Raw genomic sequence first — 72089 nt, 5'->3', positions numbered from 1 at the left:
TGCTATACCAGGGTTTGTTGCCTTCTACAGTCAAATGTTCGATGAAGTCATACAAATCGTCTGGTCAAACGAACAAGTCAGTCTTCATTTTTGCCGAATTCACTGCAAATAGGTAAAAATACGTTGAAAATCTCTAATTTATATTTTCAATCGCTTGAATAATAAAGTTATCCAAGAAAAAAGCCAGAGAGCTTCTATATTGGATTGACGAGCTCAGAGAGCGGTATAAAGACCAGCGAGTTTTTTACTTGGGAAGCGATAGAGGAAATACTCATTTCAAAAATGTAGAGAGTGAATTAAGAACCGATGGAAGAGTTCAATTGAGTACATCACGAAAAATCCCCAGCAAATCGTAGAGTCTGAGGAAAAAATGATAATCAATCATTAGTTAATGAGAGGATCTTTGGCAGATTGGATTTCCAAGAAAAAAAAACTCCAATAGCCAGCCGCAGGGAAAAATCCGACACAAATTTCTCATGGCCATTGAGCAGGAAGATTCGCCCTAAAAAATCAGATAATGCCAACAAAACCATCGATTGAACTCCCTCGGCGCCCAAATAAGCAAAAATTCCCTCTCAAACAAACGCGCAAACGAAACAAAAAAACAGATGATACCCGCAAATGTCACAAAGAAGTGCCCCGCCCCATTCAAAAAAAAACAAGCCTACAGAGGTTAAAGAGGGATCTTACTTGGGCGGATAAACTACCAGATGCGCTGCAGAAACGGAGAACAAGCCAAAGCGCAATTCATCGACCAAAAAGAAGCACGATCCACCGACAACCAAATCGATCAGCAATCGAGATTAGCACACCTTCTGGAGTATCGGAACAGGGCGGAAACCCTAGATCGGGACGACGGGGGAGGCCGAGATGGAGGAGAAAGCCGAGCTCGCGCTGTGCGAGGGTTGACGAAGGGGATTCGTTCAAAAAGGAACGCGGCGATGACGAGAATCGCCACTCGCCGAAATCGCAGAGATGAAGCTCGCAACTTTGCAAAGGAAAATCTATCTCGCGGCGGCCTGAAAAACGACGACTATCGCGTTGACTTAGGCTCAACACGGATGACGGATGACGGATGGGTCATGATGGATGACAGATGATGGATAAGAGATGATTGATGATGGATGATGGGCGCAGATAGATGATCGATGATGGATGACAGAAGATAGATGCTCTATGATGGATGATTGATGATGGGTGGAGGATGATGGATGGGACTTGGTGGATGATGGATGTGGATTATGAATGATTGATGATGGGCGACGGTTGGTGTGTAATAGAAGATGGATGATGATGTGGATTATTGTTCGCCCGTCCCGATACCGGTACCGGATGACGGTATCGGGACGGATGCTGTATCGGATACTGAAAAGGCAATTTCCGGGTATGCGCTCATTCCGATATCCAGATATCGGATATCGGTTGCTACAGTGCCGATATCCGATACTGATATCCATCTCGATGTCGAGATCCGTTTCCGTCTCGGGGGGAAGGATGGCGACATCAGATATCGGGTGTGGATATTGGTTTTCGATATCCAACACCAATATTTTTATAAAAATATATTTCATTCATTATAAATGAGTGAGATAGATAGCTTATCGATATCGGTACGGATATCGTGATATCGGTTTTCGATATCCGGCATCCGGTATCCGTCTCCGACATCTGGATATCGAAAACCGATATCCGGCATCTGGTATCTGCCTCGTCCCTCCACCTTCGGTATCCGATACTGATATTTGTCTAACCCCTTATAGACGGATATCGACTAATATCTGATATCCGACACCGTCCCATTTTTTCCCGGATATCGGTTGTCCAATACTGGATGACGGACGGATATCGGTTGGGTGAACACTTATTGTGGATTATGAACGATTGATGATTGGTGATGGTTGATGTGTAATAGATGATGGATGATGGATGATGGATGATGGATGGTGGATGACGAATGGTGGGTGGAGGATGATGGATGGGACTTGGTGGATGGTGGATGTGGATTATGAATGATTGATGATGGTCGATGGTTGATGTATAATAGACGATGGATGATGGATGCTGGATGGTGTATGCTGGATGGTGGATGGCGGATGGTGGATTATAGCTGATGGATGGTGGATGATAGATGGTGGATGATTGATTGATGTTGGATGATGGATGGTGGATGATAGATGATGGACGGTGGATGATGGATGATGGACGGTGGATGATAGATGATAGATGATAGATGATAGATGATTGATGATGGATGATAAATGATTGATGATGGATGACGCCATGATGGATGATGAATGATAGATAATAGATGAAGGATGACATGGATTATTGTGTATATTTCTCTACTAGTACATGGGTTTAACTATGGCAAACTACATTTCATGATTGCTTGAATTTAAATTTTATGATCTAAACCATCTAACTATTCCTCACAGTACATGTAATGAATCATAGTTTAAACATCCATCGAAGTCCTCTAACTAGTTATTCAATCAATGGCCTAGCATTGATTCTTTAAAAACCACACAGGTTTTAAGAGAACGGTTGGTGGCGATGATGTCAACGCATCGACACCAGACGCATCACCACCGTCACCTGAAGTCAACACGAACGCTAAAGACATGTGGCCATCGTCACCGGATCAAGTCAACACGCCAGCATCAGGCACGTCTTCACCCATGCATGCCCCTTCACGCTTCCTGGCACATCGCCAAAGGCAGATCTAGAACTGCCCCCTGACGTGACACGAAACCACGTCGCTCATCTTTATTTTTATTTCTTTTAACTGTATTTTCTCTTTCCTCCAAGGCCTATATGTATAGGCCAATGTTTCAAGAAACAGTTAGGCAAGTCATAATTCAGGAATTGAGTTTCTTTAACTCTTCTTGGAGGACTTGCCCTAGCCTCCCCTTCTCCCTCAAGTTGCTGCCGCCATCATCGCCGCCGCCGACTACCACCTCTCTCTCTCTCGCCCATCCTCTCCCTCTTCCCTTCTTCCTCTCCGCACGCACCCATCTCTCCAGCGCAGGCCGCCCCTGCCCGGGGCCGCCCACGCTAGACACCCCGCGCCGCCCCCCCGCCTAGGGCCACTCGCGCCAGACGTCAGCGTCGGCCACCCGCCTAGGGCTGCCCCTGCCAAGGCCACCAGCGCCAGACGCTGGCACTGGCTGCCCGCCCAAGGCCGCTTGCGCCAACGCCCAGCGCAAGCCGCTTGCCCAAGGCCGCCCGCACCATACCCCGGCGCCAGCCGCCTGCCCAAGGCCGCCGGACGCCTGCCCAGGGCCACCTGCACCAACGCCCAGCATAGGCCGCCCCGGCCAAGGCCGCCGGCGCCAACGCCCTCGCCGGCTGCCCACCCAAGGCCGCCCACGCCAACGCTAGCGCAGGCTGCCACGCCGACCGCCCACGCCCCAGACGCCCTCGCCGCCACAAGTCGTCGTGAATATCGTTTAGGTTTCGGGGCGCTGCCCCAAACCCCGCAAGGGGGCGACTCCCCCCTTGACCCCCGCCAACTGACCGCGCAGTTGGATCCGCGACACCCTATCGAAGCGCACATCAATCGTCCCGCCAACGACGCCCCACGCCCAAGCGCTCCGACCACTGAGCAACCAGGCTTAGTCCGGCCGTCTCATTGCCAGGGCCGGACAACACTCGGAACGCCCAGATCTTTCGTCCAGTGGGCCTTGCAACGCCCGGATCGCCCAGTTACATCTCGACCTGAATTTCCCCAAACCTCATCATGCACTCCGGTGCCGAGGTACGCCTGAACTCTTTGGTGTTGAGTGTTCTTCGGCCAGTGTTCCGCAAGGATTCTTCCACCGTTGTCAGATTTGATTTGAATATCTCTTTCTTTCCTTAAAATCCTTCCTTTCGTGAGATTTCCCGCGAACGTGAATTCGAGTATTGGATTTGGTGCTTTGGCATCATCGCGGTGGTTGAAGACAGTACTCCCGCCCTCGACGAGGAACGGGGCTGCACCACCATTATTTCATCGGTTCTAGGTTTTCGAATTCGATCGTGTGAATTTCGCGGTCTGTTTTATCCCTCTACCCACACCGGTCCTGCATTCTCCACCATCATTGACATACCCGTCTCCCTAGTCGTCTCTCCCCTAGTCGTCCAGCATCTTCCACCCATCGTCGTCATTCCCATCTCCCTTAGTTGTCCTAAATCAACGGTATAAAGGAAATTCATAGCAATTATACATCTATGTGAGTGTTGAGAGAAATAATGTATAGTTTGTTGCTATTTTTTATGTTCATCTGTCTCGTGTTATAAATCATATTTTTTATGGGCCTCAATATCGCCACATTCCATGTCACAATTGTAAACCGTCAAGGCCTCAACCATTGAACAAGGCATTTTATCGGGAAATATGAATTCTAAAATGTTACTTATAAGAGTTTTCCCCAAAGCTTTTACCAACAATGGTTGCCAATTCCTGCTCTATTGATACTCATTCCATGGATTTTTCATTAATATATTTTTAAAAGTTTTGTGTTAATATCCAAATGGCTAGAGGACATGAAACTAGGGAATACTTTAGACTGAAATATGTATTAACTTATAGTTTGTTTGTCTCAAAATATAACTTGACAACCTATAAAATTGTTCCTATCAGATAAAAAAATAAACTAAACCTATAGTTTGTTTGTCGCTCACTACTTCTGAGCATGAAATCATCTACCACAAAGACATCGTATAAATAATTATCAATATCCCTAATTTTTTCAGTACTTAAACGTCAATACTTTGTATTCTTAATGAACACAGGTGAAAATTTTGGAGTATGATAATCACAAATAACACATTCTTTTCAATAGTAGTTTCATGCATTTAGAGTGCTTATTTTCATCGACAAAATCATAAACTAATGTTATTAACTTAAAAAGTTTTATGCATTTTAAGAACGAACTTATGATTTTTCTTCATTTTTTGTAGATTTTTTAAGAAATTTGGTGACATTAAACTTGTACAGAAAATCATTTTTCAAGTCATTATATTTTTTTGGATTTCATCGAATCGTTCTGGGGTAGTTATACTTTTAGAATGGCATTCTGATTTTCCCCATTTCTTATGGAATGTTTTGACGTTAAATTCATAACAACAATAAATTTATAGTTTAGACTATACAAATTTTAATTTATTTTATATTTTTAAGGATTTTTTAATTTTTTTTCAAACTTCATATAAATCAATGACGCGATATCTAATGATCTAGGAGTTTCATGCTGAAATTTTGATCATATCTTTCTCTCTCACTTCAATATTTTAATAGCATTTGATCCCAATATACACCATCTTCTTTCTACAAATGGCACCTGTAGATTTTTTCCTATTTGTGATTAGCATAGAGATTTATCCTTCAAAATCTCATTTAAGTTTGTCCTCACATTTGGAAAGCAAATTATCAAAACAAGTGACATTCTAATCAAGATTTGTGAAGAGAAAACATCACTTGGGCTATTGGGCACACAACGACATGGTTGGCTTGATCTTTGCCTTTTTAAAACTCGCATCTTCATCTTGTTTCATTGGTTATCATCGTTGATAGCATAGGTTTCACCACTCAACCAGCCACTACTTATTCCACCAATTTCTGTCGCGTATCCACATCCATCTGTATAGTCACTAGAATAATGAATGTTAAATCCAAAACAATCACCCACTTGGCCACTATCCGTGCATATCAGTCACAATCTCCAACAAAATTAGCAATGGCATTTCATTTATCAATTTTAATCATGCCACTGGCATCAACCATCACTTGGCGCTACCGATTCACCAGCTAAATATTTTATGATAGTTAATTAGTATTTCTTACAATAAAATATATTATTATCTCCCAATTTATCTTGCAATTTATGAATAATCCAGTTCAAACATACATTTATTTTCTCATCATCTGGGAAGTATTTTGAGCTATTTTTTCTAGTTTATTATATCAACTTTTATTCAAAACTATAATATCAGGTTAGGCACTTATTCAAAACTATAATATCCAAAAAATATAAATTGAAGCTAAATTCATTTATTCATTACTTGGTCGTTGTGGTTTTGACCCTTACTCATTATTTGCCGGTAAGGAAAATTATGGACATTACTATATAAATTATAAGGTTTAAATGGAATAATTTTCCCTAGTTTCTGGTTTATCAATGGACATAATTTAGGGGAATTTATTTTGAGCTTGAAGGTTAATGAGTTCGAGGGCGAAACTGATTTGGTATAAGAGGGACAAGTATGCTTATAGGCTTCACAAGGGAGCAGTTTGGAGGGGCCTTACTATGACCCTTCTCAGCCCACTAACATGAAACTTCCATTCTAAAGGGGGAGAAAAAATTCAAACTCCGAAAACTATTAATCCAACATAGATAAATTAGATAAGTCATAAATGACTTGGGAAAAGACGTGCAAATGATTGATATTTATCCTCGCCTTTTGAAGTTTCCAAGTAGTGTATTTCTGCAATGCAGAGATTACCTGAGGTCCAGATTGAAAAATCTGATTGGATTTGGTTTCTCTAGAAGCTTTTTTTGTCATTGAAGTGATTTATTTCTTGAAAAAAGAAGGTATATCATCTATTTATGGAGATGGTGTCTAGGATTAATTTACAGACCCAAGGGGGGCCATATATCTCAAAATTCCTTACTAATAATATCCGTCATAAAATAAAAAAACACAGTCATTTCTTTGCTTCTTAATCCCCAAAATAAAAACCCCAATCCAGGACCTTAATTTGATACAACTTCTTAACTTTGGTAAAAGAATAGTATTTACTGATCTGACAACCTTTTATCGTTTTTTATTTTATTGCATCGTTCCTATAAATTTTAATTACCTAATATCAAATTTTCCAACTTCTTAAAGTAGTAGGTTCTTTGAAATTTTGATTTCCAAAGGAAGAAACATTATCTTATTGTTAATATTACATTTCTCGCGCTTTTCTTATCCAATTCAGGTCATATAAATCCTACAAGTGCATCTTATTGAACTCTTCTGTATTATCTCTACCTTAGTTCTATCCATTCTACCCCGAGATAAGTTCAACTATTCACTTTTCACTCCTTGAATATCGATCATTGCAATTAGAATAAAAAATCATTTCATAAACTCAAATTAAAAGAATAGTAATAAAATTTTTTAAGTTGAGTTTGTGACTGTCATAATCAAGTCAGATCTCCCTACAGCGGTGTCTTGGTTATTCAACTCATTAAAATTTAGGTTCGTCTATTTTCTATCCTTTTACTGAATTATAAAAGGAGAGAAAATAAACAAACCTGACCTTACCAAATTTTCACTTTCTAACAACGTAAAAGTCTAGGTGTGATATGATTCCAAAACATCCATCTTATGTTGGTTCTTTTCCTCCATGTACATATCAGAATATTAATTCTAAAGACATAACCTGTGACTTAATATTTTTGCTCAACTATCTCATCAATGAATCTCCAATATAACAAAAAAATCTTTATGTTCATATCAATAACAATAAATGAATTTATGTTAACATAAAGGATAATTATTCTTCTTTTTTCTATGTTGAAAGTGCCCTGTTTTCTGCAACTTCATACACTTCAGATCTAGTCTGTTAGAATATTTACCATTTGATTCACTTTCCTACTGATTCATATTGATATAATGTGACTTGTACATGCATAATTCAAAGAGAAGGTTTAATAAAGTTTAAATGATAGAATATGTATATACTACTCTATCCAACAAGATCACTGTGTTCTTATTGCTCTGTGTATTATTAGCTCTGCCATTTTATCCTTTTTAAAATTGATATTACAGAGGGGTATGCTGACATTTTGTGCATAAGTGTCCATGTATAAAAATACAGGGTTCATGAATTATGGTTATGAATGAGGTTCATTATGTTCAGGATTGATGTTTTATAGTTTGGGAAATGGGTTGAGGGTTTAGTGTTTAGGTTCAAGGGTTTTGGTTCGTAATATTTACTGTAAACTTTGTTTATATTTATTAACAGCTATTGATGCCATTCATAAATCTCCTGATACGGTGCACATGACCACACTATCCTCATTGAATATTTATCCTAAAGTTCCCCAAATGACAATTGTGAATTAGACATGGTTTCATTCGTTTCAAATGACAGTCTTTTCATTCAACACCTCATTCTCCATAAAATTTTAAAGAAGTGAATCATTATGGATCCTCATACACGTGACCTTGACCTTGTCATTCAAGCAATCAAATCGAGCGGGATTAGATCAAAAAATAGTCTCGGCTTACATACCCAGTCAAGGCCCCACAGTTAATACAACAATTAAACAAATCACGATCTGCATCTTAAATATCAATGTTTATTATAAGAGAAGGACAACTTGCAGAACACTTCAAATGTTTATTGGTTTCAATGTTTAAACTATGGTGTATAAAACTATTTATTTTACCTAGAAGTCAGGCTGAGGATTTGTTTTTCAGGTAGAGACTAAAAACAGTTGTAAAAGGCTCCGTTCCCTCTGTCCATAACCACTCGCCGTGCGACACGTGTCACTCTTATCGTCGCCCACTCTCCGTCTCAATGTCACTGATTATCTATTCTAATCACCGATTGCCACGTTTCACCCGAGAAAACGACATTTAATGAAATTAATCCTAGGATTCTTTGATACCACACTACTCGTTTATTCAAGAAATTTCACTAATATCCTTACTAAGTCAAACAACATTTATTCATCCTCGAACTGTTATATTTGTGAAGTTATCGTGTTTAGACGAAAGGAATCTAAACGAAAAGGGTTTAAAAGATTTGGAGAAATAATTTATGTGTCAAGGTTTAAACGGAAAAAAGAATCTTGAAAGGGATAAAAGCGAGACTTGTCCCTGAGGAATTCGTTATAAATGACTCGGTCAACCGACTTTCGGCTTCCTCCGACCGCCATTTTCTGTTACAGAGAAAGAAAGAGCGAGAGAGAGGACGCGCAGAAGAGAGAGAAAGAGAGGAGGAGGAGGAGGATGGAGGAGGAAGAAGGAAGATCAGAGGTAACGCCGCTGATCTTGAGCTTCGGAAGAGGGAAAGCCTACGCGCGATGCGCCTCCTACGTCGACGACGAGCTCCATAGCTTCCGATCATGGCTGAGATGGATGTGTGTTGATCAATCGGATCCATGGCGAGCTGCTCTATCGTGGAGTATGTTCTTCGTTCTCGCAATCGCGGTGCCGTTCGTGTCGCATTTCGTGATCGTCGTGGATTCCGATCGAGAAGGAAGGAGGAGACACGCTAGCTACGATGCGGTGATTCAGATCTCCTTGACTTCGGTCTCTGCGCTCTCCTTCCTCTGTTTGTCGTCGTTCGTCCGCCGCTACGGTCTCCGGAGGTTTCTTTTCCTTGATAAGCTCTGCCGCGAGAGCGAGACGGTCCGCCTCGGCTACACCTCCCAGCTCAACGTAAGAAACCTCGGACTCTGCTTCTATTTGCTCGTTCTCGCTTTGTTTGATTCGAATCGTGTATTTTCGGCCAGAAATTTTGATAATCGGTCGCCTGGCGATGCGGCTTCGATTCGATGCTCTTTCCTCTCGATTCCAATTGAGAATTTTCTGCCGTAATCTTTTTTTAATCGGCCGCATTAGCTATACACACCTTCGATTCGACGCTCTTTCCGCTCGATTCCAATTGAAAATTTTCTGGCCTAAAATTTTTTAATCGGCCTCATTAGCTATACACACCTTCGATTCGATGCTCTTTCCGCTCTATTCCAATTGAGAATTGTTTGCCGCAAAGTTTTTGAATTGGCCGCATTAGCCATACACACCTTCGATTCGATGCTCTTTCCGCTCGATTCCAATTTAGAACTTTCTGCCGTAAACTTTTTTTAATCGGCCTCATTAGCTATACACACCTTCGATTCGATGCTCTTTCCGCTCAGTTCCAATTATAATTTTTCTGCCACAAATTTTTTAAATCGGCCGCATTAGCTATACACATCTTCGATTCGATGCTCTTTCCGCTCGATTCCGATTAAGAAGTTTTCTGCCGTAAAATTTGCGAACAGGTCGCATTAGCTATACGCATTCGATTCGACGATCTTCCTCCTCAATTCCAATTAATAATTATCGGCCACAAAATTTATAAATCGGCCGCATTGGATATACACCTTCGATTCGATGCTCTCACCGCTGGAGTAGATTCGAATTAGGATTTCTCTGCCACAAAATTCCCAGAACAATCGCATTTTCGATGCACCTAAAGCACGATTATCCGTACACATTCGCTCGATCGGATTCAAACCAAGAATTTTCCTCTTCTGCCGCAAAACTCCAAGAGAGAGGTAGAGAGATACGGATTGAAGACACATCAGTTAAAAAAAAAAGATTTGAAAACAGATGTCGAGAGACGTAACTCGAAGATCGCTAGATTGACCGATACTCGCGATTTCTTCATCTCTTTTCCTGATTGATGCAGAGATCGTTTACGCTTCTGTCCATGTTCGTGTTGCCGTGCTTCGCGGCGGAGTGCGCGTACAAGATATGGTGGTACTGCGTGGGAGAGGGACGCGTGCCGTTCCTCGGCAACCCCTACTTGAGCGACGCCATATCCTGCATCTTCGAGCTCTGGTCATGGCTCTATCGAACCTCCGTCTTCTTCCTCGTCTGCGTGCTCTTCCGCCTCATCTGCTACCTCCAGATTCTCCGCCTTCAAGATTTCTGCCTTGTTTTCCAAGAAGAGTCCGACGTGACTGCCATTCTCTCCGAACACCTTCGTATCCGGCGCCATCTTCGCGTCATCAGTCATCGGTTCAGAGCCTTCATTCTCGTCTGTCTCATCGTCATCACTCTCTCTCAGCTCGCCTCTCTGCTTCTCACCACTCGTCCCAATGCCGAGGTCAATCTCTACAACGGTGGCGAGCTCGCGGTATGTGAATTCCATTTACTCCTTTTTTATTTTTGTTTTTTCCTCTCTTTTTTTTTCTATTTCTGATTATTCGTTTCAGTCTTTACTTACCATTGTTCTGCAAATTCATCTACCTTCGCTCTCTCTCTCTCTCTCTCTCTCTCTCTCTCTATCTCTCTCTCTCTCTATCTATCTATCTATCTTCCATATTCCAGTCAATTATCTATCTTCTGTCTGTCTGCCTGTATGTTAATCTGTCTATCAATTTATCTTACTTCCTTTCTCGCTCTGTCTGTCTATCCATCATTCTGAAAATTTATCTGTCTTCAATATCTCTCTCTCTTTCTATTTGTTTATCCATCTTCCTGTCAATTTATCTATCTTCTATCCGTCTGTCTGCCTGTCTGTTAATCTGTCTGTCAATTTATCATAGTTCCTTTCTCGCTCTCTCTGTCTATCCATCATTCTGTAAATTATTTGTCTTCAATCTCTCTCTTTCTCTCTCTCTCTCTCTCTCTCTCTCTATCTCTATTTGTAAATTATCCATCTTCCTGTCAATTTATCTATCTTCGATCTGTCTGTCTGCCTGTCTGTTTATCTGTCTGTCAATTTATCTTAGTTCCTTTCTCGCTCTCTCTGTCTATCCATCATTCTGTAAATTTATCTGTCTTCAATATATATATATATATATATATATATCTCTATTTGTTTATCCATCTTCCTGTCTATTTATCTGTCGTCTATCTGTCTGTCTGCCTGTCTGTTAATCTGTCTGTCAATTTATCTTACTTCCTTTCTTGCTCTCTCTGTCTATCCATCATTCTGTAAATTTATTTGTCTTCAATATCTCTCTCTCTCTCTCTCTATTTGTTTATCCATCTTCCTGTCAATTTATCTATCTTCTGTCTGTCTGTCTGTCTATCTCAATTTATCTATCTTCAATCTCTCTGTCTATCTGTCTATATTATTTATTGAACTTCCCATCTCGCTCTCTCTGTCTATCCATCAGTCTGTAAATTTATCTATCTTCAAACTCTCTCTCTCTCTATCCATCTTTCGGTCAATTTGTTGATCTTCGATCTCTCTCTCTCTCTGTCTATCCATTATTATTTACTTTTATCTACAATCTCTGTCTATCTTTCTTTCACTTTATCTATCTTCAATATACCTCTCTCTATCCGACCACCCACCATTCTATAAATTTATCTACCTTTGCTGTCTCTGTCTATCTTTCTATATATCTATCAGTCTGTCTGTCAATTTCTTTTTATTCAGTCTCTCTCACTCTATCTAACCATCCACCATTCTATAAGTTTATCTACATCTTCGATCTCTATGTCGATCTATCTATCTGTCTATCCATCGTTTTGTCCATTCATTTATTTTAAATCTCTCTCTCTCCCCCTATCTGCCCATCTATAATTCTACAGACAATCCATCTTCAATTTCCTTCGCTCTACATATCCTTCTATCCATCACTCTCCAAACCGTCAAGAATATCTACATCATTAATCTGGACATCTCTCTCTCTCTCTATAGTATAGTTCCGGATCGTCCCGGACGTGGACGATGGATGGGACGGGATGAATTCAGTGTAGGGATGAAGGACGGGATGAATTTTCGTCTGACGGAACGAAAACCGTCCCGTCCAACCCTCCTGGAACAAATTTTCATCCCGTCCGGAGAAAAAACCGTCCAATCCCTCTTCCCGGACGAAAAAAACCATTTTATATTTTTAATATATTAATAAAGATTTTTTAAAGTTTTTTGGGAAATAAGGAGGAGAGAGAATCCTAATGACATATGTACAATTATTTCTGAGCAGCATCAGTTTGCAAGCACGAAAAAATTCAGGGACTTTGATGCAAATTGTCATACCGTCAGGTGTGATTCCGGCGGTTTTCCGTTCACACGGTTTCTTCTTCCTACGGGACGAGAACCGTCCCGGTGGTCCCCAGGACGAATTTTCGTCCCGAATTTCGTCCATACCATTGGGACGGGACGCTTTTGATCCCGGGACGAAAAGTTGTCCCGTCCGCGCCCCTGAACTAAGTAGTTCTGTGTTTATTTGGTTTGTCTTCTAAAATTGTGAGGGGGGGTGGCAGCTTTGCTCGATGGGGCTGGTGACGGGGATTCTGATATGCCTGAGGAGCGCGACGAAGATAACGCACAAGGCGCAGGCGATAACGAGCCAGGCGGCCAAGTGGCACGCCTTCGCGACGATGGAGTCGTTCGAGGCGGAGGCCGAGGCGGAGGTGACTCCGCGCGTCGCCCCGGCGCGCGTGTACCCTCTCGACGGCGGCTACGACTCCGAATGCGAAGAGCTCGCCGAGGGCGACGACCTCGACGATGCCAAGCCCCTCCACCTCAACTCTACTCTCTCCTTCCAAAAGCGCCAGGCCCTCGGTAAGCTCCCTCCCTCCCTCTCTCTCTCTCTCTCTCTCTCTCTCTCGTCAACGGACGCGCACGAAACGATGATGACGAGTCGTCATCCTTAAGATGACGAGGACGAGTTATTCATCGCTTCGTCTTTTGAAATTTGAATGCTAGACGGATGACGAGGAGAACTCATCATAGTTATCTTCTGTTCTTCCATACACAGCAATAGCAGGACGATGCTGAAGTCGTCATCTTCCTCTTCATCCGTCTGGGCCTTGGATGACGACGACGATGAAGACTCGTCACCGTCCCTCTTAGATGATGACAAAGTAGTCATCTTCCTTTCTAGCTGTTTGTGCTCTGGATGACTACGACGATTAAGACTCGTCACCGGCCCAGCGGCCCTCTTAGACGATGACGAAGTAGTCATCTTCCTTTATAGCTGTTTGTGCTCTGGATGACTACGACGATGACGACTCGTCACCGGCCCAGCGGCCCTCTTAGACGATGACGAAGTAGTCATCTTCCTCTCTATCCGTTTGTGCCCTGGACGATGACGACGATGAAGACTCGTCATCGTCCCTCTTATACGACAAGCTCGTCGTCGCTGAAGAACACTTCATCTTTTTGTCTGGAGAATAACAAGGGGGTAATGTTAGAAAAAGCAATTTATTTTGAAAGAAAGAAAAAAACATCTAGGGGCAATGTTGCAAAATAGCAATTTAATCAAAGCAAAATTTGGTTTTGCAGTGACATATCTGGAGAACAACAACGCGGGGATCACAGTCTTTGGCTTCATGCTGGACCGCTCGTCCCTCCACATGATTTTCGGCGTCGAGCTCTCCCTTGTCCTTTGGCTCCTCGGCAAAACGGTCGGCTTTTCTTAGAGTGAGAAATTTTTCTCTCTCTCTCTCTCTCTTGTTTTCTTTCTTTCTTTCTCGCTTTTTTTATTTTCTCTCTCCTCTTTCTCTCTTCATCCCTTTTTTTCTCTCATCTTTCTATTAGAGAGAAATCTACTCTCTCTCTCTCTTTTATTTTGTTTCTTTCTTCCTCTTTTTTCCTTCTCTATCTATGTCTCTCTCTATCTTATATTTATCATAATTTCTCTCTCCTCCCTATTTTTTCCTCTTGATTCTCTCATCTCTCCACAATCCCTTCTTACTCTATATTCTCTCTCTTCTCCCTGTTTTCCATACCATAATTATTACTTTTATTGTAGTTATTCATGCCCGCACATCCCTCAACCTATATCCTTTTTGAGAGCCCTTAAGTTTGCATACCTTGAATGTACAGTGAGAGTGATGCGTGTATAGAAATGAGAGAACTGTTCTAGTGTGCCGTGGTGAATTTGATGTTCTTTATTTGAAGTTTGTACAAATTTACGCTCTTGTCCCTGTCAAAGATTTTCCATCAAATGCGATTTTTAAATAATGATATATAATTATAACTTCTACTAGTACTATCATTCGTCATTTCTACCTCGTGCTAGGGAGTCTCTCTTCTTGAATCAATCTCTTTGATTCACACATGGCGTTCTACTTCCACTGCCCCATTATGGATGCTTCTACCATCAACCATGTGTGGTTCACTCTCTCACTCTATCTTTCTCATTTTTCTTGCACCATCACCTCCATGACGGGAATGTCTCGGCCAGACCTGCTGTTGTTGGTTTTGAATTTAATCAATAAAATTTATAAAATCATACGCGCATAATAACTCTATGTAGTGGATTTAACACTCTATGCTTAGTTATTCAAAAAAGATGAGAATTAGTACATATAGGATAGGAGATAGTGATGTGATGAAAAATGGTAGGATGAGATGGTGATTATGACTAGGTAACAAGGATGAGACAAAGAAAAATATGAGGGAGTATGTAAATAGATGAAAGTAATGATGGATATTATGTGGCCGTCAAATCAAATCACACCACCATGTTTTATTCAAGTTCATTAAATAAAATATTATGTTCATTATTATTACAGTGTGATGTAGTCCATAAGTACATACAATGACCTAGTGAATTATGATAAGATCGTAATACAGTGATCGCTAGTCTTTATACATGTATTCGAAATATTCCTATTTGATGTATACTTGATTGCCATTGAATTATCCATATTGAATGGGACTATATGATCCTACTTATACGATAAGTATCGTCGATCCTGTGGTTGTGACAATAATAAGGACATATAGTGGGTGCTCTTCGGATAAATAGTTCACTGAATTGATCTGAAGAATCCTTGAATGCTATTATACCTAAACATCAATCAGGTTGATTCATGTCGTGGTTTTATAATTGATCCATTGATATGAGATACCAAGAACTTCTCATGGATGGATAACTACATTTTGACTACGAGTTACAAGTCTTGAATCACAATATTATAGTGAGTCATAGCTCACATGTAGTGAGAAGCTCATGAAGATGATTGAGTGATCAAACGGGATCATCCATCCTCGGTATAAGAAGAGATTCACTCAAGGAAGACAATGCACAAAATCCCTTGCCAAGGTCATGAGGATATTGGAGAAAGCATTCTCCAATGATTCTCGTTACGCATAAGTACTAACCAAATGACAAGTTAAGGTTTGACGATCAACAAAACCCTAAGTCATTTGAGAGTCTCGCGCGGATGAAGGATTATACATATATGGTAACCAATAGGTAAAGGTTCCATGAGAGAGTTTGAACACTATTCGGTATCTTCTAGAGCACAAGGTATAGCTTTGCACCTTGTAGGCTAGAAACTTAACCTATTGTTTGGGTTAAATCGATCCTTAGTTAATTAATCTATATGTTGATATAGTTAATTAATAAGATTGGCCACTAATTATTATTGGGCCACTAAATTTTTTAACTAGAATGATACATGGGTCTAGAGGGTCACACATATAAGATCATAAGGGCATTGGTGAATATATTTTACTTAATGAGTTTTTTAAAAAAACTTAAGTGAAATATAAATAGGTAAGGGGTACTCATTTCAAGTATCCAGGTCAGCCAGAATTGGGAGCCCCCACAGACCTTTTCTCCACTCTGATCCCTTCTCCGCTCAACCAAGGAGAGAGTCTTCATGGTAAGTAGATCTTCAAGACTTCCAAGAAGAGTTGGAGAAGAAGAAATGGAGATCAAAGAACAACATGATAGCATGGATACTTCAAGAGGCTGGTTACATGAACGGATTCAGAACAATCTCAAAGTGAGCAAGTCAAGGGTGGAATAAGTTCCCTAAAAGGTACATGTGATATATTGTTTTAAAGATCAATTGTGAATTGATTACTCACTTCCGCTTTATAAAAAACCATATTTTTTATGATTGAACCAAGGCATAGAACCCAACACAAGGAACACTCGATGGATTTTCAAAATCTCACCCCTTTTCAATCAACCTCCCTAAGGAGGAAGCAAGTTCAAATATGTTTTTTAAAACATGGAGGGTATTTTTTAAAATTTAACCACATAGATGGATTTAAGAAAATACAAATCTGCCCTTAAAACTTCAGCTATTAATCCCAAAAGTTGGACGATTCTCCATTGTATATTTAACCCAAATGTTTCTCTCTCCTCGTTGTTGTCAACCCCATGTCATGCATTTATTAATTTAATCCAAATACTGATACCATCATCTTCTGATGCAATGATTGGTTCAAATCTTCACACATTATTCCCTATCAACCGTTACAAAGCGTCACATGTCCTAGCAAAAAAAATTTGTGTTGCTCGTCTCCTTGAACACAAAGAGATGATATATAATGAATAATGATTGTGTGACATGGAGTTGTGTCAGCATGCTATACATCCACACGATCGTTCGCAAAATGATTAGCACCACACATACATGTGTGTGTCATATGTATTTGTCCATCCCTTGTGTGTTGATAGATGATCATCACCATTATTATTGATCATTCAACTCAATAAAAATATCAAAAGTCATGGTTATTTAAATAAAATTTATTAGTCTCCTTGAACACATTTATAGTATTTTAAATCTTGTCTTTTTTGATTGGACCACATCACCTCCTTCGATTAATAAAATAAAATGTGTCAATAACGATTGAGTGTTGATACATCGGTAATCATTATTGAAAGTAGTGATTGGCCACCATTTGATGAATTGAATGGTGACATGAGGCATGGTGAAATATTAAATGATTTTGTGGGTTTTTAGGGATTATTTTTATGGCATATAACAAAAATAAAATTATTTTTTGGATCATAATATAGCTTTTCCTTATTTTATGGCATTACATTCAAGAAGATATTATTTTCACTGGTGGAAAGTATATTTTTTATATTTTTAAACTAATATTTGATTTACAATGAATTTAAAACATCATTATAAAATTTTTAAAAATCATTCTAGCCTTGTTAATATGCATAACTGATCAATTTAATACAAAAAATATCAGTATGGGAATATAACACACTAAATATTTGTGACACCTGATCCTGCCACGACAAGCTGATTTAGCCACTAGTGGCTGGTCGCCACCACCTCTTGCTCCTTTGGCCCCAGAAGCTGGTGTGGAGGCCAAACAAGCTAACTACCTTGTGAATAGATGTTACAATTTTTATCAAGTTACTGTCTCCATCATCGTTGCCATCGCCACAACTACTCTTGTTAATTTTAGCTCCCACAATCCCAGCTGCGTGTGGCTGTGGCCCTCTATCATCAACTGTCCAAGATGCCAATGGCTTGTCACTACGACCGACCTCCCTTTGAAAAATCTTTGGGTCAAATCCTAGTCCTAGAAACCACTTCCACATCTTGCCTCCCCCCTATTGTTGGCACGTTTCCATGGATGCAGAAGTGTGTCGATCGATTCATAATTGATCTTTAAAATAAAACATCAAGTTTACCTTTTAGGGGACTCGTTCTACCCTTGACTTTGCTGCTCCGAGATCGTTCTGAAGCCGTTCACGCGTCAGGCATCTAGACATATCCATGCGATCACTCGGCGCTCAGATCTCCACGTCTTCTTCTTCAACTCTTCTTGAAAGTCTAGAATATCTTCTCACCATGACATACAACTTGGGTGAGTGGAGAAGAGAGTAGAGAAAGGGAGGGGCTCTCAAATCTGGCTTGCATGGGTGCTTAAAATGAGACCCCTTTCCCTCTTTATATTTCACTTTTGGTTTTTCCCAAAAACCATACAAAGTAAAGTATATCTACCAATGCCCTTATAACCTTATGTGTGTGACCCTCTAGGCCCATGTATCATTCTAGTTAATATCTTTAGTAGCCCAAAAAAAATTATTGATCAACCTTATTAATTAACTATATCAACATATATATTAATTAAATAAGGATCAATTTAACTTAATCGATAGGTTAAGTTTCCAGCCCGTGGGGGGCCAAGCTACACCTCGTGCTCTAAAATATACCGAGTAGTGTTGAAATCTCTCATGGAACCTTTACCGTCATCACTTACCGTATATTTGTAATCCATTATCCGCACGAGACTCTCGAACGACTTTAAGTATGGTTTATTGTCAAACCCAAATCCGTCATTTGATTAGTACTAATGCATAACGGGGATCATTGGAGAACACCTTCTCTAATATCCTCACTACCCTGGCCAGGGATTTTTATGCATCATCTTCCTTGAGTCGATCGCCTCTTATAACGAGGGCGGATGATCCCGTCTTGACCACTCAATCATCTCCATGAGCTTCTTACTACATCTGAGAATCCCATGATTAGAGGCTCGTAAATCGTACTCAAGATATAGTCATCCATTCGCGGGATGTCCTTGGTGTCTTAGGCTAGTGGATCACTTATAAAACTGTGACATGAATCAACCTGATTGACGTTTAGGTATAATACCATTTAGGGATTCATACGGATCAATTCAGTGAACTCTTTCTCCAAAGAGTACCCACTATTTGTTGTTAGTGTCACCACACTAATAGCCACATGATCAACTATACTTATTGTATAAGTAGGGTCGGCTAGTGCTATTCTATCCAGATAATTCAATATTCGTCTCGATTATCCATCGAATAGGAATTTTTGGAATACACGTTTAAAGACTAGTGATCATTGTATTATGATCTCATCATAATTCACTAAGTCATTGCACATATTTATGGACTTCATCATAAAAATCACATAGAATAATAATGAACATAAATATTTAATTCAATGAATTTGAATAAACATGGTATTATGATTGGCTCGACTGCCACATAATATCCAAAACCTATGTCATCCATATGACCAACCATCACCGACACTATTGGTAAATTTTGGTTAGTTATTACCGTCCTACTCTAGTGGAGTCCCGATGCATATATATTGCTTATCCACATAGTCCTCCTAAGATCTTGGATAGCTCCCACCATGTCGGCTTTCCTACAGCCTTCATAAGCTTCCTTCAAGCACACAAGTATATCCATCTCACTACGAACCCCCTGTAGTGGCTGACGTGAAACACGCTGCAAGGAAATACAATTGTGACATGAATCAAAGAGAATGAAATTCACGTAGAGTATAAATAATTGGATCTAAAGAATATCAATATACTCATGCTTCGTGGATATATCATTGAAGATAAGAGCTCTTGTGATGATTGAGAAGGTCTGGTTGATCGCTGACCTTTGTTAGGCAATTTTAATAAAACCAAGGAGAAGGGAGATATACATCTTAAGGTGAAATACCTAACTGTGCAAACAGGTTGCCTCATCCTCCTCTTTAGGATATTTTCATCTATATATATGCATTAAAAGTTATATAATAATATAAAATAATTCAAATATTATATCTAGAATTCAGAATAATCATGTAATGGGATGCAATTCCTAATTCACCAATGCTCAGGTAATTTAATTCCAAACTTGAGACTCCAAAAATATGTATGATCTTTGACAAAACTCCATATGACCTTATTATTATAAATGTTCTCATTCATATGTTTTTATGTTTATCAGACAAACTATACATATATAATATGAATTTAATCCTAATGGGAAATATTGATTCATATAACCAATGACTTTTATCTTTCAAGTTTATTTCTCCCACGTGTTTCTAAAATATGATTTCATTTCGTTATTTTTTGGGATAAAAAATATCTTGGATTATTATCATTATTGAAAACTCATACATTCTCGTTAGAGCTTAAAACATATTATTTGGGAAAAGGAAAATATTTCTGAATATCTATATAAAATGGACTGTGCAGCATAAAATTCAGGCAAAAGCCATCTGATTATTTATCAGTAGCTGAATTATAATTCATTCATTTTAGGAATAAAATATTCTACCATTTTTAGACGCTCTCATTTTGTGAATTTTATTATGGTTTCAACTTAAATCTATAAAATCTAGTTACCTCATTACAGTTGCTAAAAATATTTTATTATGGTTTCTACTTGGGCATTGAATTCACGAATAATTGATTCATATGTGTTTGGGGAATAATTCCCTCAAAATATTTGCATTGGCATCAATTTTTTTGTGTTTTGAACTATATAAATCCTTTACCACCTGCTTACTTGTGCTCCTTAACTAGAACTTATCAATATGAGGGAATCATGAAAATGTATGAGATATACAAACATAAAGTATGTTTTTTTATAAATAAGTAATAAATGTCTACAAATATAGTTAGGTACTTTTTCATCATTTTAATATCTGTTTTTTTTCTAATTTTATGTACATTCATTTTTTTAAGGAAATGGACTGGTGATAAAACATTAATGTTGGTTAAAAGTTAGTAAAAGATAATGTCAAGACAATATATGCAACACAAATTGACAAAGATAAATTCATTATTGAGTGCTCGCAAGTCCATTTGAGCGAATAAAGCAGAATCTAAATAGATTCAGGGTCACTTGTGCTGAGTTTGAGTATCTTCTTTAGGAAAAATCTCAACATAAAATTTAGAATATTTTGGAATTTAAAATTTATGACTGAATTTGATAATCCACGTTTAGAAAAAATGAGGGATCAACCTTGGTAGTTTTTAGACCTAATGTTATGGAACAAGAAGTTTATTCTAGGACATATTTGTACAACTTAAATGAAAATTATTTGAGAATCATTTTAAATAAAATATGAAAACTAACTAATATAAATTGTTTTTAATTGATGAAGGCAGCTTGAAGTGTAGTAGTAGTATCTTATTGAGTAACAAGACAATACCTCATGAATTTTCATTGGGAGTAAAATTAATTTTGTTTAAATGTTGGATTAAAATTTTGGACATGTATACCTTGGCTTAAGCTAACATTATTTCTATAGACAGCGTACCATCTCCGACACTACTGTTTTAAATTCAAGATGAATTAATTGAGATTAAAACATACAGTTGAAGTGCTACTATATTGATATCTTCACAGGACTCTAAATAAGCCTAAGCCTCGATGGTATTTTAGAGCACTGTTAACTTATGGGACAGTTTTACAAGTTTCTGAAAGGAAATTGAGCTCACATAAAATTATATCATTAATCCCCTAGCCATTCTTTGCCTTGAGTCTGGTATTGTGGGGGTTTTTTTGCATTTCACTCAACTATTTCACAAGTTAAGAAACCCCTTTTTTAAAATTTTTTGCATGCATCTGGCAAGTTCTTATTTGCCAGATGGCTATAAGTCAAGGTCTGTCAAAATGTCTGAATTCCCTAGCCCCCAAAAGGGTACAAAAGCTATCCCACTTTCCTCATGAGAAGTGTCTGTTCTCAAAGTTGTGTTACTTAATAGTCTATGTTTTAATATATCCTAACTATACCAAAAATCCTTATCCTTCATACAATCTAGGAGAATGAGCAGACCCATTTGGTAACATCCTAAAATTAATGCTACTTAGATAACCTTGAAAATGATTCCCTAAATGCCCCAATTTGTACTACGTACGCCCTAAAACCTCTCACTTTACATTAGGTACATCTTTCATGTTAGACATTGTTAGTATTTCTATGGACTTATTCCCAAAAAAACTCTAGGGTGGGCAACTATCTACCCTCGCTATTGAACTGTATTAAAAATATTAATTAAAAATGTGACTCACATGAATTGGAAAACCAACTGGTCAACAAAAAAATATGACTCACATGAGTTAAGAATATTAATGAAAGCCGCATGGGAAGATCAAAAGTATGATCATGGTTTTATTTGTGGAATGATAGTCCAACAATTGGCTAGAGTTTATTAAGATATCTACAATTCTAACTCCATTGATTCAAATCTTCACAGATATATTTCAATCCTTTAGGCGGACTATGGTGTTACCCTAATTCCTTCGAATTTTGACACCACAACTTGTCAAATACTTCTTATCCTAATTTATCCTTTCCAGTTAACCTTATGAGTTAAACTCATCACAATCTAAAACTTCTAGATTAGACACCAGAAAATATTCAAGCAGAGACCCCTTTACAAATAACGAATTATAGTTGTTAAAGGGTGGCACACGGCTATTATGTTCTACATACTCTTCAAGACAACATCAGACTGTTACCCTCTCGTCAGACCGATCCTATGTATGGCTGTTTATAGCACCTTAATGCACATGAGTAATACATGTTTTTTCCCTATTTGTCTCTCTTTACTGTTCATGCCCAGCAGGAATCATAACAATCAATAAAAAATGGAAAATTCTAGGCCAATAAAGTCAGGTTTCAAGTTGTGTAGCTGAGTAGCTCACTAAAAAGCTCATTTTATTTTTATTCAATAATTAAAGGCCGGAAAATATATTTTATTTAACCATAAAAATTTGGGAGAAAAAAATTAGTTTAGATGATTACTTTGTATTCTCGCCAAGCACTCCTTTCGTATCGGCGATTCTGTAAAGATACCTCTGATCAAGCTCTGGACCTGCCAGATTTAAGAGGAAAAATCAAATCAATTTAAGTTTCAGTAACTCAAGAAATATTCCAAGACCGTCAGAAAACAAGAGATGAGACTGTAATAAAAGGAATGCTTCTTTTTAATGAAGAAAATATGATAAGGAATGACAGGCATTTTTGCAAAGAGGAGGAATCCGGAAGAATGGATCCAAAACAAGGGGTTTTGGTCATGGAATGACACGCATTAAATTACTGAAAATTTCTCACTCAGCATTTCATGAAAATCACTGAATTTTTTCATGAAAACAACAGCCAATTTGAGCAAGGAAAATGGAATAAAAGAATATCAGTGTAAGTCGAACGAGGTTCATTACCGCACGTTATCTCTAGGCAACTATAGTTTTTAAGAACAAAAGAAAAAAAAAACCCATTGCTAATACTAAGCCTATTAACAGAAATAGATAACTCATAATTTATAAGGGCTTTGGTCCCTTACTCTTTAAAATCTTGTTTAGGAAATCGAGAGAAACGAAGTCTACAAGAGAAGGATGGAGGACGGAAAGAGTGAATTTAAAATTTCGTCATAAAAAATAAAACCAAAATGGAAACTTAATATAAGATGATCACCCCAATGGAAAAAAAATAGTTTACCTCAGCTAAAGTGAAACCACAACGAACAAGCTCTCCGCTTTCCCACTCTTCAGTAATGCCCTTGAGGGACATATCCAGCATATCTACTCCGTGCAAAGAACGTGACTCATTAGAAGGGTAGAAAGGTTGGTAAGAAATAACATTTGAATAGAACTTTCATTGTTATTTATTTATAATTTTTTTACTAAAAAAGGCGTACAGACCTGCCAATTTGCGCAACTTTCCTAGAGAAGCAACCTTCTCGTTCAAGTCAGTCCACGTGTCGATTCCACTTGAATCATCAACAAGCGACTCAAACAGAGAGGAGAGATTTTCTAAGAACATGAAGATCAACTTCTGGAGCTGCAAGTGTAGAAGTGAAGAGGAAAAAAGAGATGTGAAGGCTACTAAAAAGTGAAGGAAAGAAATCAAGTCCATAAAACCTATGAAAAAAAGGGACCTGAAGAGTTTCATCTGCTCCTATATCGTCCAAGAGGAGCAAATCCCCAAGGATGGATTTGAAGGCGAAGTCCAGAAGAAGACGCATTGTTCCTTTGTAAACGGATGTAGGCAGTATCTGCTCCCATAGGACGTGCATTTTCTCCAAGATAAAAAAAACCTATGTAAACAAAGTCACATATCAAAGTATATTACAAAAATAACTTGTAATATAGAATGTGAATAAATAAAAGAAAGAAGAAAGGAGGACAACAGAGAGAAGAGAATGTGAATGAATCTGCAGATGGAACCACACTTGGGTCCACACGTGTGGATTCAATGTAGTCCAAGATCGTAACTGCCCTGGGTAGTAACTAACTGCCCGTGCTAGGAGCAAGGAAGCCCCTCTGGAGTGGAGGGGCATCGGTCATTTGGGGAAGAACTGATAGATCTGGAGACATTGCTGAGCTTAAGCTGCATCCGGCTGGAGAATTCGAGAAGGAGCTACGGGTCTGACAATTTTCCTCTTGAAGAATTGTCATCTCTGCAACTATCATTGCGGGTAAATTCTTTCTTTTTCAAGAATTCGTATCTTGATTTAGTTAGAATCCTATCACTCTCAAGATACCAAGTTAAGATTTCTAAATATAACTTTTGTTGAAAAATAAGGTAAACTAGAGGAAACGACAAAAACAATGTTCACTCAAGACAAAAACAGAACATCATGATAACAATAACGTCAATGATAAGTGTTAGTGAGAGGCCTCTCCTAGTGGGTCCTGTTCTATAAACCCACTAGGCTCCCTCACTTATCACTAACTCATATTCTCCTCTCTCTCTCTCCTAGGGTATATATACCCCTCCTCATGTATATTCTAGTTAAGGAATTCATTCCTCTCCTTCCTCCAAGCCCTAGCATGGAGTTCAACATGGTATCAGAGCCAAGCTCTTGATCCCCATCTCTAGCACTAAGCCTTTGTGCGGGCTTCTTCTTCTTCTTCTTCCCTTCTTCTTCACCATCACCCTCTCAATCTGTTCTTTGCTCGCGGATCTCCTCTCCCTGCTTCCTTGATTTGGGAAAAGGGGGGGGGCATTTTTCGCTGCTGCCCGCGAGCAGCCGCCCGCGAACCGCCGCCCGCAAGCAGCCGCCGCGAGCAGCGCCCGCAAGGCGCCACAACCGCCGCCCGCAGCAGCCGCCCGCGAGCAGCGCCGCGCGCGCTCGCGCACTGCCGCTCGCGAGCAGCGCCCGCGAGCAGCACCGCGCAGTGAGTGCGTGACGCGCCCGCCAGCGCCACCGCTTGCGCACTGCCGCCGCGAGCAGCGCCGCGAGCAGCGCCCGCACGGAGCGCCCGCGCGACGAGCCCGCCAGCAGCCCGCAAGCAGCTGCCTGCGCGCAGCGCCCGCGCGCAAGCCGCCGCCTGCAAGCAGCCGCCTGCGTGCCGCGCCCGCCAGCAACTACTGTCCGCCAGCAGTGTCGGACCGTGTTCGGTTCTTCGTTCGCTGCCACTGCTGCTGTTTGCCGTCATGTCGACTACCTCCAGCATGGGCAGTGATCCGTCTGCATCCACCGCCCCGACGTCAACCCAAGCAGATTTCACCGCGGCTGACTTTGCCCGGGAACTCCCGTCGCCGAAAATCGGTGTTCCTCTCCCTCCGGCTCCGGATAACTGCCGTCTCAGTGCTCCGAAGTTGATGTCGTGGCTGAAGTTTCGTCGAGTACACTCTGCGCGGCCGTCTGCTCCAGAAACATCTCACCTGCCAGCCCCTCCCCGTCACGGACCCGCATTTCCCGGCCTGGAGTGCCGAGCAGTACTTCGTCCACTCCTGGCTCTTGACTCACACTCTCTCGGGAGGTCTATGACAAGTTCCTCCACCTGACGACTCCGCGGAGATCTGGGAGCACGCCCGTCGCTCCCGCGCGCATGATGCTGATGACTGGAAGATCTTTACTTTGGCCGAGCGGGCGAGTGCACTCCGACATGGCACCATGTCCATTATGGACTATAGCCTTGCCCACCAAGCCCTGTGGCGCGAGGTGGACTATTACATGCCGGTGGGGGATCCGAACTGCGTCGACCGCCGCCATGCTCTCAAGCTCCGCTACATGTCATTTCTCAACAAGCTGAATCCGGAATATGCGGATGTCCGGCGCCGGGCTCTTCACTCCCAGACTCCTCTTCCGGACTTCGATGGTCTGGTTAAGGAGTTGACGGAGGTTGAAAGCAGCCTTCGTCGTCAACGTCCGCTGCTGGACCTGCCTGCCGAGTCCCCCGGCGAGAGTGCTGCCCTCCTGTCCCGCCCTACGGAGCAACCTCCCTTGCTGCCCAAGCCTTCTTCGGGCTCTCGGGCACCGGTGGTTTGCTCCTACTGCGGCAAGCCGAATCATCTTGAGGCCCGGTGCATCAAGAAATTTTTGGACAGTACCCGGGATCCGGAGGCCGCCCCCTCGTCGTCATCAGCTCCTGCCTCGTCGTCTCGCCGGTCCCGCAAAGCCAGAGCCCATCTTGCCCAGGCACCGGCCCCGTCGCCCTCTAGCTCCAGCCATCCAGCCATGACTAATGACCAGCTGACTGCCGAACTTGCCCGTATCAGCTCCCAGCTGGCTGCCCTGCAGACCGCGTCTTCTTCGCAGCCTACCGTGGCTCACTTCAGTGACTTCGGTGCGTTCTTCCTTCCCAAGTCAGATCAGTGGTATTGTGGACACTCGGCCCTCCAAGCTCCCTTCGTTTCGGATACCACCTGGGTGCTTGATACTGGGGCCACAGAGCATATGACCCCGTTCAACCACCGGTTTCTGTCCTACGAGCGGCACCTTGGTGGTCGAGCTGTCCACACGGCGGGTGGGGGACGACTTCGCGTGACTGGTATCGGGTCGATCCATGTGGATGACCTTGGTATCATTCACAACGTCCTTCATGTTCCGTCCCTTCAGACCTTACTTATGTCACCGCAGCGACTCGTCGATGCGGTCCATTGCTCGTTCCACATTCAGTCTGATGGGATCTTTTTGACTGACAAGGTGGGGAAGACTTTGCGAATTAGGCGCTCGGATGGCCTACTGCTGTTGGACGAGAGGGGGCGGTCGGGGACCCCGGTGCAGCGGTGCTTGTTGACGGTCGAGGACCAGCGCCGGCAGCGGCTTCTACTCACTCACCAGCGGCTCGGGCATCCGTCTTTCCATGTTTTGAAAAGACTTTTTCCGACATTGTGTACTGGCTTGGACCTCTATTCTGTTGTTTGTGATGCATGCAAACTGGCGAAGCATCGCCGGGCCTCCTTCCCTCCGTCGACTTCTCACAGTGATGTTCCCTTATATCGCATTCATAGCGATGTATGGGGTCCGTCGCGACAGGCCAGCCTGAAGGGACACCGTGGTTCTTGATCTTTGTTGATGAGGCCACCCGTTACACGTGGACCTACTTGTTGCTGTCCAAGAGCGCCGTCTCCTCGACTGTTCAAGCCTTCTGCACCATGCTTCAGACTCAGTTTGGCCGGACTATTCAGCGGTTCCGGTCCGACAATGCGCGGGACTACGTCAACCAGGAGTTGACCTCGTATTTCACCGCCCATGGATTCTCCACGACGTCTTGCGTGGCGGCGCCGAGCAGAATGGCCTTGCCGAGCGGCGTATTGGGTATGTCACGCCGACTGCCCGCACTCTCCTGCTGGACTACCACGTCCGTGGACTTATTGGGGAAGCCGTTCTGACGCGGTACTCATCTCATCAACCGGCTGCCCACCCCGACCCTCCAGTTCAGCCCTCCGCTTGACCGGTTGTCGGCTGCCTTTCCCGCCGCAGCTCCGCACTCACCTTCTTCCCGCGTCTTTGGCTGCACGGCATATGTTCATGACACGACGCCCTCCTGTCGGCTGGATGCCCGGCGCTCAAATGCGTCTTTGTTGGCTACTCTTCGCTTCAGAAAGGGTATAAATGCTTTCATCCCTCTTCTCGTCGGTTTTTCGTCCGCCAATGTCACCTTCTCTGAATTTCAACCCTTCTTCTCTCCTCATCTCCTCCGGCCCCCACTTGGAGCCGGATCTGGTTCTGGAGCCCGCTGCTCCTTTCCTCCCACCGTCGTCTCTCCTCCCACAGTCGTTCCACCCTCCTCTTCTTCTCCTCCACCGGTCGGCCTTCCTTCCTCACCCATTGCGCCTACTCCATTATCTTCCTCCCCGAATCCTCGCCTCCTGCTTCCGCTCCTCCCCGTCTGCTGAGTTCTCGCCTTCCTCTCTTCCGCCAGCCATTTCCGAGTCGTCTTCTCCTCCTGCTGACGATGACTCCCTGACTTGCCTATCGCTGCGTAAAGGGGTCCGCCAGTGCACCCGCACTCCCCTTTACCCCTCTCTCACTATCGCTCCTTCGCCAGGTTGAGTACTCCCTACCGCCTGTTTTTGACCCGCATCGACTCTGTCTTCGTTCCACGCCGCTTAACGATGCTATCGCTTGTCCTCATTGGAAAGCGGCGATGGATGAGGAGATGCGCGCCTTGCTCAAAAACCACACGTGGGATGTGGTTCCTCTCCCGCCGGGAAGACGGCCGTCGTGCAAGTGGGTTCACACCCCAAGCACAACGCCGATGGCTCCTGGAACGCCGCAAATCGCGCTCGTGGCTCGTGGCTTCACTCAGTCCTACGGCGTCGACTACTGCCGAGACGCGTTTTCTCGGTCGCGAAGATGGACACCGCCCGCCTCCTGGCGCTGGCCGCTCATCATGGGTGGTTGATTCGCCAGTTCGACGTTAAGAACGCCTTCCTTCATGGCGATCTTACCGAGGAGGTCTACATGCATCATCCTCCGGCTACCTCTCGGGCCTCCGGGACCGTCTGCCGACTGCGGAAGTCCTTGTATGGACTGGAAGCAGTCACCGCGATGTGGTTCGCCGCTTCAGCTCCGTCATGCGCGCCGAAGGGTACACCCAGAGCAATGGGGAAGCCGCTCTCTTCTTCCGTCGCGGCCCGGCCGGGGTCGCTATCCTGGTCGTGTATGTGGACGACATCCTGATCACCGGGTCGGACACTGCCGGCTTCACGCCTCAGCCGCTCCCTTGCCCGCGAGTTCGAGATCAAGGCCCTTGGTCAGCTCCGTACTTCTTGGGCTCGAGGTGGCCTACTCGGCTCGTGGTATCTTCATCAGCCAGCAGAAATATACGGTGGACCTGCTGACTTTGACGGGTATGACCAACTGTGCTCCTGTGAAGACCCCCATCGACCCCAACGTCAAGTTGGGCGCCGGGGGTGACTCTCCGCCGGTCAGCACCCATCAATATCAGCAGTTGGTGGGGAAACTTCTCTATCTGACCCACACGCGTCCCGACATCAGCTATGCAGTTAGCCTTCTCAGTCAGTTCATGCATGCTCCGCATGAGATTCATCGTCAGGCAGCTCACCGGGTGCTCGCGTACCTGAAGGGCTGTCCCGGGAAGGGTTTACTCTTCCCCCAGAGCTCAGAGCCGACTGTAAAGGTATATACAGACGCTGACTATGCAGGCTCGACTGTGGACTACCGGTCTACCACCGGCCTTTGCATCTTTGTCTTCGGGGGCCTTGTGAGCTGGAAAAGCAGCAAGCAGGATCGTGTCTCCCGTTCGAGTGCAGAGGCGGAATACCGGGCACTTGCGGATGGGGCCTCTGAGGCTCAGTGGATTCACGGGGTGCTCCGCGAACTTCGCGTCGAGTACACCCGTCCGATCCACTTTTATTGTGACAACAAATCGGCTATTGCCTTGGCTCAAAATCCGGGCCAGACGGGTCGCATCAAGCACATGGAGATCAACCGCTACTTCTTCAAGGAGCGGATGGACGAGGGCTTGTTCGACTTGTCTTTCGTGCCGTCATCCGACCAGGCGGCCGATGTTCTCACGAAGGGATTATCAAATCCTCTCCTTGTTCGTGCTACCTCCAAGCTTGGCATGGATGACATCCATACCTCGCTTGCGGGGGGCTGTTAGTGAGAGGCCTCTCCTAGTGGGTCATGTTCTATAAACCCACTAGGCTCCCTCACTTATCACTAACTCATATTCTCCTCTCTCTCTCTCCTAGGGTATATATACCCCTCCTCATGTATATTCTAGTTAAGGAATTCATTCCTCTCCTTCCTCCAAGCCCTAGCATGGAGTTCAACAATAAGATTAATGTTCCCTCAAGACAAAAGCAGAACATCATGGCAATGAGAAAAAAAAAGGTCTAGAGGAAGGGAGATAGGGAGGCAGAGGAGGAGAAAGAAGAGAGAGCATGGAAGAGAGTACGTGATTTCAGGTTGAGTTTATGAACGGTAATCTTGGTAATAATTGTGGGATTAGTGATTCAGCAAATCAGGTATTGTCAAAATAAGAAGGAAAATGACCGTTTGAGTTAGTAAGAAGGAAATTGACAGAAACATGAAAAAGGAGCTGTCAAGTTTCCCCTCCGAGAACGAGCAAGGAAGAGAAACAAGGATAGCGCAGAAAATTGCTTAAAATTTCATTTCCATGACGTGATATAGATATACAGATACAGAGGAAGGTTGTTTGACTATTTGCCCATTGAGACGGGAGACAGTCCAATAGGACAACTGATTGTGCCCATAATGAGGACAATGGTCCAATGTCTTCTCGAGTAAATGAGTAGCACATAATAGTCACATGCTACATGTTTAGAGGAACCACATATGCTTCGTTTTTCTTAGCTATGCATTTATGCAATACAAATGCAAATTTCATTTGTCGCCAGAAAAAAAGCTCTACACAGCAGTAAAAGAGTGACAGAAATGGCATTTTTACCTGATCTAAACTAAATTTTGCAGATTCGTACTGTTGGAATTGATGGGTGTTCTGGAAGCCGTTCGCACCATCTACAGCCTGAATAAACATTTGAAATTAATGAAGAAACTAAAGAAAAAGGGAAATTATGTTCTCAAAAAGACACGTCATTGGCGTATGCTGTTTCAATATTAAAATTATATTTATACTAGAATTCTTGAAAACTGCATTCCTATACCAAATCTGACAAATCCCACTCAGTATGCACAAGTGAACATTGAACTGACTTCTCATCTACCCATGTGGAATGAGGAATTTACCCCCTATAATTATGGAAATAACCTGACTAATACAAATCTTTCCCATATATTTTCCCCACATACTGTAGATAGAGAGAGAGAAGACGAAAATGCCATTAATGACATTGAGAAGCAGTGGCCAAGGAAGAAAGGTGTCATCTGGCACTTTTTTATTTATCCTTTTTCTTTATTAAACCCTGTATCTCACCTCTTATTGTATAATAACCTCATGAGATCCGTTTAGATCAAATCCATTGTATCAGGTCTTCCAAGAAGAAAAACCCAAACCAGCGTAACCCAGTATAAGTACTGGGTAATTCGTGATTAATCCTCGAGGAAGTATTGTTCTTGTTGAGTCTCTTTGTCAGTGATTAGGCCTAGGCAGGTGGTGAAGGGGAACAGGAAGAACAATTACACGGTATCAGATCCTCTCACAGAGTGATGTCAGATGTGCGCCTTGCAGCTCTACACCACCAATCGCAACCTTTTCAGTCACTTTCATCTCCTTCATCTCTGCCGGTACCGTGGCAGGGTAGGGTGATCAAGGAGAACGATGCCGTACCAGCATCAAAGAAGATCTAGCCAGCTCTGGGATGACAAAGGGAACTGGGAGAAACCAAGAACCTGTTCAGGAATATGATCGGGCAACCCAAATCATCTTTCCTGGCATTTCGGAGCAGCTGTATTACGATGGCCTCAATAAGCTGCCTTGGGGCCAAGTATATTGAACTTATCCAAGAATGTATGGATCTCACTGAACACCTATTTATCTCCAGGAGTCCTACAGACGCAGGATACAAAATTTGGAAACGGAAAAATGCACGGATCCGTGCATGGGTCCTATGAAGTATGGCTGGAGATAAATACAAGAATTTCTACGGGAAAAGACATTGACAGCTATATGGGATCATGCTCATAAGGGAAGCTTCAAAGGGAGAGATTGAAGAATCTATCACTTGATGACCAGGGTGAGAGGACTATGACATCTTAAGTCAATGACCTGCAATCTATGTTGAGAGAGATTGACCACTATGATCCTGAAAGAAATCCAAATCCTGAGTGGGCATATGTATTGAAGGACAAATTGTATCATATGGGTCTGACTACGGAATATAAAACCTCAAGGAACCAGATTCTAAACCGAGAGAAAATTCCTGATCTAGAGGAAGCTATTTAACTTGTTAGGGAATAAGAAGAAAGGTTCAGACTGGCTTGAGATCTACTTTATCAAAACATTGGCACAAGTCTTATGACTAAGATGGTATCAAAAAAGCACCAAACAACTTAGAATAATCAGAAGAACCAAAAATTGCAGTCAGACGACCAGAACATTGATCATTGCTGGAACCTTCATGGGAAGCCCCCTTGTCCAAGCTAGGCAAGTAAAACCACAGTCCATAAAGGCATAAAGGATGATTTTCAAGAGGCACACTTGAAGAACCTAAGCTGCCTCAGGCTAACACAGGGAGGGAATTAAGCCGCCTAAGATAAGAAGTTGGGAAGCTTAAGAGTATAGTCAGTTCTATTTCAAAGGTGAAATCAGGTGACCATCCAATTTCAACTGTTTTCCTCTCATCCCCACTAAGGTTTGACTGGACATATGACTATGGAGCGAGTGCGGGGGGGGGGGGGGGTTCTTTCCAGAGATTGGAATTGTCATTGTCTTCATTAACTGCTTGACGCTCCTCACGGAAGTACTGCATGTGCCAGGATTGAGGGCACAACTTATTTCTCCACAGAAAGTAGTGAAAGATATTAAATGTGCCTTGATCCTCGACTCCGATGAATATTTTTTATTTGATATGGTACCCAACAGAAGGATGGGATCTATAAGGATGAAGAATAGGCTTATTCAACTGAAAGATGGCCCTGGGGATGCTCTGATGGTGAGGAGCTTTGAGTCTGCACCAGGAGGGAAAGAAGAGGAACCTGAGAAGATGAAGAAAATTAAGATTCTGCATTCCAGAACTGGACACCCATCCTTTGATGTTTGGGAAAACTAATCCAGTGGAGGCAAAACTTTTTTGTGATGCATGCCATTTGGAAAACACATATGAGCCTCTTTTTGAGGTACTAATGAGAGAAGATATCGGCCGGTTGACCTAATAAGTAGTGATATTTGGGGGTCATGCAGAACCGCTTCAGTTTCTGCAAAGAGACGATTCCTGATTCTTATCGATGACTGTACCAGAATTACATGGTTCCACTTGTTTAAATATTATTCAGATGTTTCCAGGATCATTCAGGACTTCTGTACTATGATCAAAAATCAGTATTCAGTTAGTATCAAGAGATTTAAATCTGACAATTCAAAGTTCATAAGCACGTTGGCCAAGTTTTTCGTGATCAAGGTAATCTTCATGAGTCATCACGTGTATACTTCCCAATGAAACGAAATCACGGAGTATAAGATTGGGCATGCAATTTCCACTACCTGGACATTACTTTTCCAGGGTCAAGTTCCCATTTAATTCTGGACAGATGCACTCTTGACGACTGTGTATTTGATCAATTGGCTCCTGTCCACGAAGCTAGAATATCAAAGTCCCATAAAGCTGATGTTGAGGCATTTTCAATGAAGACAGGATGTATTATTATACTTCTCCAGATGAAACTACTGAAGAGAAGTCACAGTTCCTCTAATGAATCCCAGAGATCACTATGACAAGAAATAATGAAGAGGAAGAAGTGGCTGATCCCCATGAAAATGATAGTCGCTACAAACCTGTATTGGGCAAGTCTAAGGTGAAAAAATCCAAGTGTTTAGAGCCCAGTCATGCCCATGGAGGAAATGAGAATTCAGAAGGTCCCACTGCAGAGTCTCCTGTATCAGAAGCAGAAGCTCCAGATATTGAAAAAGAGAGACCAAAAGAAGAGGCTTTACAGGATAAAAGCCCGGGATGGCCGATTGCTCTAAAAGAAGGGAAGAGGACATGTCCTCAGGAGGGGAGCTACTCTTTATCATACAGTGTTAATTATGAAAAAAAATTGTCTGTGTATCATGCACTCCTTTCCAAAATAGATAATGACGGACCTGGATGTATGTTTTAGTGTATGAAAAAACAAATGCGTGGAAGGAGGAAGCGATGTGAGAATTGGAAAAGAACCTCCTTTATATTAAAGTAAACAAGCTGGACTTGTTTCCAAAGCGCTTCTTCAGCCATCTGTCGATAATTTGGTGCTATATCGACAAATACTGCACAATCTTTGACGCCACTTGGAAAAATTCCCCGGTACTGGAACAACAGAAAACAAAATCACACCGTTATTAGTGGAATTGGAAAAGATTCTATTTAATAAGAACAGTTTACAGCGGTAAAATAAATGATGAATTATTTTCAACCCAGCCTGAAATGAAAACAGAACAAACCAATTTATGAAGATCAATAATTTGTTGAAAAGGTCTGATAAATTATTCCCGACACTTGAAAAAATAACAGTTTCGGTCAGACAAAATGGATGAAGATGCACAATATTGACTCGAGATTCTCACCTGAAAAGAAAGCGCACTGATTTCTTGTGAGAGATATAGGCAATCATTGTGAACAATAACAGCCGCTTGACTTATTGTACCCAAAGGCTTTTCCAGCTTCAAGCATTAAAAAAAGGAACTGTCAATGAAACCAGGAATTGATTTTATTTCACAGCACAAAATATAATAATGCTGTCTTATGTTGAAAGGAAAAAGACGTGACAATGTACGGGAGATTGCATGAGCATTGAGCTCACTCCATTAGATAATCTCAGATAAGATCGAGCCACATGACTTTGTAAGCCAAAAAAAAGAAGAAAATAGTTAAATCTTCCTAATCCATGTCAAACTTCCACTTGGGCCATCAATGAATGATATCCTCCTGGCGTCAGTAACTAGGCGAATAAATTAGGAAATGGACAATCAAAGATAGAGAAGCGAATGTCAGATGTACAGTCTGTCAGGAGTTCACGTATCTTTTTATTGACATAATTATCCTAATTCAGGGAAGCTTCATAGTGGGCTTTATTGAGCGGAAGCCATTAGGGCCAATTATGTAACACATTTAAATATGTCTATTCCTCTGTGGATGAAAAAATGGCACTATACAACATCTTTCATGCACATCCTTTGCACAATGGAAAGAGTTGATGAAGCAATTCATATTTTCCTTAAAAAACTACCCTGAAAGTGTATATTGAATTATTTAGCCATGTTTAAGTATAAAGGTAAATATTTCAATCTTAAGTTTAACTATATTAACCTTCTTTTGGTGATTTATTCTGAGCGACCAGCACCTTCTATGTTATTCCCATATCAGAGTACCTGTCGGTCCCTGTGAGTACTTTAACATAAGAAATGCAAGCCATCTTCTTTAGGTCCGTTGGGGGGGGGTGATAAGAAACTATATTGCTTAATGACAATGGACACATAAGAATATATGTTCTGATTATAAATAAACAAGAATAGAAAGTGACGGGATTTTTTATCTGCTCCTGTTAATAATTGTGTCCTTTCCTTATGATTTTTTATTCAGACCACTTTCTTTCCTGCTTTTTAATTAGAGGGTATGCTATGGGTCGAATACAAAACATGCCAACTTTTTTTCCTATATAGGAATACAACCATTGAGCTCCCCAACTTTCCCAAGGATTCGGCAACAGAATGAGACAACACGGAAAATTGATACAGAAGCCAAGAAAAGTGGAGCACGAAAGAATGCCAAAACATTGCATTATCCATCAACTAGTAGGGTTCAGCTCTAGTGAATGTCAACATCATCGTCAGTGTCAACGACCCTCTTGACGTTGACGACGCTATTGATGATTTTAAAGTGGTTGATTATGAGGAGAGTACTCTCGGCGATATTGGGGTTGATGCCATCAATGTCAGACATAAACTTCTCTGCCAAATTCTAGTTGAAATAATCATCAACCCCCTGAACTTCAACATCACCATCACATCAACCAGCCTATAGTTGACGATGATGAACTTGACTGAAATGTTCATAAATTATGAGCGAAGATGGTGGTAGACCGTTGACAAACAGCTGATGATGTCATCATCATCAATGTCAACCCGTCTGGTGGGCAATCACGATGACAGGTGTAGAAAATTTCTAGATTGACGATTGTAGATGACATCATCATTGACGACATAATCGACTATTTGTCAACTGTCTGTGACCATTACCATCAACATCCCATGTTAACATCCCAGGGGCTATGGCGAACCCAAATAAGAAGCAAAGTTATCTTCTCAGAGACATGGAAAAAAAATTTGAATAAATATTTTGGCTAAGGCGCTGCACATTTCGGACACTTTACCTTCACTGGAATAATGGCCTTATATAAAAGTAAAGCATCTCTCGCAGCATGATAGAGCTCCATCCCCACTCTAGATGAGGACATCGAAACATCCTGCACCAATTTATCTGATCAAGACCACAGTTTATCACTTAGTAGAAAAAATGGAGAGAAATGGAAATATGCAGGGTTCCACAGCTAAAGCAGATTAATTTGACAGCCAAAAAACTGGTAGTGAGTAATAGGTCACCAAAAAGGTCAGCCTCAAAAAAGGGAACAGATGTAGGTTGAAAATATTTTTAATAATTCATTCTTGAAGATTAACATCCTGCTTAAAGATGAAAAGTAGGGCCCTTGAAAAATAGCACAGTTGGTAAGCACTTGAATCCAACATGGTATCAGAGCCAGGTTGCAGGTTCAAATCCCAAAAGCAACACACTGTGCGCCTGGGCCATAAACAGGCCAGCAATGGTTGGTGGAAGAGCGTTGAAGAACAACCACGCGCTTAAAGATGAAAAGTAGTGCCCTTGGTATCAGCTATAGCTGTTAGAACAGTCGGTAAGCACTTGAATCCAACAGTCGTCATGATTGATCATAAATAAGGTCTGTTATGGACTGTTTATACCTACAATAATAATTTTTTTGAATAAAATATACCTATAATAATATCAGGTTTTTCTTATCTTTCAAGCTTGCTATGAAAGGTTTATCACAATTTTATCTATGAGGATCTTCTTTCCGACAGGGTACTAGGGCAAGAGAGCTTATTGAGAGCAAAGGAAAGAAAGAGAGGAGGAACAAGAGAAATCAAAGGTTAGGGTTTTGAGAGACTTCCAGACTTCACCAGACAACTTTCTTTTCTTCATGAGGTTGACATGCTTTCTTCTTCATCAAGAGAGAATCTTATTACAATCTGAATATTTTGATGCATTCAGAGAAATGATCAGCCAATCAGACATCATGTAGACCACTTGTTGAATTTAACCATGTAAATAGAGTGATATACATGACATAAACAAGAATGCGTCATAGATGACAGGCTACCGAGAAAACTATTAAATTGAAACTTTGGAAGACTTCAACCTTCAGCACTTGATGGACCAACTTCATTAGTTGAACTGCTGCTTTAGACACAAAGCACGTCTCTGATCCAAAAAGCAAATCAACAAAGCACTCGGTGTTGCTGACGTCAGAATCATGTGTAACACTTCTCTTAGAGCATTCCTAAGACCCAGTCAAAAATATTCCATTGGGCGTCGATCATATGTCAACTAGTAAACCAGGAGAGAATACAAGCAAAATACTCACAGAGGGAAAGCTGAAGTCACACTCCAAAATTAAACTTCTGGCTGTCGCCAAAATATCTTTCCTCTTCTGGGATGCAAATTTAACCTCAATATCAGCAGCAAAAATACTTAGTTTTTCTCCTTCATTATCATTTTCTGAAAGAAATCCAATTTTCTTCAGCGATGCTTCAAATTCAGTTGTGTATCTAATTATTTTTTGGAACTCTGCACTCTTAGTGGTATTTTCAGGGGCAACCTGGAAAAAGAAGTTATAAGAAAAGAAATACATTAGTCTGAGAACCGATTCACAATTTGGAGAGTAAGCTATTTCAACCAATGAAAGACAACAGAAAAGCTAGATCACACCAATCATAAATTCAGTAGACAATTAATCACATATCCTATGAAACGTTATGTACTAATGTGCATTTAAAATAGAAGTATTCTTTCACAATTCAAAATATAATGGCTCATACAAAAAATATCAGTTATTTCTATGCAATGTGGTCTTTAATATTTTCTATGAGAAGATAACTGGCATCTGACAGTTTATAATACTAATTTCCATCAAACATACAGTAAGTTATACTAGGAATAGGACACCATTCAAACATTTATCCATCCAAATCTCCTCATTTCAACAAATCTTCACTTGCTTCATGAAATATTGACCATGTATTTTTTCCACTGCTTTTTCTTTGGAGAAAAAAGGGAAGATCACCTGATGTCCGCGATCAACCCAAAGCTAGTACTATATATGACTGTAAAATACATGAGTGACCAGACTGGCCCTCCTCCTCTTCACTACTTCATAAACCTGCATGAAAACAGAACTCTCCACATTGTGCAAGTAGCTGTCCATTGAGACAGCCCTTCCCTAAAACATAACGTCATTGCGGTGAAGTCTATTTAAGCCATAGCACCGTTAGGAGCCTCCCCCACCCCATAACTATTACTCCCCAGATAGATTCCCAGCAGATGCTGTTGGAAGCCACATCCACCCCTGAGAGTTTTTGCGAGGTTCATATCACCTGGGCAAAAGGACACTCAAAGAAAAGGTGAGAACAATCTTCCTCGCCCCTTGTGCAAAGAGGACACTCACCAAAGGTGCCTTGGAGGATTCGTGTCAAAATGCACCGCCTAATGAGCCACCATTCAGAAATCTATAGCTTGAAGTGAACTTTCTGTTAGCGCCCATATCTTTTCTTGTTGTATTTGCATTTACCTTTTTGCCCTTATGTGTACCTTCTAGATGGCCTTTCATAAGAGGCCCAATATTGTAAAACCCATCTTAACATCTCAAATAGAGATGTGTGGGCGTCATTGTGAATAGTGTGTGGAGTTTTTCCTTTTTGTGTTAACCCTAATGGCCGCCTAGGGTTGGTGGAGTGCAAGATCGACATGGTATCAGAGCAAGGAGCTTATTGGTTGTTGATCGATCAAGCACGGTGTACCTGATCGAGCGTGAAGTCTGGCTCTACTGTGGAGGGTCGACGGGAGTCGTTGTCGGGTGGAGCATATCGGTGGTCGATGTGGAGCGTCGGGTGTACGTGATCGAGCATGGTGTACCTGATCGAGCGGGCCGTGGAGCGTCCGGTGACGCTGTCTGGAGCGTCCTGTGATGCTGTTGGTGTATTGTTTGTTGGCTTGAGCAAGCCGTAGAGCGTCGGTTGACGCTGTTGGTGTACCAGTTGACGCTGTCTGGAGTAGGAGTGATTGGGTGGAGCGTTGTGTAAGCAGGAATCCTTGGTTGGTGGTATTCGTCGTATTGTGTTGCAGTTGCACATCGATTCAAACCAAGTTGAAGATGGCACATTCCAGTACGGTGGATTCCTCACGTGGCGCAGAAGAAGACCGTGGCGTCACCTCTTACTCAGTATCATCAGTGATACCACCAGTCGCCGAACCACTTCATTATAATGGGCATAATTTTGATCAGTGGGGGCAGATGGTGGATTTCACACTGGTTGGCAGAAGCCTGGATGATCACTTAATTACTGAGGTCGATCCCGACGACCCAACATACAAAGCGTGGAAGCAAGATGATGCCAACGTTCATGTCTTCTTGCTGGGAAGCATGACAAAAGACGTGTTCCCAAAGTTGTCATTCTTGAAGACTGCCAAACAGATTTGGGACTATGTTCGGAAGACGGCTCTAAAACGGAGTACTCTGTGGAGGACATATGATCTAGTCGTGAAGGCCTGGAGCGCCCAACAAGGAGACAGGTCAGTAACCAAGTATGTGAATGAATTACAGTCTATATGGTTGGAACTGGATTACTACAGGCCAATTTTAAGTTCAGATGAGTGGGAATATACACTTCGTGATCGGTGTTTAAATTTCTGATGGGACTGAATGCTGAATATGAGACGTTGCGAGGACAGATTCTCAATTATGAGCGAGTACCTGATCTTGAACAGGCAATTAATATCGTGCTGGAGGAGGAGAGTCGCCAGCAGCAAGCAGTCTCAGGAACTTCCAAGGAAGAGAATGGCGCAGGGTTGATGGTTAAGTCTAAGGAGCAGAAGCATCCAACCGAGCAAAATCAGAGTGGTGCTAGTCGAACTAATACTCAGGGAACTCATGATGCAGATAGCAAAGAGAAGTCATATCAAGGAAAAGGCTATCGGAACAATGTTGTGTGCCATTATTGCAAGAGAAAGGGTCATACCAAGGAGAATTGTTGGGACCTACATGGTCGACCACCGAGAATGCAGGCACACTCTGTCTCTGCTCACGAAGATCAAAAGAGAGAAAAGGAGATGTGTGACTCCAGTTCAGGAGGATCCAGTGGTACATGTGTTGAGTTCAAGCGAGACAAAGATGAGGTGAACATTCTCAGAGAGGAGTTAGAAAAGTTGAAGGCATTAGTTGGGTCTACCTCCATGGCGAAATCCAGCTGCCGACCTGGTAAGCACGTGAGTTTTAATGATAATCTTTATTTGGACTGGATTTTAGACTCTGGAGCTATGGATCATATGACACCATATCGATCAAAGTTCCACTCTTATACTCTGTATGAAGGGGCCAGGAAGGTGTTCACTGCTGGGGGTGAAGTCCTGCCGGTGATTGGTATTGGTGACGTAAATATTGAAAATCTGGGAGTTCTTAAAAATGTTTTACATGTGCCAAATTTAAAGGCACAATTAATGTCTCCTCAGCGTCTGGTACAAGATGTCAAATGTGCACTAACTATTGATTGTACTGGTTGTTTTGCATATGATAAGGCAAGGAACTTGAAGATTTCACTCTTTAAGGAGAGGAATGGACTTATTTACATGACGGGTGAAGCAAAGACGGGAATGATGGTCAGGAGGGAACAATGACAAGCAAATCGAAAACTTTAAAATTTCACATTTTCGTTTGGGACATCCATCTTTTGGGTTGATGAAACATATTTTTCCTTCATATGCAAAGAATTTTGATATTTCAAATGTAATGTGTGAATCGTATCAATTTGCGAAACATAAAAGAGCCTCTTATAGTGGGAATGGAGAAAGGAGTAATATTCCCTTTGAACTTGTTCATGGGGATGTGTGGGGACCAGCACCCATAAATTCTCTCAACGGAGCACAATGGTTCCGTGTTCTGATAGATGATTGTACCAGGTTGTCTTTGGTGCACTTACTTAAGCACAAATCAGAGGTGACAGGTGTTATGCAGGATTTCTGTATCAGAGTAAAAAATCAATTCGATGTTTCAGTAAGAAAAAGTTCCGTTCTGATAATGCGAAAGACTTTTTTAATGAGAGACTGGCCTCATTCTTCCGGATGAATGGAATTGTAAAGGAGTCCTCATGTGTTAATACTCCACAACAAAATGGAGTCGCGGAAAGAAAGATAGGACATGTGGTGAATACAGCTAGGACACTTCTCTATCATTACAATGTGCCCAAGTATTTATGGGGAGAAGCAGTACTTACTGCCGTACATCTGATTAATCGTTTGCCCTAAAAAATTCTGAACTATGAGAGTCCAGTTGATATCATTTCTAAAGTCTTTCCTCTAATTAAGCTGAAGACTCATTTGAAGCCCCGAATATTTGGATCTACAGCATTTGTCCACGAGCAAAGGGCTGTCAATAAATTCAGTCCAAGGGCAATTAAATGTGTGTTTGTGGGCTACTCACAAGGGAAGAAGGGATACAAGTGTTATGATCCCAAGTCAAAGAGAATGTTCATCTCTACTGACGTGACATTTCACGAAATGGAACCGTTCTTCAAAGATGAGACCGAAACCAGAGTCCAGTTACCAGACCGAGGTAGTGTGTTCGAAGATGGAAGGGTATATGACATACCTATACATGTTAGTGATGAAGCTGTGGGAGAGAATCGAAGTCAGGAGGAAGAAGCAATTGAGGCAACAGCCGTAGCTGATCCTTTAACAGAAGAGGTTGGAGATGTTGCAGCTCAATCTGAAGAGGAAGTTGCAGATCAGCCTGAAGAATCACAGGTGGAGATATCGAGTCAAAGTAACGATCATGGATGGCCTATAGCACTACGGAAAGGAACACGAGCATGTACTCAATGACCAAGGTATCCTCTCTCTAATGTTGTGACATATGAACACTTGCCATCTGAGTTTCAAGTATTCTTGACAAAATTAGATAATACTCATATTCCTAAGTCAGTAAATGAGGCATTGGCTGACAAAAATGGAGAGAGGCTATGGATCTTGAGATGGAAGCACTGATCAAGAATGGAACTTGGGAGATTGTCGATCTTCCCCAGGGCAAACGTCCAGTTGGGTGTCGATGGGTATACACCATAAAGTACCTTGCTGATGGAACAATAGAGAGGTATAAAGCCAGGTTAGTGGCCAAAGGGTATACTCAATGCCATGGAATTGATTATGAGGAGACTTTTGCACCAATGGCAAAGTTAAATACAGTACGTGTGTTGATCGCAGTGGCAGCATCTCTTGGGTGGAAATTGCATCAATATAATGTAAAGAATGCATTTCTTCACGGGTAGCTGGAAGAAGAAATTTATATGCAGTTACCCCCTGGTTATTACTCACACTTGGCCACACCTAAAGGTTGCAGGTTAAAATGAACCTTGTATGGACTAAAGCAGTCCCCACGTGCATGGTTTGGGAAGTTCTCCCAGTCATTGAAGAATATGGGATATGTGCAGGGAAATGGTGATCACACTCTGTTTGTAAAGCAGTCCTCAAGAGGACACGTCTCAGTTCTCCTTGTATATGTGGATGACATCATTATCACTGGTGATGATGAGCAAGAGACAGATGCGTTAGGCAAACGTCTATCTGAGCAATTTGAAGTCAAATCTTTGGGACAGTTGAGGTATTTCTTGGGTATAGAGATTGCATACTCAAAGGAAACCATTTTCATTTGTCAGCGGAAGTATATTATCGATCTATTGGAAGAGACTGGAATGAGTGATAGTAAACCGTGTGCAACCCCAATGGAAGCAAATCTGAAATTAGGCAGGTGTGAAGATGCAACTCCTGTGAATAAGGAGAAGTACCAAAGACTGATTGGAAGACTTATCTATTTAAATCATACGAGACCAGACATTGCATTTGCTGTGGGACTTCTGAGTCAGTTTATGCAGAGTCCGAGAGAGCCTCATTGGCAGGCTGCAACTCGAGTATTGTCGTACTTAAAAGGTACAGCAGGACATGGGCTAATGTTCAGGAGACATGGTGGGATTAATCTGGAAATTTATACAGACTCAGATTATGGCGGTTCATTGAGTGATCGGAGATCAACTACTGGATATTGCTCATTTCTCGGAGGAAATTTGGTTACCTGGAAGAGTAAGAAGCAGACGGTTGTGGCATTATCAAGTGCAGAGGCTGAATACAGAGCACTGAAAAAAGGTATTTGTGAAGGACTCTGGCTGAGAATTATCTTGAATGATCTACGGTTACTAAAAACAGAGCCCATCAGCGTATACTGTGATAGCAAGTCGGCTATAGACATAGCTCATAATCCAGTGCAGCATGATCGAACGAAGCATATTGAAATTAATAGACACATACGAGAGAAGATTGATCAGAGGAGTATTCAATTGCTGTATGTGCCTACAACTCGACAAGTAGCCGATCTTCTCACTAAAGGGTTGCAAGGAGCTCTTTTTTAGCAGCATATGTCCAAGCTGGGAGTTAGAAGCATCTACCTACCAGCTTGAGGGGGGGGTGTTAGTGCCCATATCTTTTCTTGTTTTATTTGCATTTACCTTTTTGCCCTTATGTGTACCTTCTAGATGGCCTTTCATAAGAGGCCCAATATTGTAAAACCCATTTTAACATCTCAAATAGAGATGTGTGGGCGTCATTGTGAATAGTGTGTGGAATTTTTCCTCTTTGTGTTAACTCTAATGGCCGCCTAGGGTTGGTGGAGTGCAAGATCGACACTTTCTGCTTCCATATAAATTTGTAGATGAGAATGGTTGTCGAGTCTTCCATCTGGCCCTCTCTGAAAATGAGAGGCCACCCACACCCAGCCATCTTGTGTCTCCTCAAAGGTCTCAGCTGTAACAAAGATTGCTGAGTGTTCAACAAATCTCCCACCCTCTGATTTGACAGAATGCCCTCCAAAATTAGATTCTACGAGTCATCCCAGCAGTACCTTACTGTAGAATGAAGGTTCTATGCAGGAATGGACAGGCGGGGAAACTACTACAGAAACATGCCTCCAGCCGACCAGTCATACCACCAATATCTGAATAAAAAGCCCTACCCTAATCGAAGGAAGAATCTGTGTCACTCCCATTCATCTTGTACCATAACTGTCTTTCAAGACCTTCAGAACCAGGTCCTCCTCAGGCCCCATTATCCAGGCCCCATAATCCTGGCTGCCCACTTCATCAATAATGCCATGTTCATAATCTTGCCCTGATATGAACACCGAAAGTCCACCAAACTCAGGTCCTGCCGGCCAACTCCATTAGGTCTATTCCCCCCCCCCCCCTCCCACAAAAAAATGGGAACCCCTAGAAGTCTGATACCACTCTGGTCAACTCCCCCATTGAATGGCCCTCAGAGTGGTGTCAACCAGACCCTACACTGAGAGGACAACCCGCTCAAAATCATCATTCACACCTTCAGCTTCACTCCAGCCACAAACCACCTTGTCCACAATTCCTCAATAGAAAATATCATCTCATTCCAGGTAACCACTATTCGTCAGAAAGACCCAAACATTCACTGCCACAAAACCCTCCAAAAGCCTTGGCCCACCACATTATAACTCTTCGTCTCATAACTTTCCAACATAGTCTCCTACAAGCGGTCCACTGTGGCTTCCCACTCACGCAGGTATTACCCCACCTCTCCTCACTGTTGCTCGTCCCGAAGTCCGTGCACATTCCATGAGATGCACTTCATAACTGAACTGATTACCCTCCATCTTGTATCCATGCCCTTTGCAGCTCCGCTGCCTTGGCCATCACTCTCGCCGGCAGGTTCATGAGAGGATCCTTCTTGTCATTGTCCGTGCTTCCTCAAACACTGATAAGTCTCGAGTGAAGACATATCAAAGCAAACGAAGACGTCAGACCTCGGTCGCACATGCAAGTTGAGGCAACACGTGAGGGCATTTGAATAAAGTGCGGGAAGCCTATATAAAGCAAGAAGAGGGTCTTCGACGGGAATCAAGAAGTTGGTTACACGAAGTCGTCAGTGCGGAAGGAGACCCTCCCCGTGAGAGCTGTTGGAGCCAATCCGGTCATCAGCTATCTCGTTCTTCCAGGGAGCATTCCCCTATTCTAAATACATTTTGGAGTTTATGCTTCTCATTCTCCGTTGCGCATCATTTCGTTTGTTCATTGAACATTGAGATCTGGTGAAGTATTATAAACTCTCGTGTTGACGGAATCGTCCAGATTTGAATTGTCTCACGGATTTTATCGCATTGATTCTACGGAAAGTAATTTCATCAGTATCTTAACAACCGCGCCCCTTCCCATTCTCCTCTGCATCTACCGCCAGCATCATGGCTTTCTCTTTTGGATCGTCCTTCTGCTCTCTTTGCTTCCACTGTCCTTAGTCGTCGAGCCCCGTTTCCCCTTTTGTAAAACACACCTTTGAATCATGGAATATCCACCACTTTGATCCAGACAGATCTTGGGGCACCCGTACTGCAACATGCCTGTTGCCTCCTGTTCTACTTGTCTCCGGCCTTCTAGATATCGCAGTCACTGACTCAACTTGGTCCTCCTTCTATGGCCTCTCGTTGACTAATGTTGCCTGTCTATTACCCCCCACAGATGATTATTCTGCTCGGTTATGGCCGCAATGTCGCAGATGTGTGCGGTATCGGCTGGATGCAAGTATCCCCATGATCTGGTCTTGCGATGCCGCCCTCTCTCTTTGATCCTGACTCTGTATGACCGTGGGCTAGTTTTGGGTTCCTGCTTGGTATGGTTATTTGATGGGTTCCAGTGACACTATCTTTGGAGGATACCAGCTTGGTTGACCCCTCCGCCGATGTTGCCTGCTGATGTAGATAGTACATGGGCTGTTGTTCTCCCAAAGGATGTAGGGTGACTCCTACAGTCATCACCTCCTGTCCCCCAAGTTGAGGTCCTCCTCAGAAACACTGCTCCATAATCCAGAACTCCTTAGGGTATGTGGTGCTGATGGAATGGGCCATACTGTCAGCCTAACCCTGAATGTACCCTCTGTACCTTGAAGCCAAACCAGTACTTGCAGGGGAAGTCCCCCGATCACCGCCACTGTAACACCACAACATTGGGTTCTTGGATACTAAGGCTGGTGGAGATTAGGTTGTGGAGTCTTCTGAGAGGCCTGACAAAAGCCTCCATTACCATGCTCAGTAGCCCAATAGAACCCTCTGGCTTCCAGAACACTTATCACTGACTCCCCCCACGAGGCCCTATCTGCCAGGAGAAACCCATACCACAGTAGCTCTGTGCACCCATGGATATTCTGTCCATCCACAAACCCCTATATATGTCACCATGGAGATTCCTCGTATGAAGGAAACGGGTATGTCCCGTGGGCACAATTATGCCCAATCCATTACCTAAACTTCTTCTATTACTCTCAACAGATATCCTCTAACCCAAGAGAGCCCCCAACCACTTTCCCCATTAAGCACCCTACAAGGATACTGTCACATGACTCTGTCTTCCCCACCACTTCCAGACCCCTGCTTGGCCCTTGGGATATGCCCAGTCCTTCATTCTCCTGCACACGGGCCCTTTGTCCCTTTTCCACTCATTCACCTTGTGGTCACTAAAGCTGATGGTGCACCACACATCTTCACCCCTGCACTCCCATGCGAAGTGCCCTTACACTAAGCATCTTAAGCATATGCCCCCCCCCCCCCCCCCCCCAATTGTGAACCATGTCTCGTTCCCTCGGTCAGTCAGAGGTGCCCTTGATCAACGGGGTGCCTCCATCACCCAGCCTCCTCACCATCTTCTTCCACAGTCCTATGTGCTTCACCTCCATGTCTCTGGCCTTATCCCTTGGGCCCTTGTAAACAAGGTCCTTCTGGTACGCCATTCCCACGTCATTGCACCCGCTACCTAATGTGTCCTCCTGTTCCATCATGTAGAGTTGGATTCGTCCGTACCAGTGGGGTGATCCACGGAAATGCCGTCACCACGACCACAGCTACACTATGGAGATGATCCCACAGGTCTCCGTCGCTGTAGGCATTCCCACCACTTCTGTACACATATTACCTTCCTCAGTTGACAAGGCCATTTTCTCTGGCCTGCTGATACTCCACATGAAAATTGCAATAGCCTGCCAGTGGGCAGTCCAACCTCCTCTAGGCTAGACCGCTGAACCTGGAGAGGGTGCCACTGGAACTTCATGATTCTTTCATCTGTCATCTGATTCCCTCTCCCTCTTGACTCACTGTGGGTTCCCTTTTGACCAGTGACCAGTGGCCCCACAGCCTGGACTGGCCAGCACGTCGCTGTCAATTGGACTTTGCATTCACCCTCTCTTGCTGTCAACCTCTCTGCCACTGTCGACGCCTTCAGCTCTTCTTCACTGTCAAAAACCTCCGCCCTGTGACCATTGAACAATCTATAGTCTGTTGAGTGATTGCAGAAGGGACTGAATAGCTGGAACTGGTGGATCCTAGCTGCTCAAGATGATTGGCAGCAACCGGCGACCTCAACGTTGACATAAATCAAAGGAAACTCTGAAAACTCTTTTTTAACTCTGTTAATGAAGAATTATAAAAATGTTAAACCGGCGATAACAATGAAACCGATTAGATCTTTTGTCGTTTTAAAATCACAAGGGAACAAAATAATATTGAGATGGATGAAAGCAACAGAGAACTGAATCTTTGCTCAAATACAATGCCACTCATATAAAAGATAATCTCATTCGAATAGAATCATACTTTAACAAAACCACAAAAAGCAATTCACCTCTGAAAGGAAAAAGGTGATAACCAGCTCAGAAATTCGTGACCAAGTCAATCGACTGAAATAAAATATCCATTTTGTGTCTTCGAATAACACATACTTTTGTATAAACTCTATTGCCAGAAGAAGCCTTGAGTATATAGCACGGCTATCAACAGATTCCTGGAAAGTTTCAGCCAACAACATGTGATGAGTTTCAAAGAGTTTGCTTGCACCATGGACCAGTATTAAAGTTGACATGAAATGTTTACTGTGAAGAATGCAGAGAATTCTGCCTTTGGGAACAGATAGGACAAATGAGGCCTTTTTGAGACAAATGAGAAAGATGCAGAAGAAGTTTATTGAGATTTTTTAATACAGAGAAAAGGGGAAAAACTCACATATAAACAGGTTGGGAAAGACTTTCCTTTATAGGCTAAGTCCTTTCTCAAGATAGCCGTTGGGGGCAACGGTCATATAGCCGTTGCCCCAACGGCTATTTTAAGGCAAAAGGTCATTCTTTGGGGAGCGATAGAAAAAGAAAGAAAAAGAAGGAAAAGAGAAAGGAAAAAGGAAGAGAAAGTAGGAGAGAGATAGGTGGGCCATTTATAACTCATGGCCCACCTTTTTACATGTGTGTCAAAATAGAAAAGGATGAAATTAGATGTTTAACACTCCCCCTCAAGTTGGGCATAGATGTTAATCATGCCCAACTTGGACGCCAAATCTTGAAACTGTCTTCCTGGTAGTCCTTTGGTCAGAATGTCAGCCACCTGTTGCGGTGATGGTATGTATTCTGGACTGATGAGTCCAGAATTAATCTTCTCTTTGATGTAGTGTCTGTCAATTCTTGCATGCTTCAGATGCGATCATGATGCACGGGGTTCTTGGCCATAGCAATAGCTGATTGACTGTCAGAATATAAGATGATTGGCTTTGGAGGAATGAGTTTTAAATCAGTTAGAATATCGTTAAGCCACATTCCTTCGCAAACACCTTTCTTTAAAGCCCTGAGTTCTGCTTCAGCACTCGATATTGAGACTTCCCGCTGCTTCTTGCTACGCCAGGTGATTAAATTTCTTCCCAAAAAACTGCAGTATCCAGATGTAGATCGACTATCATCCAGAGAGCTTGCATAATCTGAATCGGTGAAGATTTTAACCGTAGGGTCTCCCCCTGCCTGAAATAGAAGACCCTTCCCAATTGTCCCTTTCAAATAGGAGAGAATACGGTCAGTTGCTGTCTGATGAGACTGTCGTGGATCTGACATATACTGACTTAAAGAGTTCACAGCAAAGGATATATCTGGTCTTGTGAGGTTTAGATAGAGTAATCTGCCAATCAATCTCTGAAATGATGTCTTATCGATGAGGTCGTCCTTGTCGCTCTGCTTGGCTTGAAGTTTGACATTTGTATCCACTGGAGTGCTTACTGGCTTACAATCCAATTTACCTGTATCCTTGAGTAGATCCAGGACGTACTTGTGTTGAGATAGGACAATGCCGATCCTGGAATAAGCTACTTCAATACCAAGAAAATAAGTGAGTTGACCTAAAGATTTAATATCAAAGTTGCTGGTCAGATGACGTTTTAGATTTCCAATTTCCTTGATATCATTGCCAGTAACGATAATATCATCAACATAGATGATTAAAATAGCCAGTTTGGAGTCTTGGCCATGTTTGAAGAATAGGGTATGATCACCCTCACTTTGTGAGTATCCAACTGATATGAGAGTAGATGAAAATTTCTCAAACCATGCTCTTGGGGATTGCTTTAATCCATACAGAGATTTCTTTAAGCGACACACATATGATGAGTTTTCATGCAATAGATAACCGGGGGGAGGAGCCATATATACCTCTTCTTGCAGTTCTCCATGTAGGAATGCATTTTTAACATCAAATTGCGAAAGATCCCACTGATGCATGGCTGCAAGTGCAATTACTAATCTTACTGTATTCAGCTTGGCGACTGGAGCGAATGTCTCATGATAGTCTATTCCATAAGACTGGGTATATCCTCTGGCCACCAGTCGAGCTTTATACCTTGCAATAGAGCCATCTGAATTATATTTAATCGTATATACCCATCTGCTACCAACCAATTTCTTTCCTTCTGGGAGTGGGCCCATATCCCATGTACCATTCTTCCTTAATGCCAACATTTCGTCATCCATAGCAGTTTTCCATTCGGCTTGAGACATAGCTTCTTGCACATTTCTTGGAATGACAGTGGTCAATAGTACCTGAACAATCTTTCTGTAACCTGAGGACAGACGATCATAAGACACATAATTGCATATGGGATATAATTTCTTACTGCGGCATTCCCGAGTACCCTTGCTGATGGCAATAGACCAACCTTGATTAGCTGGTGCCGAAAGGTCTTCATGAGTATCTTCCTCGTTCTCCATCTGAGTAAACTCTTGTTCTCCATCTAACTCTGGATTGTCCTCTGCCGTTTCCGCTCGATCCATAGCTGGAGAGGAATTTTCAGATGGATTAAATCCCAGATTTTCCGTATCTAAATCTGTTCCTGTTTCATTTACTTCCAATAACAGTCAGATCGATGTCCCTCATTGTAGAACATGCTGTATTCATCAAACTTCACGTCTGCGGTAACAAATGTTTTCTTAGTAAGAGGATGGTAACACACATAACCTTTCTGAGTAGATGAATACCCCACAAAAATGCACTTGAAAGCTCTGGAGTCCAATTTTCCTGCAAAGTGGGAATAAACATATGCTACACACCCAAATACTTTAGCAACCAAATTTGTATGAAGAGATAATTCTGGGTGACTTGAGGCTAATAGATCAATCGGTGACAGTAATGACAGGGTTCTAGATGGCGTTCGGTTGATAAGATGTACAGCAGTAGCCACAGCATCACTCCAATAAGTCTTGGGGCAGTTCCCTTGAAATAATAGAGATCTGGCTGAAGACATAATGTGCCCAATCTTTCTTTCAGCAAGTCCATTTTGCTGAGGAGTGTTCACACATGAGGATTCATGGATAATTCCATGATCATTCGTGTATTGATTAACTTCAGAACTGAAATACTCCCTTGCATTATCAGATCGAAGTATTCTAACCCTTTTCCCAAACTGGTTATTGATCAACTCGATGAATCGGATGATCACGGTTGGGACTTCTGATTTGTGTTTAAGCAGGTAGATCCAGGAATATCTTGAGTAATCATCCACAAAGATTATAAACCATCGGTGCTGCGATCTTCCTGTAGTAGAACAAGGACCCCAAACGTCACTATGAACCATATCGAATGGAAATTTCTTCCTATGATCAGTTCTTGAAAAATGAGATCTTCTATGCTTGGCAAATTGACAAGACTCACAAACCAATCTTTGGATATCAATGTTTTTAAACAAATCAGGGTACACTTGTTTCAGAAGATGAAAGGAAGGGTGTCCAAGTCTCCTGTGCAGTAAGAAAATACTGTTTCTTGACTGAGTGTTGAGAACCATCTTCAGAGTCCTCTGTCCTTCTAGTCCGTCCACTAGCAGGAGTCCCCCTTGCCTTCTAGCAGATAAAGTCTTCTGGCCGGTTTCCTTTTCACACAAAAAACAGTTAGATGAGTCAAATATAAATCTCCAACCTGTGTCGTCCACTAGTCGTTGTAGTGACAACAAGTTGGCTTTAAGTCCTGGTACATGAAGAGCACTTTGTAGTAATACATCTTTAATCTTTATTTTCCCAATTCCTGCCACTTTTAGAATCCCACCATTGGCAGTAAAGACAACATGATTATCATCTATTACTTTATATTCCTCAAAGCATGATTTATCAGGTGACATGTGATCTGTGGCTCCAGAATCTACTATCCATCCATGAGATTCTGGTTGAAGATTTTCATATGTAGTAAATGCAATACTTTTATATTCACCTGATTGGGCGAGAGACGTGGAGCTGAATTTCTTGAATACCTTCTCGACTTCTTCAGCTATGAGCTTTTGAATATCTCCTTCTTCTTTCTTTGGTGCTTCTCCCACTTGACTGCTGGAGGATGCAATGTAGGCTTTATTCTTTGCTCCTGGGTTCCATAACCCTTTCTTTTGAGGTCTTCCTTCCATGCCAGCTTCGGCACTCCTTAATATGATGTCCTGGCTTGGTGCAGTAGGCGCAGACTACGGGTTCTGTGCCGGTTGCTTCCTTAGACACGTGCTTAGACGATTTTTCTCTTGACTCTTCTTTTTTAGCGGCATGTGCTACTGAGACAGAGGGCTCAGTCGATAATTGTTGCTTTTGGCCTTCTGGCGGCTTGATCTTCTTTCTACAATCGGCACTTGTTGCCTCCGAGATCGCTTCTTCCAATGTAGGGAATTTCTCCCGATGGATTAGCTGGGATCGGAGACTTTCATATTCAGAATTTAAGCCCATGAGGAAGGTAAGTGTTCTTACTTTAATCTCCCTTTGCCAGTACTCGAGATTCTGAATTGAGACTGGCCATAGCTGATCAATTTCCTCCATATTGCCTTGAGTTGGGGCGCATGAAGCTACTGATAATTCCTTCTGCCGGATGAACTTTACTTGAAGAAGGAGGTCATACACCCTCCAATCGTTTTGCATTTCTGCACAGGATTTACGGATTTCCCTCCATATATCTGCAACAACATCCATTAGATAATACTGATTTCTTTGTTCTACCTCCATATTTCTCACCATCCAGTTGGTGATGTATGCTTCTTCTGCGCGCCAAAGCTTCAATCTGAGCCTATCGGTAGGTGGTGAATCATCAGTAAGATGGTCACCCATGAAGGCGGCGACCAGTGACCTTTCGGTCAATTTCATCCAACTATATCCGTTTGTACCATCATACTTAAGATCCAGATCTGGTATGACCAGTCTGTTCTTAGTATAATCATATATATGAAGCACTTCGTTTGCAGAGGATTCTTCTTCCGAGCTGTATGCAGAAGCTTTGGCCTGCTTGGAAACTTTCCTGGAAGCAGCCTTTTTTCCCATATGATGATAGAACTTGCTTGCAGACTTGCAGACTTGCAGACTATGGAGCTCCTTTCGTCAGGGAAGGTTGAATGAATCAACCTTGCTCTGATACCATGTGAAGAATGCAGAGAATTCTGCCTTTGGGAACAGATAGGACAAATGAGGCCTTTTTGAGACAAATGAGAAAGATGCAGAAGAAGTTTATTGAGATTTTTTAATACAGAGAAAAGGGGAAAAACTCACATATAAACAGGTTGGGAAAGACTTTCCTTTATAGGCTAAGTCCTTTCTCAAGATAGCCGTTGGGGGCAACGGTCATATAGCCGTTGCCCCAACGGCTATTTTAAGGGGCAAAAAGGTCATTCTTTGGGGAGCGATAGAAAAAAGAAAGAAAAAGAAGGAAAAGAGAAAGGAAAAAGGAAGAGAAAGTAGGAGAGAGATAGGTGGGCCATTTATAACTCATGGCCCACCTTTTTACATGTGTGTCAAAATAGAAAAGGATGAAATTAGATGTTTAACATTTACCATTAAGGACATCAAAAATAAAGTTAAACACCATTTTTAAGGAACCAAAATAAATTGTTTCAATGGTTAATTTATATTATTTTGATAGAGAAAAGAAGACGTCTAAACCCTTCTTACACAGGTTAAAATTTTCCAGGAAATTCATCATTCTCTCATCTATTGTGTAACAAGGAAAATATTTATTTCATTCTCTTCTGCTTTTTTGAGACCAAAATCTCTTCTTTGAAACATATACATGATGTAATTTCAAGATCAACACAACTCAGGAGTTCAAAATCTTTTTTCATGAGAACAAGAATAAAAAGACCTAGCACAGAGAGGCTTCGTCAAACTGCACCTGAGGTTCATCAGATGGAAGCAACTTAAGAATGGCTACACCCTTTTCTGCAGAATCTGAAGAAAGTTCTTCCGTGTGGAGAGTCATAGATTTCTCACATATAATCGGGCTAACAGCATTCTTGATCATTAAGTCTGCCACCTTAGCCAATCCATAATGAAGACTACCAATTGTCTGCAGGTAAAATTAGCAAATAAAAATCAGAATCCCTAGTATTTAATCAGTCAGTAAGGACTCAATCAGGAAAGCAATAAATTGTGCCCATAATAAGAACTTGTACCTATGAATAATGAAGGGAAGAGATGTCAAAAGAATGGTTGGAGCAGACTCATCAATTAATAACGAGAAAAAAAACCCAGTTTGCACTCATAAGACAAAGCTAAATAAAATCATCCCAGATCAAAATGAAGTTGACGCTTCGCAAAAATCAGTACTCACGTCCATCGCCCTCAGCACTCTCTGAAGCTCAACGAGCACCGAGTTACTTGCTTTCACCCACGATCTAACTTCTAAAACACCATCTTCTACTTTGAATCGGACAGCATTCCCAACTAGTGTCACCAGAGCGACTTGCAGCTGAAATTGGGAATAATCTCATTATGAAGAAGAGAATCTACCCGCAGAAAGAAAAAGAGAAACTAGACAAAGCTCAGAACCACCTCATCAAGGCAAACGAACCATTCCCTCCTCAGAACGCGGTAAGCCGTCGGATCTTCCCCCGATTCCCTCCCACCGACCACATCTTCATCCACAATCAACAACGCGGCCTTCATTTCCCGCAGAATTTCCGCCGCCTGCGTAAACCTGCACGCCCTACAATCCACCTTCGCAGCTTCCAACCTGTCCCAAACTGCCGCAATCTCCTTCACGGCGATCAACGCGATCCGCTTCTCTTCGATTTCCCGCTTTTTCAAGGCGAGCTCATTGGCAATCTCACGGATCTGAACATCGACGGCGCGATCATAAGAGAGACTGTTCATCGCACCGGCGATGACCTCGGCTACGGACTCCGAGCATGAAGCAACATCGCTGCATTGCGAGAAGATCAAAGAAAGCTCAGCGCGGTTGGAGATTAGGTAATCGCGGACTCGATCTTTGATCTGCTGAGATCGAGCTCCGAGACGGTCGATGATGAGGCGGAGATCTGGCGCTGAAAGAGGAGTCGCTTCGTGGTGATCGCCATCGCCATTGCCGAGCTCCACGCTTGGCGCTGCCGCGGGCAGCAGCTCTCTCACGTCGATGGAGCCGAAGAGAACGTCCATCTCTCCTCTAACTGCCTGTACAAGTCAAAGACAAGTTTATATTTATAGGAAGTATCGTTGACGGATCAATGTCCGTCGTCCGTCCCCTCGTCGGAACGGGAACGGAGTGGAAGCAACTGCACGTTCAGCCGCACGGATAGAAACGGAACGGAACGGGAACTGAGTGAATACCAACTGCACGTTCAGTCGCACGGATAGAAACGGATCGGAACGGGAACGGAGTGAAAGCAACTGCACGTTCAGTCGCACGGATAGAAACAGAACAGAACGGGAACGGAGTAAATAGCAACTGCATGTTCAGTCGCAGGGATAGAAACGGAACGGAACGGGGACGGAGTGAATAGCAACTGCACGGATAGAAACAGAACGGGACGGGAACGGAGTGAAAGCAACTGCACGTTCAGTCGCACGGATAGAAACGGAACGGAACGGGTATTGAAGATGAATGCTTCTACCTTATGATAGATGATGTAAAATGTATATTGGAGAAAAGAAATCATCATATAAACTTTCTCTTATTCTAGTGGCAAGTATTTCCCATGGTTGAACTGGGATTAACAAGTTGTGGTACAACATGAATGAATAATTTTTTAAAATTGATTGAACTCTGTTTATAGCAAATCTGAATTTAAGGATTTTTTCCCACTTATGTTAGTTAAAATCATAATCATTTTTTACTCGGAAGCTTTTTATTTCCGATTAAATTCTGTAATATGCATCGAGTGAGATTTGCATACTAAATCAGGGAGTGATATTTGCATCGTTGACTTGAATGGATTTTCATAGATATCAAGTCAGCCCGTTGGACTTCTTCAGGGGATACACATTATTGAATTCATTTATGCTTTTGGGATTTGCTAGGTCTCAATTAATCTTCATTTAAGTCCTTGCATTAAATCTCCTAAAATAAATCTTGATAAAATTTGAGTAAGCTTGACACAAAGCCTCTAGTTTAAAGTTTTTCACACTCTGAATTACCCCGTATGTTTAGTTGAACAGAGCTCCAGAGAGAATGATTATTTCTTTTCAATTTTTGGTATAAATAAGAGATGATAATGCTAACACGATCAATCTATCTGTGACAAGAAACAATTACTAAAGAAATGAGGTTTGGGTACCAAATATACATTCTAAAATGTTTCAAGAAAAGTGTTTAGAATACACATTGATCAGTATAAAATAGCTTACTGTCATTTGAACATCTAACCATTATTAATGCAAAAAAGTTAGTCGCATTAATCCACTAGATTCAACGAATAAAAAATATTTTGAGCTATTGGGATACAATTGACTATATTTTTATTAAAAATAGCTTCAACATGGTATGAGAACATTACACATGTCAGAAGTAAAAAGTTGATTCCAAAAGTTTGATAGAAATCATCACCGAAGAATAGATCAATTTCAATTCAATAAATATAATAGCATTTGAAAGAAGCATTGACCCATGCATTACACTCACCGTGTTATAAAATTTATTTCCATTTGATACTATGCTTGTTATATCGTCATACATTAATGACCATATAAATATAATCATGATATGATCAGGTCTAGGGTGTTTACTTATGACTCCAAATATAAAAAAACATCTACATATAAAAAATATTGTCAGTATCTTCAGGATAAATGATTAAAACTTGAAAATACCTTTAATCATTGATTCATCTTTGCTACGCTTCTGCTCCTCGCGCCCGCTCGTAAATTCGCTTTTGCTAACGCGCCCGCTTGTAAATTCGTTTTTGCTAACGTGCCCGCTCGTAAACTCACTCCTTTGGCTCGTCTTCTGCTCCCGCTCATAAACTCGCTTCTGCTCCTAAGCGCCTGGAGTCGTTCGCTCCTAAAGTCGCGCCTTGTCTTGGGGCTTGGCTTTCTTTACGAAACCCCCGAACAAAGAAAGTATTTCTCTTCCCATTCCGGGTGTGAGGCAGAGACGCCTCCACAGAAGAGGAAATAGCTATGCTTCTTGCTCAGCACGCGTAGCTTTGAGTGGGAGTGATGGAGCATGCCCAAACAACATCGATGAAACGTCATCGGAGCCGTCATTGTCGACATCAGCATCACCACCGGTCTGTGTCCAGCCCAACCGACACGCCAAAGCACCGGTGAAGACGCCTGGGTTTAAATACCCCGGGTAGAGCACGTGTGCGCACGTGTTCGCGTTTTCATTATCTCTTTTCATCTGTTTAATTTCTGTTTTTGTGTTCGTCATGACGAGTGCACCCTACTTGTCGTGACGCATCCATATCATCGTTTTTTCATAGTTGTCCATGTCGTTTTATTTTCATATAGTTTAGTTTCTTAATTTCTTTATTTATGTCGTAAATGGGGGGGTCTCTTAGTGGAATCCCTCTTGTTGGACTCATTGTAAGGGGCCCATCATGGCCCTATATAACGCCATGATGGGACCACACTCATGTTAGATCTGGATTTTGCATTTTGGCAATTACAAGCGTCATTCAGATCTCACGTAGGAGGAAGAAGGATAGAAGAGGAGGGAGAAGAGGGAGAGAAAAGAGAGAAGATAGGAAAGACAGGGGACGGGGTTGCCGCTGTCATCAGTTGTGCCCCGCTACCCTCTCGCGGACGCCGGAACCATCGCTCTTTGACCAGTCGAGTACCGCCACTCTCCTCGCCGTGACCCTGCCAATATTTGCACCACCCTGCATCTTTTCTGCCGCGTCTCGCCATCGCACATCGACAAATAGAGCTACGGCGACTGTTCACGCCGCAACCACTGTGCCGTTGACCTTCCTGCACCGTCAGCCAAGACTCCATCGGCGTATCGCGTCAATCGCCGACTCGAGCATTTGAATCGACGCACATGGCGATCGGTCGCTGTTCCCGTCGGTCAACTGGGTGATTCATTGATGCAGTGATGAAGCATTGACTTGGCCTCTCATGTTGAAGCCCGCGTACGCTCTTGCGACGCCTGTCAACCGCCAAGTTTACCCGGCATCGACGTTTGCTATGCTAGGACGTCACGCCCATACTTGAACGCTCGTCGTGCTGTACGTTATCTTGTGGGGAAGAGGCACTGTATGACCCGCGTTGCCGGTTGTGCTCCTGGTGCCTCTTCGTGCTATCGAATCTGAAACATTTCCGCATCGTGCCCGAGTCGCTTGCGGCCCGACGCTCCATTGCATCGCACTCCGCCGTCGTGTCATTTGCTTCCGCTCGCTTAAGTCGCTTGCCATCACACGCTGCTCTCTCTCTCTCGTTCTCAAACCCCCCCAGTCATCACTCCTTCCTCCGACTACCGCTCCAGCACCGCGCCATCGCCACCCTGTTGAGCAACACCGTGCTCGCCTCCGGCACGCCTCCACCGACCTGCCCGCACCGGCCCCTTTGCACCGACGAAGATGCCGACGACGAACGCCGCCATCGACGAGGTACGTCTTTCCCCTTGCTCGTCATTTATATTACTTCTTTCAGTATCTTTTCGACTGCACTCCACTGCACTCGGGCTAGATTAGGAGAGAGAATATTGAGAAACTACGAAATGAGCATCTTCTTAGGTACGGGCCAAGCCCGTCCGTTACGTGCAAGGCCCTACGAAATTATTCTGTTCAGTGCCATAGTCACCGTCGTCGCTCCGACGAGGGTTAGAAGGTCACCGTCATCGTCATCGGTCGCCCGCGCTGGAGCTCGGAACTCGGCGAATTCCCACTCGTCGGCCGTGCACACACACTCCACCTAGGTCAGTTGCATCAATGTAGTTACATTCACTTAGTGAATTGCCCGTTGGACGACGCCATCGACGATGTCCAACATCAGGGAGTGTCACACCAAATATAAAAAAATATGGCCAGTATTCTTCAGGATAAATGATTAAAACTTGAAAATATCTTTTAACTTAGATCCCCCGTGTGAGATTTCTCTATAACATGATTGGATAATCCTCGAAGGCTTTCGTTTAAAATTCCAATTATTTTGAGCAACTGGAATTCATCTTTAAAAAAAATTTAACAAATCATATGACTTGATAATGTATTATTCAGTGTAGAAACAAACAATGGAGAGTTGATGTCTCACCCATTTATTTTAGGAAAAAATATATGCAGGGTAAAGCCCATGCTACAATCAAAATAACGATCGGTAGCAAGGCTGTAAGGTGGGAAAAATCTGGAGAGATTTCCAGGATCGGCTGGAGATTATTTAGATCAAGAAAACCAAATTTTAAATGATATTGTTCATCCTAAGGATTTCTAGCCTCTGAAACATAATAAACTACCTGAAAAGATATATATATTGTAGCTGAAAAACTTACATCCTTGTGAATAGGAACGCGCCAATGTAATTGAGCGAGATTTAAAGGCATTCCAGTTTTTATACTATCTAATTATCTATTTAAGGCTAGTTGGGCTGTTATTTTTGTAGGGATATTTATTCCCTAAAATAATATCAATATTCTCTTAGCCTTATCTTTTGTACGCATCTCTCTTACAGTTTATCCCTCCCTTTTTACTTTCAAAGTACATCATTCAGTTTCTTTTGACCATATCAAATTTGGTTTAATGTACTAAAAATAATTGTATTCACTGCGCCTTGTCACACATCTACTCATATTCTCAATCATTCTCCTCATACAGAATGATGTTTCATATTTCTCAATTCTTTGATATATGAGTCATTGATGTTCACATTTAACTCAATGGAACAACAAGGGTGGATCCCCGAACCATATTTTTACGATAAATTATAGTTTATATTTGAATGCAGAAATTGTGAGTCGATTTAGAATAAAGTGAAGATTAAGGTACATATGGCACGAAATTTAGACTTAATATCCCCGAACCATAATTGATCCCAAATTGTTACAGTGTTAAAATGAAGTGACAAGCACTTATGATGCATAAACTTTGACTTAATATTCCAGCATCATATTTGGTCCTGAGCTGTTAAAGATTTAATGAAAAAAAAATCTATTCACATTCTCTTTACATAAAGTCATTACACTACCTCTTATTTTACAGTTTATTATTTTAATGTAGTATTTTTATGATATTAAAATTATATTTATTTAATAACATATTTGAGAATGAATTATAGTTTGGGTTGGACATTTAGGATAGGTGACAGGTTGGATAGACCAAACCGGCACCAAAGGTTTGCCATTTTAAGGAAAATTGGGACCACAATCGTCCTCCATGAAGAAATAGAGGTGTGGAGGGAGGAAGACCTAGAGAGAGATAGGAGGGATAAGGGAAGGAAACGGAAGGCACATTCATTACAATCGGTTTGAAAGCTGATTATGTTCACAATCAACATAACCATCAACATGCCTTTTCTAATTTAACTTTGGCATCCACTAATGAACTTGGCTGTACCAGAACAAGACCGAAACCAGGTCTAACCCTGGGAGTCACACGGTCAAATCTCGAGCTAGGTTTTCGTGCTCGGAATTGGTGTGTGCCGGCCTCAGTGCTTGGAGCAGAACACTGAGCAGCCTTGATGTCTTGCATCGAAGCGTTGCAGATTGCTTAAGATCACTTAGAAGGGGTTAGAGGAGATGGTGGTGCTAGGCACTGTTAGTGAATAGGGTCATTTCATTCATATCATAAAGAGTACATCATCATTGGCGATAATTACATGGGGGAAGACGAGGGGTGATACAACAATCGAGATGAGGCGTCTTGCGCCGAGGTAATGTCGCCATACCGCATCAAGGCCGCCGCTCCACGCGCGCGCACCCGCTCTATCGCAACACAAGTGCGCCGGACCGGGCGCCGCGCACCCGCGGGCCTGGCGATCACACACGCCACCCCTGCCTTGACGATCACACATGCCACCGGCATCCGTGCCAACACTCCAGCGCGCAGTCTGCGCGATGCCACCGCATTCGACACCCCCGAGCTGGGCGTTGCATGCCCAGCACTACCCACATGAGTGCTACGCGCCCGCTGTGCCGTCTCGGCGCTCTTAGTGTGCCACATGCCTTAATCTCCTGGCGGGATGTCTCCCAGTCCCGCGCCCCGCACACGCAATGTGCGCGCTGCCTGCGCGACCGCTGCGCGGCACCCCGCACAACTCCGCACGCTGCAACTGCGGTACGCCGCCCGGCCTACGCGTCCCGTCACCCGCGCGTAGCGCTTCTCGCTCCCGTGTGCAGCGGTCGGTGCTGGCGGGTAGCGTTGGCGCCCGCGCGTGGCGCTTGGCGTTGACGCGCGCGCGCACACACCATTCAGCCCGCGCGCCCAGCACGCGCGGACCGTACCTGATCCGTCCCGCCTTGGGCGCAGACGGGCACGTGCACAGTCTGTCGTGAATCACCATCGACAGTGGCAATGGCTTGAAAGATCAGGTATTTGGGCATCACTACCCATTATGACTCAGTCCTTAAAATGTCGTGAGCCAAAATACAACGGACACGCCCTCCCAATAAGCACGCAGGCTTTGGGCAGGGAATGCCGCCTAGTTAGGGGCCTAACACTGGGTCAGAGTTATATCTTTTCTAACTGGGACCAGATTGGATGTGTCACACCCTAATTATGGCATTGCCTCTCCCCTCAATTCAACCCCAAAATATGTTACCTCCATTTGTTTGTGTATCAAAAGAAGTCCCACAAAAGTAATGAACACATTTCTAGGGTCTTTGAAACTAACGAGCCACCACGTTAGTTATTAGTAGTTGTCTCCTTATTGACTGAAAGCACTGCCAAAGCCTTGTGGAGGTGCTCTCCTTCGTAGGAGACGATGATCATTGTTGGGTCTCTGACATCTCTCTCAACTTGCTTTTTTGCTGGGCAACCCTTTGAGCTGGTGCACTTGTAGTAGCCCCTGAACCCCATCAACAAGTTCAAACTAAGCTTGGCCATTGGCACTTAGATCATAACACAGCTCTTGTGAGAGGAAATAACACAACTAGAGCAGGAGGGAGATATAACATGAAGGATGAAAGATATAGATAGATAGTGGAGAGAGGAGGGACAGAGGAACATACATTAAAGATATAATAAAGAGCTGATGGAAAGTAAAGGGTGGTAGAAGAGAGAAGAAAGAACTGATGGGAAAAAATGGCTGACCAAAGAAAAAAAAATTCAAACAAAGGGAAGAGAGATGAATACATGAAGATAAATAAGATATTAAAGATATAAGAAAGAACTGATGGAAAGTAAAGGGTGGTGGAAGAGAGAAGAAAGAACTGATGGAAAGAAAAGGCTAATCAAAGAGAATAACATAAACAGAGGGAAGAAAAGTAAAATGAGAGGCAGGATGAATGATACACTGATAGAGATCCATAAAAGAGAGAGGATCGAGAAATATATATCAAAGAGAGAAAAATATGAAACCGAGTAGAAAATGATAATGAATAAATAACTGATGGAAATAAAAGGCCTAACAAAGAGTGTACCACAAACAGAGGGAAGAGAGTTGAAACGACAAGCAGGATGAAATATAGAGATAGATTCTAGAGAGAGACGGAAAGAGAAAAATATACTAAAGATATAAGAAAGAGCTGATGGACAGAAGAGGGAAGATAATTGAAATGTGGTACTCTCTTTGTTTGATACAGATACATTCTAAAGAGAGAGGATGAATGATACACTGATAGAGATCCATAAAAGAGAGAGGATCGAGAAATATATATCAAAGAGAGAAAAATATGAAACCGAGTAGAAAATGATAATGGAAGAGAGAATAAATAACTGATGGAAATAAAAGGCCTAACAAAGAGTGTACCACAAACAGAGGGAAGAGAGTTGAAACGACAAGCAGGATGAAATATAGAGATAGATTCTAGAGAGAGACGGAAAGAGAAAAATATACTAAAGATATAAGAAAGAGCTGATGGACAGAAGAGGGAAAATAATTGAAATGTGGTACTCTCTTTGTTTGATACAGATACATTCTAAAGAGAGGAGGGAAAGAGAAACATATATTAAAGATATAAGAAAAAGCCGATGAAAAGAAGAGGGAAGATAATTAAAATGACAAGCAGGATGAAATATAGCGATAGACTAGAGAGAGGAGGGAAAGAGAAACATACACTAAAGATATAAGAAAGAGCTGATGGAAAAGAGAGGGAAGATAATTGAAATGACAAGAAGGATGAATGATACAGATACATTCTAAAGAGAGGAGGGAAAGAGAAACATATATTAAATATATAAAAAAAAGCTGATGTAAAGAAGAGGGAAGATAATTAAAATGACAAGCAGGACGAAATATAGATAGAGAGCGGAGGGAAAGAGAAAAAATACTAAAGATATAAGAAAGAGCTGATGGAAAGAAGAGGGAAGATGATTCAAATGACAGGCAGATGAAAGGTAGAGATAGACTGTAGAGAGAGGAGGGAAAAAGAAACATATATTAAATATATAAGAAGGAGCTGATGGGAAGAAGAGGGAAGATAATTAAAATTAGAAGCACGATGAATGAGAGAGATAGGTGCAGGAGAGAGGAGAGAAGGAGAAACATATATTGAAGATATGAGAAAGAGCTGATGGAAAGAATAGGGTGGGGGAAGAGAGAAGAAAGAACAGATGGAAAGAAATGGCCGACGGAAGAGAGAAGTTAGAAGAGAGAAGAGAGAAGAGAGATCTACTTCTTACAGAAAGATACAAAGATTGAAGAGAGAAGAAATGAGATAAAACTGACCGAGGATAAGGCGAACCCTTGATAGGTTTCTGTCCGTACTTACGCCATGAATACTCATCCGGGGGTATATCTGCAATCTTGTCACTCACCGCCGGCACCCTCAACGTCGTCTTCACCCTTCGTTTCCTATACCCACGCCAAAGAAAACAAGCAATCCAAAGATGGATCTTGTCCAAAACAAATCTTTTTTTGTCAAAATACCCACCTTCTTCTCGGGCAACGACATTGAATTTGCTCGCCGTGACAAGCAACAATCACACCTTCTCGCTCTTGTTTCTTGAGCGTTTCAGGCGTTGAAGCCACGTGTGGGCCGGTGATTGGAGCAGGAGCTAGCCGGAAGCGGGCATGGCCGGTTCTTGTTTGACCAAGGAGTGATATCATCTTCCTAAACTTGGAGACTGCATTCTCTAAAGTTCTCGGGTCGATGGTATTGATATTATTGGCCTTCTGTACGTCTTCTGGACTCTTCGTTGGCTTGTTAGAGAGCAAACGGAGGAGCTTGTTCGTGCTACGTAGTCCTTCCTCGTACTCCTTTACAAACTCCATCGCCGTAGATGAGCTCTGGGAAAGAGATGGAGAAGGATGATCTTGAACTTTGGTCTGTATTTTGAAGGGTATGTAAGTTTGGAGGAAGAGGGTGAGAGTTGTATGAATGTAGATGAGAGCAGAGTTTGTCTGTAATTTATGGGCAGAGCATGTAAATGTTGGTAGATTGATGGATAGAGAAAGAGAGTTATAGAGAGAGAAAGTGAGGAAGAGAGATAGCGAAGGAGAGACAGGGAGAGAGAGGAGAGAGAGGGGGAGAGAGAAGAAGAGATGGGGAGAGAGATAGAGAGGAGGAATGTAGAGGGAGAGATAGGGAGAAGGGATGGAGAGAGAGATAAAAAGGAGAATGAAGAGAGAGATAGGGAGAAGGAGACCGAGGGAAGAGAGATAGAGACGAGAGATGGAGAGAGAGATAGAGAGAGAAGGAGAGAGGGAGAGAGACGGATAGAGAGATATAGAGGAGAGAGAGATAGGGAGAAGAGGGGGAGGGAGAGAGATAGACAGAGAAAGAGAGAGAGATAGAGTGAGAGAGGGAGAGGAGGGCGGGAAAAGATGGCGAGAGATGGAGAGGTAAATAGAGAGGTGAGAGAGAGGGAGAGAAAGAGATAGAGAGGAGAGAGAGAAATAAGGAGGAGAGAAAGGGAGAGAGAGAGAGAGATAGAGTGAAGGAGAGAGAGGAAGAGAGCAATAGAGAGGGAGGAGGAGAGGGAGAGCGAGAAAGATAGGGAGAACGAGAGAGGCATAGAGAGATATAGAAAAAGAGAACGAGGGAGAGAGAGAGAGAGAAAGAGAAAGAGGGAGAGAGAGAGAGATAGAGAGAAGGAGAGAGATGCAGATAGAGGGAAGAGAGAGAGAGATTGGATCGTTGCCCTGCGATTGCTGCGCGCCTGTTGGCGAAGGAAGAAGCGCCGCCAGAGATCGCCACGGGCGTTTAAACTTCTGCCACGAACTCTCGCTCTTTCTCTCATCTTGCGTAGACCCAACTTAGCGTCTTAACGATGACCCATTTGCGCGTGAGCGAGACGTATATCCCAAAACGGAAGTTTGACCGGCGGCGTCATAGAACCAGTCAATCCTGATAATCTCGGGAAGATGATGAACGAAAGATAGTGAATCCTCTCTCAACGGCAAATCTGAACGTCATGCCACATCCCATTCCTCACTCAGTTCAAAATAAGCTCTACTTTAGTTGATTATGAAGCCTTTCAATCCACGACATATCACCAGCCGCATGAAGGTTAGTAAATTGTCCTAAGTTTGACATTGCATTTGGTAACTCTATACCTTTTCTGAACTATGAAAGTATGAATTGAAGACTGGAAGCGTTTTCCTTTTAAGAACTCTATATCAACAATAAAACTAGACCTATGGACTATTGGGAACACATGAAGTTACTACTTATAAGTCAGTAGACAATTTAAGAATCTATTGAGTCGGACTGTAGATGCTGATTCTGCTGTAATTTTTTTTTTGAAAGTTAGAATTTGTCGTCAATCAAGTTTTAACTTTTTGATCTCTCTTGAGGCAGATGCATTTTAAATGTTTAAACCTTTTGATATCCGATGATCAAAATAGTGTCAGCATTCATGTGAGCCTAAGTGAACCACAAGACCATTTGAACTCCAAGATGGAACAACGGCCATGCATCCTAACATACATTAAAACGTATATAGAAAGCCATTGTCCTTTCTCTTTCTTTCAGGACGTTGGGAGGTTATCTCTCTCTCTCTCTCTCTCTCTCTCTCTACCTCTCATAATATTTTAATATGATTTACTGGGTCAGATTTTCCCTCTTTTCTTTCCACCAAGACTACAACATTTTCCAATTCATGAATGATTTTCCACAAAGCAATAAATTTTCCGTTGACAAAACAAAATTAAAATGACATAAAACTTATTCTTGCGGCTTCTAGTTTTAGGGCATCTCTATTGATCATATTTTACGACCCCTTCTAACGCAGCTATTCACCTGAACATTCAGCGTACTTTATCTTTGCCACGTTTGTAACATACGTGTGTTATTTGTATGGTTCGGATACCTTTTCTTGGTCATTTAACAACTGTAATATATTATCCAAGCGCTAAGGTTCCATAGTTCCATACAAAATTACCATAATGACACTAATAGCGGATGAACTTAATGAAACCTTGTTGTTTGTATCCCTTAAGAAAATATAATTTATGAATGTAAACAAGTGACGGATGTTAATGTTTATTTTATTACATTATAAATCAGTGATTTGATGATACTTATACCATAGAAACTAATTGTGCCTAGTAATACAACATGATAAGCATCTTGATATTATGCCAGCCTGGAACTCTGATTTGATATGATTTCAACATAACTAGAAAACATATATCCTTTCTAAGTATGTATACAATATGTTTTTCCATATTTAGTTTTTTTCGTATTTTTTGGCAGCATAATAAACACTTCTATTTATTTTTGTAGGCTACATACCATTATAATGGTATAAATGAATAAATCACATTGAATTGTATAAAATCAATAGATCAAATGTGCATGGGATAAATGAAAGGGGATGATAAAGAAACTTATTGAAATTTATAGCATAAGCAATTCAGCTGTGGATGCAAATCAGTGAAGAAAAAACAAAATAGGGAAAATTTAATAACCTTGGAAAATGGAAACTACTAATTACCCTAACTTTAAATTATCATTCATTATTTTGGGGGTTTTCTCATGAAATTAAAAAAATTAGTTTAAATTCTCACTGCATTATTTTAATGGTTAAAATAATGCTGTGAGAATTTTAAATAATGTTTTTTTACTTGTGCATTATCCTATTTCAGGTTTTTTAAGGTGAAATATCATAATCATATTTTTTGACTTTTAAAACTATATTATATCCTGGACCATGGATATTCACATAGAGAGGATGGAATGAGATTAAAATATAAAGGATTAAAAAATTAATGAAAATTTATAAATATAAGAAGAAAAAAGTAGAAAGCATAGATCCTTGTTATAGACAAAAATATGTGTGAATAATGATGAGGAGGCACAATTATAACTAATGAGGTCTCCACAATGAGATGTTAAGGTCGAGCTAACACCATGGAATAACTGAATGTGTCATTTCAGTGTTAGGTCAAGTAGCACTAAAAAAAACTTGGGATGATTTGGTGGGGGCACATGTAGTGGTACCTCCTAACAAAACATATTTTGTGATATTTGAATGGACATAGAAGATCCATCTTATGCCCCTTCCCTATACAACATAACACACAATATATTAAGTCCACCTCTTTGATTGGATTAGAAAGGTTTTCAAGGGGTACAAGCCAAGCGAGTATGGGCCTAAGTATTGAAAATGATACCAAGATGAAAAAAGACTTACTAGGCTGTAGTTGACATGAACAAATAAGCACATGACACTACGAATGTCCCAAGATATGCATGAGAAATTCTGGTTGGCAACGCATGATGTGATTGATGCCAAACACTGTGTAAAATAATATATAACATACTCAGTGTAGGTAAAAAACATGGTGCAACGTTCAAGTAATCTGAATGGTGTGTGATAAGCCTACACATAGAGTTACATTTTTAAAGGTTTTTATTTATGAATAAAAATTATAATAGTTTATTTAAAAGCACAGAGTAAGGGTTAATTCCATAGTGAGCAGCAGAATCAGGTATCGACGATGGGTATGAGAAGAATGCTGTGACTTTTGCTCTAAGGATTTTTTTAGCACGGTTTATTGGTTTGTAAAGGTCTGGATATTGACTATCTTCCTGGGTGATAACCAAAGAACATTGATGAGTGGAAGGGTAAAGAATTAAAAAAATACACAATTTTTTATCGCACTAGAGAGGGCCCAAGATGGTGTACTTTGTTCTTATTTTCCAAGTCTATGGATTTGGATCTCTGTTCTCCAAATATGACGCCCTTAAGAAAGAGCTGGAACAAGAAAATTAATACACTAAGACCAATTACAATCTTGTGGGACAAAATCCAAGGGTGGAGTACAAAGAGGGGTAATGAGAATTTATATTGAGGAGGTCAAAAGTTCTCAGCCCTTGGATATAATTCTGGGGAATAAAAGTTGTTTTATCTTCAAATCCAGCTTTAATCCAAATTTTCTTCTAAAGATGACACCCTGAAAAAATAGTAGAAACAATAAAATTGATCCACTAAGGCCACAAATAATGTGTTGGGATAGAATTCAAGGATGGAGTACAAGGGGGGGAGGAATTGAAATTCAAATAGAGGAGGCCAAATAATCTCAGTCCTGTGGATCAAATTCCTCAGAATCAATAGGTTTTTTAATCTTGAAATTGACTTTATCAACATTTTATTTTATCCTCCAATAGGAACTCATTTTCCAAATTCAAATTTATGGAGTTAGTTCCACATGCTATGACTCCTAATTATGGTCTCTAAAGAGGGTTAAGTTAGGCCTTTCCTATTCTTCCCTGAATAGTGAGAGTCTTAATCTGCTCATATTCATGATTTTTTATTCTTCTTATCTTTCATTTTTATCCATAATTTAATTATTATATTTACGTAAGTCATGCAATCCAATGAAACTCCAAGAAAATAAAAAAAAATTCACTTGACCAAGAGAATCAACCAGGGTTAGTCCAAAAAAATTCAATTAATTTGGACTCAACTGGTAATTTCTGTAATTTTCATTTTAATCATCAATAAATTATGATATTTATGTAGAAATAAACAATAATTCGACAATCCACACGTACATCCTAAGATATCTACACTTGCGGAAGACCAATTAAAATTGTTTGTTTCTTATTTTGAGATTCAAGAACAAAATTTGAAATTAGAATACGAGAGGAGTGATGGATATTATGTGGCTGTCAAGCCAATCACACCACCATGTTTTTTAGGTTTTTAACAATAAATATTTATTCAATTATGAGGATATCATAATACACTAATCATTAGTCATGAAATATTCATTCTAAATATTCCTATTCAATGGATAGTCGAGATTGACATCAAGCTATCCAAATAGAAGGACATTAGCAGATCCTAGTGGGTATGGATAATCTTGTGGCGTTAGTGTGGAGACAATGAGGAAAACTAGCGGGTGATCTTTGGAGAAAGAATTCATTGAATTGATTCATGTTAATCCTTGAATGGTATTATACATAAACATACATTAGATTGATTCATCTAATGGTTGTATAGATGATTCATTACTTGAGACACCAAGGACATCTCATGCTTAGATGACTGTATCTTGATTACAGCTTGCAATTCTCTAATTGTGGGATTCCAATAAGTCTTAGCTTGTATAGTAAGAAGTACATGAAGGTGATGGAGTGGGGAAGATGGGATGGTCTGCCCTTATAGAAAGAGATTGAATCAAAGAAGATGATGCAGCTAAATCCATTGCTAGGGTAATAGAAATATTGAATATGACATTCTCTATGGATCCTCATTATGAATTAACACTAAATAAATGTCACATCAGGGTTTGATGATTAATCATATTATAAACTATTCAATATTATCACATAGACAAAGGATTATATATACTGCAAACGATGACAATAAAGGTTCATTGATAGAGTTCAAACACTATTCTATATCTTTTAGAGCAAGCGATATAGCTTGGCACCGTAGTGGCTGAAAACTTAACCAATTGATTGGGTTAAATTGGTACTTAGTTAATTAATCTATATGTTGATTTAGCTAACTATTAAGGTTGGCTAATAATTGTTTTCGGGTCATTAAATTTATGAACTAGAATGATACATGGGCCTAGAGGGTCCCCCACTTCGAATATGATGCATTTATGTTTGATTACAGTCTTTAAGCCGATCCACCATTAACATGGTATTGATTTTGGATGGGTTTTAAGAATCCAATATGAAGGAAACTTAGGATCAGGTGATTATATATTAGGGGGAAGCATCTCAAACGACATTTACATATGATAAAATTATAACACATCCTCTACAACGCAGTAGGCCTAATGTGGAGAGACAAATGACATTTGTGACAACAACTATTATGGAGTCAAGATTTTGGTTACTTGATAAAATAATTTTTTAGTAGCTTTACTCTAGCTTCTGATGGAAATATATGTAGCTGACAAGCCAATCACACATTTCATATCTTATTCCATGTTCATTTATGGAAGGTATTCATTAAAGTGCACACATGATTCTTATAACGGAGTCCATGAATATATGTTAAAAAAATGAATTATAACAAAATTGTAATATGGAGATCATTAGTCTTTAAGCATATAATCACAGTATTTCTATTTGAAGGATACTTAAGAAGGACATTGAAGTATCTAGATAGTATAGCATTATCGAGACTAACTCATATAATAAGTAGAATAGGTTTCATAGTCAATAATTTGGAGGCACTAGGGATAGATAGTGGGTCCTCTTAAGTGGAAAAATTTCAATGAATTTATCCATTTAAATCCCTAAATGGTATGATACCAAACTGTTAATCAAGGTGGTTCATGCCACGGTTATGTAAGTTGTCTTTAGACTTGATATAAAAAATATGCCTTTTGGATGGACATTTGTACTTTGACTATGACCTTTGAGTTCCTAATCATGGGATCTAAACAGTCTTAGTTTGTGTGCATCAAGATGTTCACAAAGGCGGTTGGGTGGTCAAGATGGTATTGTCTAATCCCAATATAAGAGGAGACAACTCAAGGAAGACGATGCGATGATGTCGTGGCCAAGGAAGTGAAGTGTCAGAGAAGAATTCTATAATGATTTCTGAATGCATTAGTAGTAACTCAACTTATAGATTGTGTTAAATGGATCTGACATTAACTAATCTCTATGATGATATACTTAATTAATTTATAAGGCCAATAAAGGTTTTTGGGTTGTTGGGGTCGTTAAATAAATTGATACATGGGCCTAGAGTGTCCTATGCAAATAGTCTTTTGGATGTGAGAAGATATACTTAAAGTTTGGGGTTTTTTATGAGAAAATAATCATTTAGTATAAATAGGAGAAGGCCTTTTACAGAATTCATCCAGTCCAAAATTGTTCAAGAGCCTTCCCCTGCTTCTCTCTTCTCCCCATAGCTCTTCATTCCCAATGTGATTGGACAACATAACCATGGTAATAGAGGGTGAACAGAGCTCGTCTAAATGATGAAGGAGATTCAAGGTTACTAGGATCACATGGATATTTATTGAGGCTGCACTCATGAAATCTCCTCATGAATCATTCAAGGATCGAAGGAATCACAGATATGATCCGTGCCAAGGTGATTAATCTCATATTTTGTTGATGCCATTGTGACTCTATTTAAGACTTCTACAGTGAACATTCTGAGTTTTTCAACAAGATCAAGGCCCTAGATCCCAACAGCCCCATCCAGTGCATGCCACATGAAACTCAATCAAGTAGTCATCATAGCAAGTAGGACCAATCAAGTGAACTGCATGTAAGTGGGAGCACATGCATGCTCTAAGGAACAGTGGACCACTACTGAGGATCATGCACGGGTGGGAGAGGTTTGTACTGAAATTTCAAAGAGAGATATAACTCAATTATTATGTAGCACATTTAGATATTATATTTTCATTTATGGGACTAGTAATTCATATGCATATATGATACAATTCCATGCCTATACATATAAAAAAATGAATCCCCTTGGGTGACAACAAGAGTATGGGACTAATAATTCATATGCATATATTATACGATTCATGCCTATACATATAAAAAAAAGAATCCCCTTGGGTGACAACAAGAGTGGATTAGAGAAGTTGTTAGTGGGCTTCCACCCGAATTAGCTCAAGAC

General features: G+C 41.7%; 4 protein-coding genes across 8 annotated transcripts in view; 1 reads left to right on the top strand and 3 right to left on the bottom strand.

Annotated features, from left to right (window-relative positions):
* LRS1 (Transducin/WD40 repeat-like superfamily protein) overlaps positions 1–1022 on the bottom strand; it is a 7954-nt gene extending 6932 nt beyond the window's left edge. The window contains exons 1-2 of one of the 3 annotated variants that reach the window (XM_078587920.1): positions 691–1022; positions 9–102 (exon numbers count right to left, since the gene is read on the bottom strand). The gene's annotated coding sequence lies outside the window, so the exon portion shown is untranslated. The remainder of the gene's footprint in view (positions 1–8; positions 103–690) is intronic. The other 2 variants (XM_078587922.1, XM_078587921.1) reach the window with 2 other exon arrangements.
* Positions 1023–8893: 7871 nt separating this feature from the next.
* Positions 8894–14627, top strand: LOC144712834 (uncharacterized). 2 transcript variants are annotated; one of them, XM_078587169.1, is made up of 4 exons: positions 8894–9417; positions 10433–10882; positions 12967–13267; positions 13464–13864. In XM_078587169.1, exons 1-4 carry the CDS (start codon positions 8986–8988, stop codon positions 13481–13483), a joined length of 1203 nt encoding a protein of 400 aa, XP_078443295.1. In that variant the 5' UTR covers positions 8894–8985; the 3' UTR covers positions 13484–13864. The 2 variants fall into 2 exon arrangements, with proteins under 2 accessions (XP_078443295.1, XP_078443294.1); XM_078587168.1 differs by lacking the exon at positions 13464–13864 and adding an exon at positions 13991–14627 and having other exon boundaries at positions 8895–9417.
* An 8264-nt stretch (positions 14628–22891) lies between these two features.
* On the bottom strand, positions 22892–55184 carry ATZW10 (centromere/kinetochore protein, putative (ZW10)). Of its 2 annotated transcripts, none has more exons than XM_078587020.1 (14): positions 54550–55184; positions 54332–54469; positions 53894–54067; positions 48090–48248; positions 37727–37960; positions 37502–37642; positions 36440–36532; positions 34635–34730; positions 34249–34377; positions 30864–30941; positions 24128–24286; positions 23892–24030; positions 23689–23771; positions 22892–23065 (listed from the first exon to the last, which is right to left on the bottom strand). In XM_078587020.1, the coding sequence occupies exons 1-14, from the start codon at positions 55153–55155 to the stop codon at positions 22979–22981; spliced, it is 2316 nt and encodes a 771-aa protein (XP_078443146.1). In that variant the 5' UTR covers positions 55156–55184; the 3' UTR covers positions 22892–22978. The 2 variants fall into 2 exon arrangements, with proteins under 2 accessions (XP_078443146.1, XP_078443147.1); XM_078587021.1 differs by having other exon boundaries at positions 54553–55184.
* A 6377-nt stretch (positions 55185–61561) lies between these two features.
* On the bottom strand, positions 61562–65219 carry LOC144713042 (putative WRKY transcription factor 11). Its single transcript, XM_078587523.1, has 3 exons — positions 63962–65219; positions 63757–63882; positions 61562–61935 (listed from the first exon to the last, which is right to left on the bottom strand). Exons 1-3 carry the CDS (start codon positions 64300–64302, stop codon positions 61773–61775), a joined length of 630 nt encoding a protein of 209 aa, XP_078443649.1. The 5' UTR covers positions 64303–65219; the 3' UTR covers positions 61562–61772.
* Between the last annotated feature and the right edge of the window lie 6870 nt (positions 65220–72089).

Source organism: Wolffia australiana, chromosome 15 (assembly GCF_029677425.1).
Source record: "Wolffia australiana isolate 7733 chromosome 15, ASM2967742v1".
NCBI classification, from domain to species: Eukaryota; Viridiplantae; Streptophyta; class Magnoliopsida; order Alismatales; family Araceae; genus Wolffia; species Wolffia australiana.
The sequence above is the reverse complement of the archived record's forward strand: the minus strand, read 5'-3'. Positions and strand labels throughout refer to the sequence as shown.

Coding starts and splice junctions, on each gene's coding strand:
- ATZW10 (XM_078587020.1), bottom strand. CDS start 55,155: ATGGACGTTCTCTTCGGCTCCATCGACGTGAGAGAGCTGCTGCCCGCG. Junction 54,470..54,549: donor TCGTTTGCCTTGATGAGGTG/GTTCTGAGCTTT, acceptor TCCCAATTTCAG/CTGCAAGTCGCTCTGGTGAC. Junction 23,066..23,688: donor GTGGTTTCACTTTAGCTGAG/GTAAACTATTTT, acceptor TAAATCTGGCAG/GTCCAGAGCTTGATCAGAGG.
- LOC144713042 (XM_078587523.1), bottom strand. CDS start 64,302: ATGGAGTTTGTAAAGGAGTACGAGGAAGGACTACGTAGCACGAACAAG. Junction 63,883..63,961: donor TGTCGTTGCCCGAGAAGAAG/GTGGGTATTTTG, acceptor GCGTGGGTATAG/GAAACGAAGGGTGAAGACGA. Junction 61,936..63,756: donor AAGGGTTCGCCTTATCCTCG/GTCAGTTTTATC, acceptor GATGGGGTTCAG/GGGCTACTACAAGTGCACCA.
- LOC144712834 (XM_078587168.1), top strand. CDS start 8,986: ATGGAGGAGGAAGAAGGAAGATCAGAGGTAACGCCGCTGATCTTGAGC. Junction 10,883..12,966: donor ACAACGGTGGCGAGCTCGCG/GTATGTGAATTC, acceptor GGGGGGTGGCAG/CTTTGCTCGATGGGGCTGGT. Junction 13,268..13,990: donor CCAAAAGCGCCAGGCCCTCG/GTAAGCTCCCTC, acceptor TTGGTTTTGCAG/TGACATATCTGGAGAACAAC.